Source organism: Lathyrus oleraceus, chromosome 5, assembly GCF_024323335.1.
Source record: "Lathyrus oleraceus cultivar Zhongwan6 chromosome 5, CAAS_Psat_ZW6_1.0, whole genome shotgun sequence".
Taxonomy (NCBI): Eukaryota; Viridiplantae; Streptophyta; class Magnoliopsida; order Fabales; family Fabaceae; genus Lathyrus; species Lathyrus oleraceus.
This window is the reverse complement of record NC_066583.1, coordinates 146420757-146492845: the sequence shown is the minus strand read 5'-3', so window position 1 is coordinate 146492845 and position 72089 is coordinate 146420757. Positions and strand designations below refer to the sequence as shown.

The following is a 72089-nucleotide window of genomic DNA, read 5'->3' as shown; positions in this document are numbered from 1 at the left end:
AAATCTTTACATGATATAGGAAGTTGATCTATTATAAAAGACACAATAATTGTTTCATACGTATGCATGTTATGTTGTTAGTAGTTATTGAGAATGCATTTATTCAATTATGGACATGTTGTCTACAATTCTATAATTATTGAAATGAGAAACAAGATCTATCTCGATTCTAGTTTCTCCCATAGTTCCTTTATTTTGATAAATTTCCAACAAGGACCAACATTCCATTAAGAATAGAGTCATTATTGTCCTATTTTTTATCTCTGTTTCAACAATTGTTTCACCGTCCTTCTTTATACATCACTCTTAAAGTTGTAAGAAGGGATTTCATCTTTTTCTTCTAAGGAACAAAGTTTTCCTATCAAACTTATCCAATTTCACAAAATTAGAGGTAATTTCTTTTGAGTGTTGCAGTCATTAATTAAGAAAAATTGAACCTAAAAATTGTTGGAGATATTATGGTTTTTTGGAATATACTGCAACACTAGGTCAAAGATGTTAATGAAGATTTCACTTAAAATCTTTAAAGTGTCCGTATTCACACTAAATTTTAGGTTCGATTTGCCCCATTAATTATTTTATATTGGATGCAATTGGGATGGACAACAAATTTCTTCAAGATACTTTGAATATTTTGATGCGCTTTTTATAAATATAGCATAAAAATATTTCTTACAAATGTTAGTTGAGAGACGTATTTAGAAAATCATGATTCCACTAGTTGATAGATCTTCATTCTTGGTGGAGGCGTAGTAGGGGTTCAAAGAAACAAACTTGCATTGTCGACTCCACCATAACTGCATAATTTATTACTTAGGTTGCGTGTAGTAAAGAGGCTGAATGACTAATAATTTATGGGAATTTCTCAATACATTATTTTATTTATACACCACACAAAAATACAAAAATATCCTTTAAATTCCGGAGATACATCTTCGGACGCACCATGCACCAATGATATGGCACACCAACTGAGTGTCATCCTAGATGAATACTAAAAAAATCCGGAGATACAAGTTTCAATAAATATGTTGATAGTTGATCAACCCAATGGACATTCTGGAGATGCATCTTCGGAAATTTGTGGCAGAATTTCGAAATTAACTGTCACCTTTGCATGTTTGATATTGTCGGAGATATTTCTCTAGAATAATTTAAAAAAACACAGGCTACATGATAACACAACCATAATTTCACTCAAAACTCTTTCATTCTCAACCCATAGTTTCACTCCAAATCTTCAATCTTGTATTTCATCACATCAAAGGGAGCAAAAGAAGTTGAAATTTCAGGTAAAGATCATTTATCTCAAACCTCATTGCTCAAATTAGTCTTGTTTCCTGTTTGAAAAACTAGTGGTGTTTCCGAAGATACATTTCTGAAACAGGTATGAACTTATCTGAATATGCATCTCTGATACCTGTATGTTCATTTTTTCCAACTTTGCTTACAGCATTAGCGTTTTTTATTATTATATGGTAATTATTTTCATTAGATATGGTGTCCCGATGTTTTCCCCAAACAAGTTGTGTCTCCCATTGTTAAAGGTGTTGTTATGAAGGTCGTAAATATTGACAACAAATTTAAAAATGAGCAACAATTTGAATATTGTGATCACATGCTTCAATGGATCCGTACTGAGAGCTCTAAACTGGGATTTGGTGTGGTTATCGGAAGGTCCGATAATGGTTCGGATAGAAGATGTGATTTTGTGACAATGGCGTTCGAAAGAAGCGGGAAATATAGACCTCCTCTCAAAAATTTTAAACGAGACGACACCGATTCAGAAAAATGTGAGTGTCCCTTCAAGGTGCGTGGTTATATGTTGGCAGAAGATTTAATGTCGTATATGATTTGTATAATCATGATTTGTGTGAAAAGTTGGTCGGTCATCCAATTGCATGTCACATCATGTCGAAAGAGAGAGAATGTGTTACTGACATGACATTGAATTTGGTTCAATCGAAAAATATACTTGCAACTTTGAAATGTAAAAGACCGAAAAATATCTCAAATATCAAGTAAGTGTACAACATTCTGTACCAAACTAACAAGGCGCTTAGGGGATAGAACTGAAATGCAACAACTCTTGAAACTGTTGGATAATAACAGTTATGTGTATAGGTATCGAACGTGCGAGGATGGAGTATCGTTCATCGTCGATTGACAACAGAGGGAAGATTGAATTCGACAACTTTGAGCTCAAGACAGATGCAAATGTAAGTGATATGTGGAATACATATTTCTGTTTTGAAATAAAAGTTCTGCTCGAGTTGGAAGCGATGATTTCAAGATCGGTCAAAAATATTATAAAGATGTTGAAGCGTCCACCTGGATATTGAAGTGCAATGTTGCATTTTATGTTGAAATCATCAATGTAATGCTTATGATATTTTATTAATGTTAATTTTATTTTGTCAAATTACAAGTTTTTTGTTTCTATCTCTGCTACTGTTGTGCATACTCATAATGGTCTATGTTGAGTGTGTATTGGATGCGTCCGAAGATGCATCTCCGGAATCTGAGGGGCATTTTACTATTTTCGTGTGGTGCGTAAGAAACATATAGGGTGCATTAAAAAATTTCTTAATTTATTTATGAAATACTTATCTGGCCTAAGCCAATGGAACTACATGTCGGAGGTTTTAATTTACAACCCAAACACTTGTACTTGACACCCCTCAATCCCTATGAATAGACAATATTAGCCTTGGAACATTTTTCTTTTTTTTTTTTAAATTTACCACCAATAATCCGTGCAAATTCCAAATTCTCTGGGCGATACTGAAAATTTCGTTTTGACTCCCGTAAATTTTGAAAACAATATGTATTTTATCTATAATTTTAATTTTAAAATTTATGTGAAAATCAGTTGAAATTGTACCGTGAATTTTAGAATTTAAATACATTTTTTCCGAAATTTTCAGAATTTCCAATACAATAGATTACGTTTCCTCAAAAAATTTAGAATTTTCGATAGTTAAAAAAATGTTCTTTTCGAAAATTTCAGAATTTCCTTTAAAATTAAGGAAATTTCAAAAAAAATGGAATTTATCTTAACCATACAAAACAATCGGTGCAACTACAGTAATCCAAATCTGTCGGCAAAATTCTGACCGTTTAAAATTTTACACAAATTAAACTACTAGAAATTTCACTTTGATTGAAATTTTCGATATAACATGGTACTTTTTAACATTTCCAATAATATTGCAAACTTATGGAAATTTTAGAAATTCCGGTATACGAAAACTTAGGTGGTACCGAAAATTTTGAATTGTCTAACGGAAATTTTATACGCAAATATGTTTCAAATTTTTGTCAGAGACAATTATGGAATTATGAAATTATGGAGGGGATGTCGAGTACAAGTGTGGGGTGGCAAGTTAAAACCTCGATACACGGGTTTAAGACATAGCTATGTGAAGGAATTAATTTCAAATGGAGTAATCTCCATAGTGTTCGTTAGACCTGAGAAGAATCTTGCAGATCCTCGAAACGTCTGACAAAAGATATGGTGTTGAAGACATCATTAGGATGAGTCTCAAGCTTATATTTAATTGATCATCAATATTAGAAACTCAACTCACACTGATTAAAATCAAGTTTTGAGAGACCTGGATTACTTCTTGGGCATTGAAGTGAAGCATGTCTCCACCCTTATGCAATCTATAAGCAAACTCAATAAGCCAAGTCATAATTCCCAAGAAGATCCTTACATGTGCATGTCAGTTTTCGACACTTCAATATGCAACACTCACAAAACCTGAGATCTATTTTTCAAAAAATAAGGTTTGCCAATTCATGTCTCATCCAATTGAGTTCCATTAAGTTGCATTTAAGAGGATGCTCATATACATCAAAGAGACTACTAATCATGACCTACATTTTTCCCATGCTCCTCATCTGAGGTCTTCATCTCTCAACGCCTTTTGTGATGTTGATTGGGATTCATGATGGTTCTAAGCGATACAAAGCTCGACTAGTTGTCAAAGGATTTCAGCAAAAAGAAGGAGTTGATTACACTGAAATCTTTGCTCTAGTTGTGAAACTCAATACTATCAGGTCAGTTTTAAGTATTGTGGCCAGCAAAGAGCTCTACCTTGAGCAATTGGACGTGAAGACTGCATTTCTTCACGGAGACTTAGATGAGGAGATCTACATGCACCAACCTGAAGGTTTCTTAGAGGAAAGGAAACAGAATATGGTGTGCAGATTAAAGAAGAGCTTGTATGGCCTAAAACAAGCTCCAAGACAGTGGTATATGAAGTTTGAAAGCTTTATGCACAAGGAAGGTTTCCAGAAGTGCAATGCCGATCACTGTTGTTTCTTCAAGAGATATAAGTCCAATTACATCATTTTGCTACTCTATGTCGATGATATGTTAGTAGCAGGTCCAGATATGGATGACATCAGAAACTTGAAGTTGCAGTTATCAAAGGAGTTTGACATGAAGGATTTGGGTCCAACAAAGAAGATTCTTGGAATGCAAATCATGAGAGATAAGCAAAGAGGAATTTTGCAGTTATCTCAGGCAGAGTACATCAATCGTGTTTTGCAAAGGTTCAACATGGGCAATGCCAAACCGGTTAGCACACCTTTGGCAAGTCATTTTCGCCTATCCAAGGACCAGTCTCCTCAGACGGAGGAAGAAATAGAATTCATGGATAAGATTCCATATGCTTCAGCCATAGGAAGTTTGATGTACGCAATGGTATGTACTAGGCCAGACATTGGCCATGCAGTGGGAGTTGTAAGCAGGTTTATGGCAAATCCAGGAAAAGCTCATTGGGAAGCAGTCAAGTGGATTTTGCGGTATCTACGAGGCACTAAAAAGAAATGTCTATACTTTGGCAAATGAGAAATAAAAGTACAAGGATATGTTGATGCAGACTTTGCTGGTGAAGTTGATCACTGAAGAAGTACGACTGGCTATATATTTATTGTTGGTACTGGAGCAGTTAGTTGGATATCGCGAATACAAAAGATTGTTGCTTTATCCACTACTGAGGTTGAGTATGTAGCAGTCACAAAAGCTAGTAAGGAATTAATATGGCTTCAAGGATTGTTAACAGAGTTAGATTTCATGTAGGAGAAGAGTGTTTTGTATAGTGACAGCCAAAGTGCAATACATCTAGCAAAGAATTCTGCATTTCATTCAAGAACAAAACACATTGGTCTTGGTTATCACTTCATTAGATCTCTTCTTGAGGATGAGGTACTAACATTGAGCAAGATACAAGGAAGTGAGAATCCAGCTGACATGTTAACAAAGGTGGTGACAATTGATAAACTGAAGTTGTGCTCTTCTTCAGTTGGCCTGCTAGAATAACAAATTAATAAACGTTGTTGTTTGACCAAGGTGTGAAGACTGATTAAAATCACTCTTCAAGTGGGAGATTATTGGTCAAAATAAAAGAGAGATAAAGAGAGTATGAAGGAGAAACAAGAAAAATAATAGTAAAAAGAAACAATAATGGTTATGAGAACTTTAAGGAGATGTTAAATAATAATCATTCATCTTTCTTATTTTATTGGCTATAAAAGCCTTGTATCTTTCATTTGTAATCATCAGAACATAATTTCAATAAATTCTTTTAGTGTAATTGAGTTGTGAAATTTTCATGTGAGGAGAGGTTAATGAATTTATATATTTTATTTTCATTAAGTTTGTGTGCTTCCGCTTTAATTTGTTCTTCCACAAATCTGATAATATGGGGAAATTTTGCGTAGTTTCCTAACAACTTTTCACTAGGGAGCATTGCATATAGTGAGACTTCCTTTTCTAGAGCAACACCTTTGAGAGACACACCACATATTCATCCAAAACCTTAAGGTGATAGGTGAGTGGGTTCTCTCACTTATAAATGCTCAAGTCTCCACATTATCAACCAATGTGAGACTATTATCCACACTACCCACGCTTGACACATTCTCAACACTCCCCCTCAAGTGTGAGTCCATAATGCTCCCCCTTAAGTGAAAGCTCTACTTACTTCTCTTGTATCGCACGTAACGTTTCTTATTCACCCTCTTGGCGCCGTCGACACTCTTCAACGGAACGTTTCTTATTCACCCTCCTGGCGTCGTTGACTTTCGATACAAGTAACCTGGTCCCTTTCTGAAACCAAAAGCTCGTGATACCATTTGTTGTGAAGTGCCTTCTTTCCACTAGGTAACTCAACTAGTTCCCATGTCTGGTTGGAGATTAAAGACTTCATCTCATCTTTCATTGCAAGCTCCCACTTACTAGCATCTGTGGTCTGACATGCTTCTGCATAGTCTTCAGGCTCACCTCCATCAGTTAGCAACATGTAGTCCATGTATCTCCTATTGAGAACATGAGGTCAAGAAGACCTTCTCAACATAGAAGTTGGAGTACAAGTCTCTGATGCGTCATACTGTTGCTCACTGCTTTGTTCAATTGATTCCTCTAATTGAGGATTTTCAATTATAGGACTTTTTGGGATATCATCAACCTCTGCATAAACTGGGTCATTTAATTTTGATTCATTGGTGCTTGTGTTATGCCTATCTTTGTACATAACTCTTTCATTAAAGACCACATCTCTACTGCGAATCATTTTCTTGTTTTCATCATCCCATAGTCGATAGCCAAACTCATCCTCACCATAACCGAGGAAAATGCATTTCTTTGATTTGGGATCAAGCTTATTCCTGCCATGATCACTAATGTGCACATATGCTACACATCCGAAAACTCTAAGATGTGAGAGTTTTACCTCTTCTTCGCTCCATACCTCTTCTGGTATTCTATGCTCCAATAGTACCGATGGACCTCGGTTGATTAAATAAGCTGATGTGTTGACTACCTTTGCTCAGAACTGCTTCGGTAAGCCTGACTGCACACGTAAGCTTCTGGCTCTTTCAGTCAAAGTTCGATTCATACGCTCAGCTACACCATTCTGTTGAGGCGTACCTGGCACAGTCCTCTCCATTTCGATTCCGTGCTCATAACATAGATTCTTGAACATGGTGTCTATATATTCACCACCATTGTCAGTTCAGAGCTTTTTGATCTTCAATTCGGTCTCATTTTCTACCATCGCTTTCCACACCTTGAAAGCCTCAAATACGTCAGACTTATATTTCAGAAAGTATACCCATACCTTTCTGGAATGGTCAGCAATAAAAGTCACGGAGTATTTCTTCCCGCCAATAGATGAGACGGTAGTTGGACCCCAAACATCAGAGTGAATAAGCTCAAGCATTTCCTTCTTTGGGGTTCTCCCATTTGTCTGAAAGCTGACTCACTTTTGTTTTCCAAGTATACAGTCTTCACACATGTTAATTTCTATTGACCTAAGACCTTGTAGTTTTCCGTTTGAGTGCATGATCTTCATCCCATTCTCACTCATATGGCCTAATCTTTGGTGCCATAGATTGGGACTTTCATTTTTCGCAACGGCAATCAAGTGACAAGTTCTCGCTGTCTTGTAAAGAGTACCACTCTTTTTACCGCGAGCAACTGTCATTGCATCCTTTGAAATCTTCCATTGATCACCATGAAAGACTGTTGTGTAGCCTTCACTAGCCAACTGGCCTACTGAGAGTAAGTTCTTTGTCAGGTCGGGAATATGTCTTACATTTTTCAATTCCCATTCAGACCCACCTAACTTAATCTTCACTAGACCTTTACCTACAATCTCACATGATTGCTCATTACCGAGGTAAACTTTACCGAGGTTTCTAGAGACATAATTATTAAAGAATTCTTTCTGGGAAGTGGCATGGAAGGATGCTCCAGAGTCTAACACCCAAGACTCTTCCTTATTCTCCAAAGAGCATATCAACGCGTCTTCTCCTCTTGAAGTGGAAGCAACATTTGCTTCATCCTTTACCTCTTGATTCTTTGGTGGGAGTCTACATTGATGTTTGTAATGCCCTTTCTTTCCACAATTCCAACATTCGATAGTCTTCGAATTATTGAAACTACGATGATTTCTGGATTTGGATCGTCGGTCCTTTGATTTACCACGTCCATATCCCCTGGTTGAATTTCTTCTTCTTTCCTCTGTATGTAAGACTGAAGAGGATGATGATTCACCCAACTCTCTTCGCCTGATCTCTTCACTGAGAACCAGATCACGAACATCATCAAATTTCATCTTTGTACTTCCTGACGAGCTACTCACTGCCGTGACAGTAGCACTCCAACCATCTGGTAAGGAAGACAAAAGTATCAATGCTCGTACTTTATCGTCAAACTCAATTCCAACTGAACTCAATTGGGTTGTTCCAATATTGAGTTCATTGATATGTTGTGCAATTGATGTGTCTTCTGTCATCCGAAGTGTAAATAACCATCTCATCAAATGAACTTTATTTGATGTTGAAGGCTTTTCATACATGCTTGAAAGAGCCTTCAAAAGATCAGCGGTTGTCTTCTCCTTCGTAATGTTAAAAGCAACATTTCGAGATAACGACAATCGGATAACGCCAAGTGATTGCCTATCGAGAAGGTTCTACTCATCTTCCTTCATCGAATCTGACTTCGTTTCCATGAGAGGTTGATGTAGCTTTTTCCGATATAGATAATCTTTAATCTGCATCTTCCAAAAGCTAAAGTCCACACCATCGAACTTTTCAATTTTCATTTTTCTTTCGTCTGCAACCATCACTCCCACTTAAATCTGATTTTCTCAGGATCGTCTTTAAAAATTTCTTTACTAGAAAAAATTAGAAAAATCAACCAACTGGCTCTGATACCAGTTGTTAGGAAACTACGCAAAATTTCCCCATATTATCAGATTTGTGGAAGAACAAATTAACGCGGAAGCACACAAACTTAATGAAAATAAAATATATAAATTCATTAACCTCTCCTCACATGAAAATTTCACAACTCAATTACACTAAAAGAATTTATTGAAATTATGTTCTGATGATTACAAATGATAGATACAAGGCTTTTATAGCCAATAAAACAAGAAAGATGAATGGTTATTATTTAACATCTCCTTAAAGTTCTCAAAACCATTATTGTTTCTTTTTACTATTATTTTTCTTGTTTCTCCTTCATACTCTCTTTATCTCTCTTTTATTTTGACCAACAATCTTCCACTTGAAGAGTGATTTTAATCAGTCTTCACACCTTGGTCAAACAACAACGTTTATCAATTTATTATTCTAGCAGGCCAACTGAAGAAGCGCACAACTTCAATTTATCAATTGTCACCACCTTTGTTAACATGTCAGCTGGATTCTCACTTCCTTGTATCTTGCTCAATGTTAGTACCTCATCCTCAAGAAGAGATCTAATGAAGTGATAACGAAGATCAATGTGTTTTGTTCTTGAATGAAATGCAGAGTTCTTTGCTAGATGTATTGCACTTTGACTGTCACTATACAAAACACTCTTCTCCTGCATGAAACCCAACTCTGTTAACAATCCTTGAAGCCATATTAATTCCTTACTAGCTTCTGTGACTGCTACATACTCAGCCTCAGTAATGGATAAAGCAACAATCTTTTGTATTCGCGATATCCAACTAACTGCTCCAGTACCAACAGTAAATATATAGTCAATCGTACTTCTTCGGTGATCAACTTCACCGGCAAAGTCTGCATCAACGTATCCTTGTACTTTTATTTCTCCTTTGCCAAAGTATAGACATTTCTTTTTAGTGCCTCGTAGATACCGCAAAATCCACTTGACTGCTTCCTAATGAGCTTTTCCTGGATTTGCCATAAACCTGCTTACAACTCCCACTACATGACCAATGTCTGGCCTAGTACATACCATTGCGTACATCAAACTTCCTATGGCTGAAGCATATGGAATCTTATCCATGAATTCTATTTCTTCCTTCGTCTGAGGAGACTGGTCCTTGGATAGGCGAAAATGACTTGCCAAAGGTGTGCTAACCGGTTTGGCATTGCCCATGTTGAACCTTTGCAAAATACGATTGATGTACTCTGCCTGAGATAACTGCAAAATTCCTCTTTGCTTATCTCTCATGATTTGCATTCCAAGAATCTTCTTTGTTGGACCCAAATCCTTCATGTCAAACTCCTTTGATAACTGCAACTTCAAGTTTCTGATTTCATCCATATCTGGACCTACTACTAACATATCATCGACATAGAGTAGCAAAATGATGTAATTGGACTTATATCTCTTGAAGAAACAACAGTGATCGACATTGCACTTCTGGAAACCTTCCTTGTGCATAAAGCTTTCAAACTTCATATACCACTGTCTTGGAGCTTGTTTTAGGCCATACAAGCTCTTCTTTAATCTGCACATCATATTCTGTTTCCCTTCCTCTAAGAAACCTTCAGGTTGGTGCATGTAGATCTCCTCATCTAAGTCTCCGTGAAGAAATGCAGTCTTCACGTCCAATTGCTCAAGGTAGAGCTCTTTGCTGACCACAATACTTAAAACTGACCTGATAGTATTGAGTTTCACAACTGGAGCAAAGATTTCAGTGTAATCAACTCCTTCTTTTTGCTGAAATCCTTTGACAACTAGTCGAGCTTTGTATCGCTTAGAACCATCATGATCCTCTTTTACTCGATACACCCATTTGTTGTGAAGTGCCTTCTTTCCACTAGGTAACTCAACTAGTTCCCATGTCTGGTTGGAGATTAAAGACTTCATCTCATCTTTCATTGCAAGCTCCCACTTACTAGCATCTGTGGTCTGACATGCTTCTGCATAGTCTTCAGGCTCACCTCCATCAGTTAGCAACATGTAGTCCATGTATCTCCTATTGGGAACATGAGGCCGAGAAGACCTTCTCAATATAGAAGTTGGAGTACAAGTCTCTGATGTGTCATACTGTTGCTCACTACTTTGTTCAATTGATTCCTCTAATTGAGGATTTTCAATTATAGGACTTTTTGGGATATCATCAACCTCTGCATAAACTGGGTCATTTAATTTTGATTCATTGGTGCTTGTGTTATGCCTATCTTTGTACATAACTCTTTCATTAAAGACCACATCTCTACTGCGGATCATTTTCTTGTTTTCATCATCCCATAGTCGATAGTCAAACTCATCCTCACCATAACCGAGGAAAATGCATTTCTTTGATTTGGGATCAAGCTTATTCCTGCCATGATCACTAATGTGCACATATGCTACACATCCGAAAACTCTAAGATGTGAGAGTTTTACCTCTTTTTCGCTCCATACCTCTTCTGGTATTCTATGCTCCAATGGTACCGATGGACCTCGGTTGATTAAATAAGCTGATGTGTTGATTGCCTCTGCCCAGAACTACTTCGGTAAGCCTGACTGCACACGTAAGCTTCTGGCTCTTTCAGTCAAAGTTCGATTCATACGCTCAGCTACACCATTCTGTTGAGGCGTACATGGCACAGTCCTCTCCATTCTGATTCCGTGCTCATAACATAGATTATTGAACTTGGTGTCTATATATTCACCACCATTGTCAGTTCGGAGCTTTTTGATCTTCAATTCGGTCTCGTTTTCTACCATCGCTTTCCACACCTTGAAAGCCTCAAATACGTCAGACTTATATTTCAGAAAGTATACCCATACCTTTCTGGAATGGTCATCAATAAAAGTCACGAAGTATTTCTTCCCGCCAATAGATGAGACGGTAGTTGGACCCCAAACATCAGAGTGAATAAGCTCAAGCCTTTCCTTCTTTGGGGTTCTCCCATTTGTCTGAAAGCAGACTCGCTTTTGTTTTCCAAGTATACAGTCTTCACACATGTCAATTTCTACTGACCTAAGACCTTGTAGTTTTCCGTTTGAGTGCATGATCTTTATCCCTTTCTCACTCATATGGCCTAGTCTTTGGTGCCATAGATTGGGACTTTCATTTTTCGCAACGGCAATCAAGTGACAAGTTCCCGCTGTCTTGTAAAGAGTACCACTCTTTTTACCGCGAGCAACTGTCATTGCACCCTTTGAAATCTTCCATTGATCACCATGAAAGACTGTTGTGTAGCCTTCACTAGCCAACTGGCCTACTGAGATTAAGTTCTTTGTCGGGTCGGGAATATGTCTTACATTTTTCAATTCCCATTCAGACCCACCTAACTTAATCTTCACTAGACCTTTACCTGCAATCTCACATGATTGCTCATTACCGAGGTTTCTAGAGACATAATTATTAAAGAATTCTTTCTGGGAAGTGGCATGGAAGGATGCTCCAGAGTCTAACACCCAAGACTCTTCCTTATTCTCCAAAGAGCATATCAACGCGTCTTCTCCTCTTGAAGTGGAAGCAACATTTGCTTCATCCTTTACCTCTTGATTCTTTGGTGGGAGTCTACATTGATTTTTGTAAAGCCCTTTCTTTCCACAATTCCAACATTCGATAGTCTTCGAATTATTGAAACTACGATGATTTCTGGATTTGGATCGTCGGTCCTTTGATTTACCACGTCCATATCCACTGGTTGAATTTCTTCCTCTTTCCTCTGTATGTAATACTGAAGAGGATGATGATTCACCCAACTCTCTTCACCTGATCTCTTCACTGAGAACCAGATCACGAACATCATCAAATTTCATCTTTGTACTTCCTGACGAGCTACTCACTGTCGTGACAGTAGCACTCCAACTATCTGGTAAGGAAGACAAAAGTATCAATGCTCGTACTTCATCGTCAAACTCAATTCCAACTGAACTCAATTGGGTTGTTACAATATTGAGTTCATTGATATGTTGTGCAATTGATGTGTCTTCTGTCATCCGAAGTGTAAATAACTATCTCATCAAATGAACTTTATTTGATGCTGAAGGCTTTTCATACATGCTTGAAAGAGCCTTCAAAAGACCAGCGGTTGTCTTCTCCTTCGCAATGTTAAAAGCAACATTTCGAGATAACGACAATCGAATAACGCCAAGTGATTGCCTATCGAGAAGGTTCCACTCATCTTCCTTCATCGAATCTGGCTTCGTTTCCATGAGAGGTTGATGTAGCTTTTTCTGATATAGATAATCTTCAAACTGCATCTTCCAAAAGCTAAAGTCCACACCATCGAACTTTTCAATTTTCATTTTTCTTTCGTCTGCAACCATCACTCCCACTTAAATCTGATTTTCTCAGGATCGTCTCTAAAAATTTCTTTACTAGAAAAAATTAGAAAAATCAACCAACTGGCTCTGATACCAGTTGTTAGGAAACTACGCAAAATTTCCCCATATTATCAGATTTGTGGAAGAACAAATTAACGCGGAAGCACACAAACTTAATGAAAATAAAATATATAAATTCATTAACCTCTCCTCACATGAAAATTTCACAACTCAATTACACTAAAAGAATTTATTGAAATTATGTTCTGATGATTACAAATGAAAGATACAAGGCTTTTATAGCTAATAAAACAAGAAAGATGAATGGTTATTATTTAACATCTCCTTAAAGTTCTCATAACCATTATTGTTTCTTTTTACTATTATTTTTCTTGTTTCTCCTTCATACTCTCTTTATCTCTCTTTTATTTTGACCAACAAAAGAGACTACTAATCATGACCTACATTTTTCCCATGCTCCTCATCCGAGGTCTTCATCTCTCAACGCCTTTTGTGATGTTGACTGGGATTCAGATCTTGATGACAGTAGAAACACCTCAGATGCAATGATCTACTGTAGCACTAATCTCATATTTTGGTCGTCTAAGAAGCAATAAGTAGTAGTCATGCCCAACATAGAGGCTGAGTAAAGGAGCTTAGCTCATGTCACTACAGAACTATTATTGGTTCAAACCCTGTTGACTAAACTCAATGTGTCCTACAACACTCATGCTATTTTATGTGACATTCAATATGTGGTACTTCTGTCTAACAATCCCATTCTCCATGCCAGATAGAAATTGATCTAGTTTTTGTTAGAGAAAATATTTTGGCTAAACAGCTCACTGTGGTACACATTCCAGGGACACGCCAATGGGTTGACATTCTCACTAAAGCTCAAGCTCAAAGTGACTGCTTCACTTATTGAGAAGTCACCTTAAGCTATAGGGAGGATATTTGAGTATATTTTCTATAGCTTGCATAAATAACTCTCAAGTTAGTTATGACAGCACTTAGGCATTTTATCAAACATTGTGTCTACATAACTAACTTCTCAAGCTAGTTACGCTAATTGTTCAGGCAACTGACACCTGTCAGTTTTTAGCTCTAGCCTAAATTGCTACAGTAGGTAAACACTTGACACCTATATGCAAGTGAAGTAACTATTTTACAATCAATTAATAAAAACAATTTTTCAATTTAAAATGATTTCAACTGTAGTTAGTTCAGTTTCAATAATGCGAAACACATCAAAGTATTCTGAAGAGAATTTATAGTTTATCTCAATTACATTTAATATACAATAACTGATGGGAACAAATTGAATTTAAAGGTAATGTGACACACATTTTTAAGTGCAATCTTAGTTAACATCCTATTTATTATAGTGTTGTACTATCTTCACAACAACAATAATTTCTCCAAAAAAACTACATTATCTAGCAAGAGAGCTAGCTTGACTTAGCCATGATATTTTCTGTGTTTGAATTATATTTTTTAATTTTATTAATTTGCCTTCCAATTTCTTGTTGTGGTACTTGAATTAATAAAGGTTAAGTTGTTTTTCAATTCACGGGAGATTCGTCCTACAATCTAAATATATATTTTAATAAATTTATGACCGTAAACACAAATCGACACACCTGGATTGTACAATCCATAAGGATTCTAGTATCTGGAAAGAGTAGAATTGCAAAAGAAAAGCATTTAGAAAACTTTGGATAACATAGGGGAGGAGTAACACTACATACAGATTCATAGACTTCGTCGTTTTAATTGTCATCCAAGTTGTGTATTTATTAGCAGCTTAACACTAACAAGGCCAAATCTTTCAACTACTCTGGGTCAGAGAATCACTATCACCAATCTTTTTTTTGGTCAAAATTATCACCAATCCTATATGCGCTAAGAATCATGGGTAACATTTGGATCATATAATAACCAAAAAATACATTAAATTTTCTCAATGTATTTACAATTTCAGACAATGCTGTAACTTACATGCAAAGCATGATCAGATTACCTCCTTTTCAAGTTTCAAAACCGCCATAAAAGCTTCTTGAGGCACATCAACTTTACCAATTGATTTCATTCTTTTCTTTCCTGCAGCCTGGTTGAAGAAGAAAGCCGTTAGTACTATTCTGGACAATCTAAGGTAAAATTCAGAATGAGAACATAAATTTAGTATTGGCAAGTTAATTTCATATTTCCACTACTTGCCAATGCAACAAAATTCATTTTCTATGTGGCCCAAAACACTATTGAAGAAAAACACACAAATACCAATAACCTATTTCACTGTAAAAGAGAAAAGAAAAAATAGGGTATTAATCAGTTTATACTAGATTGTACCTGTTTCTTAAGCAATTTCTTTTTTCTTGTAATGTCTCCACCTAGAAGAGTATCATCAAACCAAAAATTTGAAAAGAAGCAACCACAGCAATCAGAAGTCCGAACAGGATTAGGAAAGTGAAGTTAAAAGGAACAAGGATATTATACAAAATAAATTACCATTCATATTTACTAAATATCTACCAAGGAGGAAGAAATTTTCTTTTGTAAAAGGGAGAGCCATAGGGACAAGAAAATTTTAGAAACATTGGGAAAAACAAAAAACGTTATGGTTTAAATTATTTATGCAAGGTCCCTAAAGGTTTGCAACTTGGCTTACCGTAGCATTTGGCTAATACATCTTTTCTTATTGCAGATAAAGATTCACTAGCAATCACTTTAGCTCCAATGCATGCCTAAAACAAAGATACCAAGGATATGTATGTTATTGTGGTTAGTTTGATGACTTTAAACAAAATTAAAACAACTCTTCATAACTGAATCAGATGAGAAGAGAGCAAACAGAGGGATATGTATATAAAGCAGAAAAACCATAGACAATGCCCTTCCCACAGAATACTCAATTCTTACTTGAATAGGTATTTTAAACATTTGCCGTGGTATGAGCTCCTTCAACTTTAGAGTCAATGCCCTTCCCACAGAATATGCCTGAAAATACAAGCCTCTACTGATTTACTGACAACTTTGTGATATAAAATAAAAAGCATAATCATGAATATGCATATAAGTTTAACTATAAAGGTACAACTCGTATTCCACGAAGCATCACAAATTTTATTTTGATGAGTGCAGATCCAATGGTTCAACATAAATAGCGACGGATGCTTCCATTAGGATAGAGTACAATTGTAATAATTATAACTTTTAAATATATAAAAACACCAAAAAAAAACAATATTAGAGCTGCAATCTTAACAAGGGTGATTTGTTTATCTTAATTTTACCAACAATAACAAACACTGAAAGGAAAATATATAGAGAAGGAGAAAAGGTGTGTTGCTGAAATAGGTAGCATGTGATAGCAAACTCAGAAACAGAGAGGAGCAGTGAAGTTGGAGGGGAAACAATTTAGAGGAGATTAAACAGTGGGATTTTGTTTATTGAGTGGTTGTTTAATAAGGAAAATTCTAATCCAGGCATTATACTTTACCCGGCAAACAATAAGATCATTGTATCTTTAACTGCTTATAAATTTTGTCCATTCAAATTTACTTCAAAGTATTATTTGTATTCTTTTTCAATGCTGGAATATTTACTTAAAAAATAGATGTTCAGAGTTAAAGAATGCTTTTCCAGAATTTTCTCTCAGATAAAAAATAACAGATCAAATGAATACATTCTATTCCGGTTTTCCAACCTGGTATGAGACATGAGTATATCTCACAGATATGCTGTCAAGTTTTATTTATATTTTGTATAGGCAATTTCCTGAGAGCCAGACATTTTTTATTTACAATCCATATATAGACTAAAGAAAAGAGAACTAGTAAATTACCTTATCTCTGTGCACAATCGTAGCCAATGGCTCCACACATTCACCATTTATCTGTATGTCGAGTTTAGTTAAATCACTTTCTTTGTAACTGAAAATTAAATAACAGAAAGTATTAGAACAATAGGAAGATTCTTTGCGGCCTTCTCAAACTTGACATTATGATTTAATTTAACAAGGGACAAAGATAGCTTTAAGAATGCAAGTACAAGTTTAATGCACTTCAAATTGGAAAACTCCATCTTCAGGTAAAGAGTACAAGGTATAATAAAAAGGTAACATGGTGTGTTAGGAACCCAAGATTTGAATTCCAAAGAAAGAACACTTTATTTAGAAAATAAGATAGAATAGGAGAGAATCTCTTCTCCAAGGGTATAGAGAATACTCTCACTTTACAATATTCAAAAGATCCCCCTCACTATCATTGTATTCTCCTCTCCTATTTATACAAATACTTCTCTAACTAAACAAAAATTTAACTAGCTCCCTAACTGATTCTTCCTATTCTATATCCTAACAATGCACCCCTCCTTAAAATAACCTTATCCTCAAGGTTGCAATCAACTAAAATCTTTTCCGGTTGAATAGTTGGAAGAAAAAAATCATTCCGCAAGATCCCGCTGTTGTGAGCATGCTAAGGGAAGGGGGGAAAATCTAATATGCTCTTTCCAATTCAGGCCATAATTTGCTGATTCCTCTACTTTAATCTGTCTTGCTGTTAGAGATGCACCCATTATCATCTCCCCCAAGCTGAAGTTCTGTTATTGTGGGGCCATTTCCTTTCCACCTTCAACTTTCACCTTGATCACCTCTACCTTTTGTTCATCTATTTTTTCTGCCAGTTTGCAACATTACTTTCCTGTTTATTGATTTTCCAGCACTGTTCCCACTCTCAAATCTGATGTTAACTTTGTTTTACTATTTCACCAAGTGTTTGTCCATCGGCTTTGTCTCCTAATGCTGCTCCCGCTGCCTTAGATGCACTGTTTCACCATCCAAATCCATATCCTCGCAAAGGTTGGTAAATTCATCGTTTGCGCTGCCTCCATCTCCAAGAACACAGACACTCCTTGAAGATCCGGTATGTCGGACCAATTGCTAGGAATCCAGGATTTGTATTCCAAAGAAAGAACATTTTATTTAGGAAATATGATAGAATATGAGAAAACCTCTACTCCAATCATTTTCCCTTCACAATAGAGAATACTTTATTCTCTTTAAAATATTCAAAAGATTCCCCTCTGTTGAAATACAACAGACTAAAAGACATTTGAATAAACCGTGTGTTTTGAAAAGCACTACGGAGACTTTATTATATAGAGAGAGATTATAACTAATTACATGATTTAGTCGATGTGGGACTATTCGATATACAAATATTCATAATACTATATTTACAAATATCAACACTCCCCCTCAAGCTTGAGCATATAAGTCAAATGCACCAAACTTGTTGCATATATAATTAGTTCTGGGACTTCGCAGAGATTTTGTAAACACGTCTGTCAATTGATCATTAGAGTTGACAAAGTTTGTGACGATGTCACCTGATTCGATTTTCTCTCTGACAAATTGACAGTCTATCTCAATATGTTTGGTCCTCTCATGGAAGACTGGATTTGAAGCAATGTATAATGCGGCTTGATTATCACAAATAAGTGTCATTGGTCTTGCTTCTTCAATTTGAAGTTCCTTGAGCAACTGTTTTAACCAAATAAGTTCACATGTTGCCATTGCCATGGCCCTATACTCTGCCTCGGGGCTTGATCTTGCAACTACGTTTTGTTTCTTACTTTTCCAGGATATAAGGTTTCCTCCAACAAGTACACAATACCCATAGGTGGATCTGTTGGCGTTAGCTGTCAACAAGATTTTAGGAATTATAATAGGAATATAGTTATTAATTGTTAATTACCATGATTTGGCTATAATTATTCTGATTTAGTTATAATTAGAAATAGGTTTTCTGTGTATATAAATATAACCTATTCCCTCCTTGTAATATACGATTGAAATAATATGAAAGTTTTATATCAGTTTAACATGGTATCAGCCGCCAGGTCTTAATCCTGACCTACGGTAACACTTCCCATCCTTCTTCCATGGCCGACTCGGATTCAAACTCCGATGAGGTTACCTCGTTTTCCATTCTTGCTGAATTGACGACGAAAATGACGGAAGTTCTGAACCGTGCGTCAGCCCCGTTACAAATTGGCTCTGACCATACGATGGCACCAATTGGCATCAAGTTAGATGGCAACAACTATCCCCTTTGGTCCCAGGTGGTCGAGATGTATATCTCGGGCAAAGACAAACTAGGATATATCAATGGAGATCTCCCGCAACCCCCTCAAACAGATCCTACGTTTCGACGTTGGCGGACTGACAACACGATTGTTAAGGGATGGATAATCAACTCAATGGACTCTTCTCTAATCAGCAACTTTATTCGCTTCTCCACTGCCAAGCTGGTGTGGGATGCAATTGCGACCACGTACTTTGATGGCAGTGACACCTCCCAGGTGTATGACCTTCGGCGACGGGTGACACGTCTTAAACAAACCGGTGGTTCTCTTGAAAAATATTATAACGATCTCCAAGGACTTTGGCGTGAGATAGATTTTCGTCATCCAAATCCGATGACATGTCAAGTTGATATCCAACACTACAATACACTTCTCCAAGAAGAACGAGTGTATGTGGTTTTGGATGGACTTGATGACCGCTTAGATAATATTAGAAGCGATGTTTTACAAATGAAACCGTTTCCAACAGTGGAGCAAGCATATGCACATGTTAGGAGGGAAGCTCTTCGTCAGGCAGTGATGACAGACAACTCCAATGAATTATCTGGAGCAGTTCTTGCATCTAAGGGTCTAAAATTACATAGCAGTAAGATACTTTCTCAATCCAAACATAAAGAACCATCTAATGGCACTAAGTGCTCTCATTGTGGAGGTAACAAACATACTAGCGAGACCTATTTTAAGCTTCATGGATATCCAGACTGGTGGACAGATTTTCAGGCTCGAAAGCGTCGCGATACAACTGATAGCAACCCGGGAAAAGCTGCAGTAGCTACAGTCGAACCCATCTTTCCCTCATTCCAAAATCAAGTTCCCACACCACTGAAGGTAATGTTCTGATTTGCTCTAATCATGATGATGACTCTAATGCATGGATACTTGATTCCGGAGCTACCGATCATATGACGTTCGATGCTGCTGATTTTTCTGAACGTTCAACCCCTCGGCGCTCAAGTATTGCCAACGCAAATGGTGGTTTATCGGCGGTAACAGGGGCTGGAACTGTGATGTTATCACCATCCCTTTCGCTTTCAAATACACTACTTGTTCCCTCTCTATCTCATAAGTTGCTGTCTGTGAGTCAAGTTACAAAAGACTTGAACTGTGTGCTGATTTATCCATTTTTTTGTTTCCTTCAGGATATTCTCACGAAGGAGATCATTGGACGTGGTACTAAGAGGGGGGACTTTACTATATGGAGGATTTTAGTGTAGGCCGAGCGCATCACATGCATTATCCAAGAAACAATAAAATGGAGCAAGTCTTACTTTGGCATCGCCGATTAGGCCATCCTTCGTTTGGCTACCTGAAACATGTGTTCCCAAGCTTATTTTCAGATACATCTTTGTTGAACTTCAAATGTGAAGCTTGTATTTTAGCCAAGAGTCATCGAGTTACTTTTCCATCAAGTATGAATAAAAGTAATGCTCTGTTTGCTTTAATCCATTCTGATGTATGGGGTCCATCCCCAAAATCTTCTATCTCTGGTTATCGGTGGTTTGTGATATTTGTTGATGATTGCACTCGAATGACTTGGATTTATTTGTTGAAACAAAAAAATGAAATGATACACATATTTCAACAACTCCATAAAATGATTCAAACTCAATATTCAAAGAAAATTAAGATCCTTCGCTCTGATAATGGTGGGGAGTTTGTAAATCATCAATTCCATGAGTATTTCAAAAAACACGGACTTATTCACGAAACCACGTGTCCACAAACCCCACAACAAAATGGTGTTGCAGAACGAAAAAATCGCCATATTCTTGAAACTGCCCGTGCTCTTTTACATGGAGCACATGTGCCTCACCACCATTGGACTGACGCTGTTACTACAACAGTATATCTCATCAATCGGATGCCATCGAAGGTCCTTGAATTTAAAACTCCGCTGTAGACCTTGTCCACATTTGTACCGCTGCCTACAATACAAATGCTGCCACCTTGAGTCTTTGGGTGTGTTGCGTTTGTTCACCCACATAAAAACCAACGTACAAAGCTTGATCCGTGTGCCATTCACTGCCTGTTTTTGGGATATGGTGTACACCCGAAAGGGTATCGTTGCTATGACCCTATTACTCGACGCATTTATGTAACTATGGATGTTACATTCTTGGAATTCGACCATTTCTACTCATCTGTATCACCCAATTCTTCTCTTCAGGGGGAGACACCAGAAGAAGAGTCGAATTGGTCGACATTTGACTGGTTCAAAGATATTGATATACCTTCAACTGAAGTTTTTGGTGATTCTTGTCAAACTCAAACAGACCATATGAGTCCTGAAGTTGAAGTATCGGAATTCCCCCCCTCTCCAGTACTCAACGATCCATCTCCTGAGAATTCATTGAGGTAAACTCTCCTATATCTCATAATAATAATAATAATAATAATGGTGATATCTCTGTTAGCTATGAATTACCTCACAGGCATAATCGGGGAAAACCACCGAAGCGTTACTCTCCTGAAGAAGAGGATCATAGATCAAGGTATCCAATTGCTAATTATGTCTCTATGAAGGACCTGTCTGAACCCCTTAAGAAATTTGCAAAGGAGCTGTCTTCATACAGTGTACCTAGCAACGTTGAAGAGGCCATTGAAGACCCTAGATGGGTTCAAGCTATGAATGAAGAAATGGAGGCATTAAACAAGAATGCGACATGGACTCTTGTCCCTTTACCAAAAGGAAAGAAACCAGTAGGGTGTAAGTGGGTTTTCTCTATCAAGTACAAAGCTGATGGGTCTATTGAAAGGTACAAAGCAAGATTAGTGGCTAAAGGCTTTACACAAACATATGGCGTAGACTATCAAGAAACTTTTTCACCTGTTGCCAAGTTGAGCACTGTCAGAGTTCTTTTATCTCTTGCAGTAAATCTGGATTGGCCATTGCATCAATTAGACGTGAAAAATGCATTTCTCCATGGGCACTTGAAAGAAGAAATATATATGGATATCCCTCCGGGATACATGACAAATTATGAGACTAAGGTGGTGTGTAAATTGCAACGCAGTTTGTACGGCTTGAAGCAATCTCCTAGAGCGTGGTTTGGGAGATTGAACCTGGCAATGAAAAAATATGGCTTCCAACAAAGCAACGCAAATCATACGTTGTTTCTGAAACATCGTCAAGGTAAGGTCACAGCTTTGATTGTGTATGTAGATGATATGATTATTACAGGAGATGACTCTGAGGAAATAGCAAAACTTCAAAAACAACTTGCAACCGAATTTGAGATGAAAAATCTAGGTGGGCTCAAATATTTTCTAGGTATTGAAGTTGCTAGGTCGAAGAAAGGCATCTTTTTATCTCAACGAAAATATATCCTAGATCTTTTATCAGAAGTTGGGCTACTAGACTGTAAACCTGTAGATACTCCAATTGTCCAGAACCACCAACTTGGAGAATATCCAGACCAAGTGCCAACAAACAAAGGAAGGTACCAGAGATTGGTTGGCAAACTTATTTACTTATCTCATACACGACCTGATATAGCGTATGCGGTAAGTGTAGTAAGTCAATTTATGCACAACCCGAGTAAAGATCACATGGAAGCGGTAATTCGAATCATGCGGTACTTGAAGTCCTCGCCTGGAAAAGGCTTGATGTTCACAAAGAATAATCATGTACAAGTTGAAGGTTATACAGACGCTGACTGGGCAGGAGATATCACCAACAGAAAATCCACCTCAGGCTATTTTACCTTTGTTGGAGGAAATTTGGTTACATGGAAAAGTAAGAAACAAAATGTTGTAGCATTATCAAGTGCTGAAGCAGAGTTTCGAGGGCTGGCTAAAGGTCTTTATGAGCTTCTTTGGCTTCGAAGATTGTTAATTGAAATTGGCTTTGCTCCGAACAATGCGATGAACCTTTTTTGTGACAACAAGTCTGCAATTGAAATTGCTCATAATCCGGTTCAACATGATCGGACAAAACACGTGGAAATGGATCGACACTTCATTAAGCAAAATTTGGAGACCAAGATAATTCAATTCCCGTTTGTTAAATCTGAAGATCAATTAGCAGATATACTCACAAAAGTTGTATGTAGCAGAGACTTCTACAACGCACTTGACAAGTTGGCCATTCGAGATCTCTATGCACCAACTTGAGGGGGAGTGTTGGCGTTAGCTGTCAACAAGATTTTAGGAACTATAATAGGAATATAGTTATTAATTGTTAATTACCATGATTTGGCTATAATTATTCTGATTTAGTTATAATTAGAAATAGGTTTTTTGTGTATATAAATATAACATATTCCCTCCTTGTAATATACGATTGAAATAATATGAAAGTTTTATATCAGTTTAACAGGATCGTCTATCAATGGGTGACCCTGCCCAATCAGCATCGGAGTATCCAACTATCTGAGTATGTCCTTTATTTTCATACACTAGACCTTTCCCTGGAGCACATTTGATGTATCTCAGAATCCGGATAACAGCATCCATGTGTTCCTGACAAGGGAAGTTTAAGAACTGACTTACCACACTAACTGCAAAAGAAATGTCTGGACTTGTGACTGTGAGATAATTCAACTTTCCAACCAATCTTCTATACCTTCCTGAGTCAGATAGAGGCTCCCCCTGATTGGGTAGTAGTTTGACACCTGAATCCATAGGAGTATCAGCTGGTTTAGCATTCAACAAACCTGTTTCTTCCAAAATATCCATAGCATATTTCCGCTGAGAAATAACCAAACCATCTTTAGATTGGGCTACCTCAATACCCAAGAAATAGCGAAGTTTACCAAGATCTTTTGTCTAAAATTGATTCGAGAGATGTTGCTTTAACGGAAGTATACCCTTCTGGTCACTACCAGTTATGAAAATATCATCTACATACACAATAAGATAAATACACTCTTGGGCTGAGTGACAATAAAAAACAGAATTGTCAGCTTCACTACGGACCATACCAAACTGTTGTACTACAGTGCTAAATCTGTCGAACCAAGCTCTCGGAGATTGCTTAAGACCATAAAGAGACCTATGCAACCTACACACCATATTCGATAACTCCCCCTAAGCAACAAATCCAGGTGGTTGCTCCATATATACTTCCTCTTCAAGATCACCATGTAAAAAAACATTTTTGATGTCAAGTTGATGAAGAGGCCAATGTCGAATGGCTGCAATGGCTAGAAGAAGTCTAACAGATGCCATCTTGCCTACAGGCGAGAAGGTATCACTATAATCCAATCTAAAAATCTAAGTGTATCCTTTGGCTACTAAGCGAGTTTTAAATCGATCAATCTTACCATCTGGACCAACCTTCACTGTATAAAGCCAACGACAACCTACTAAAGATTTCCCATGGGGTAGAGGATCCAGTTCCCAGGTACCACTGCTTTGAAGAGCACACATTTCATCAATCATTGCTTGCCTCCACTCAGGGTGAGATAATGCTTCACCTGGAGTTTTAGGAATAGAAACAGAAGACAAACAAGTATACTACAAAAGGGAAAGACGATGATAACATAAATCAATATAATGTGGAGAAGGATTTCGTGTTTGACGTATACCTTTTCGAAGGGTAATCGGAAGATCGGACTCAGGTTGCAGGATCAGATCCGGTGATGGCGGAGGCGTCGGAGGAGAGTCTTCAATGACCTCAGGGACATGTATGACCTCAGGGACAGGTATGACTTCAGGGACAGGGACGACAGGCATTGGGTGACGACACTGATATGTTTGAAGTGGTCGAGAAGTGGGTGGGTCAGGAGCCCTAGGCTGATGGGGGATAATGGTAGGCGGGACATTAATAACTGCTGGAAAAGGTGTGGAAGTACTTTCTTGAATGGGTTCTGGAGTTACGTGACTGGACTCGAAATATGGAACCGACTCGAAGAAGGTAACATCGGCCGATACTAGGTATCGTTGTAGAGTATGTGAATAACAACGATAACCTTTTTGGAATCGATGATAACCAAGAGAGACACACTTTAGAGATCGAGCTGAGAGTTTATCAAGACCAGGAGAGAAATTGTGTACAAAACATGTGGGCCCGAAGACTCGGGGAGGAATTGGGTGAAGTGGGGAATTGGGAAAAAGGATTGAATGAGGGATTTTATTGTTAAGGACAAATGAAGGCATGCGATTTATAAGGTAACATGCCGTTAGCACAGCATCCCCCCAAAACCGAAGTGGAACATTACCATGGAGAAGTAGGGTCCGAGTGGTTTCTACAAGATGCCGATTTTTGCGTTCGGCTACCCCATTTTGTTGAGGTGTGTGAGGGCAAGATGTTTGATGCAGAATACCATTGTGTGGCATAAAATTATGAAATTGTTGGGATAAATATTCACGAGCATTGTCACTTCTTAAGGTACGGATAGACACACCGAATTGAGTTCTTATTTCTTGATAGAATTGTTCAAAAATAGAAAATAATTCAGATTTATTCTTCATTAAAAATAACCACGTGCAACGTGAAAAATCATCAATAAAGGTGACAAAATCCCTAAACTCAAGAGTAGAGACAGTACACGAGGGACCCCAAACATCGGTGTGAACTAAAGGAAAAGGGGACGAAGCCCGTTTATTGACTCGACTGGAAAACTGACCACGAGTGTGTTTCCCTAGCTAACACAACTCATAATGTAAATTAGATACCTTCGATAAATTTTGCACCAACTTATGTAGTTTGAAAAGACAGGGATGACCTAACTGAGCATGGATAGTGAGTGGAGAATCTTTGGCTGAGCATGTTTGAGATGACACTGAGAGGTAATAAAGGCCTTGAGACTCACATCCGACACCAATCGTCCGTCCCGAACTCCGATCCTACAGGGTAACATTATTGTTAGTGAAGGTGACACTACAATCAAGAAGAACGAGTTAAACGACTGACTGAAATTAAATTAAATGGACAATTAGGTACATAGAGGACAGAAGTAACCGAGAGAGAAAGTAGAATTTGAACAATACCAATCATTTCAGATCGGGTTTGAGAACCATTGGCAGAAGTTATAGTAGGTAAGAAACCGGATGTAGAGAGAGAAGAGAAAAGATTTTTATTACCGGTAACATGATCAGACGCACCAGAATCAAGGATCCAAGATCCAAGAGAAGATGATTGAGAGAACAAGCAGATGAATTACCAGTGTGTGCTACCGAAGCAGTAGAATCTAAGTTCTGATAATTCTAATACCACCTAAGAAAACCATCGTAGTTTGGCGTAAAATTATGAGGAGTACAAATATCAACACCCTCTATCATTGTATTCCCCTATTCATACAAATGCATCTCTAACTAAACAAATAACTAACTTACTTCCTAACTAAATCTCTATATTCTATATCCTAACATGGTCCTACATAGTAAAGGCCATCTGAAATAAAATACTCCACAAACAAGTGACATACAAGATGGTATAGTATTTATTGAATATGAATTAAGAGCAGAAAATTTCAAACTTAAGTTATAAAGAGAAGTTTTGGAATCAAGGGTTCAGTTACAGTAAGGAGTATATAGTATGCCACTATGCAAGTCAAGTAAGACACAGTTAGTAACGTTTTGGAGGTGAAAACTGGGATCACGTCATACCAAAGGTTGCATGGTTTAGAGACTCATGGGGATGTCTAACATTGTACTGAAGTTGGATGGATAAAATGGACAAATGTTGTACAATTTGTGGTCACAGTCACAGCTTCAATTGATAGTGAATGTTGTGAAATTAAGTGTTAATGACATGAGCAGAAAAGTTAGTATGGTAGTATAGATGAGAATAAATGGCGATCTGGTCATGTTGAAAAAAAACAAAAGAGGCTCCAGTGAGAAAAATGAATAAAATAGAAAATACTATACAGCTAGAGGAAGACAACAGGAACACTAGGAGAAACCATTAAAATGAAGCCTTGTCTTTAATATATTTACAAAAAGTTTGGATTTTTGATATAACTCAATGATGTCAAATGATCCATCAAGGCAAACATCAACAATTGGATAAAAGCTTGTTGTTGCATAATGGCACAACTCACGATCGAATGTCAATAGTGGCATCCATCAAGTAATTTATAAACAGAATCTTTGATTTCCTATTTAAAGTGTCATTATAAGTATAGTTGCAGCTGTTGCCCACATATTCCTGGATTGATATCTTCCCCTGCTACCACTTGAATCTTCGAATATTTTGGAATTGCTAGAGAAATTTTCTTAACCCCAGTCCATTCCTACCTCTCATTATCAAGATCATTATTTTAGCACTAATTTACAATCCCTAAACTATAGGTATTTCCTATTTAATTATTTATGAAAACTACTTTAATTAGACCAATCAGGGACTCTACAATTGCCAACACTCAATAAACTATGCTTCCAGATATAATTACCCGATAACGGTATACTCCATACTAGCGTATCCCTTACTTCTTGACTTTAACTGGTCAAAGAAATCACCAACCATCTGCAAGTTTGATACTCAAGGAGATTCAGATACATGGAAGCCCAACTTAGTCAAACAGAGGCATATGATTTAACGGGTAAACCCACAAGAACTAATGCAAACAATTACCTCAGCCAATGGTAATTCATAGGTGAGCGATGCCCTAATTTCAGTGATAAATTTCATTTCTTTGAACTGCCCTCTTCTTTCTTGAGCCAGTTCCATAAGAGGACCAATATAGTCCTTCGGCGTAAGCATCTCAATCTGCATACATGAATTGCAGGTATAAGTGTGTGCACACACAATACTTATAAATTAATATGTTTAACCTTAACTGTTTCAATTTTTGAAAAAATGAACAATAAACTCCACAATTGCAAGAAATAACCTTAACAACTGGCTCCTCGATTGATTTTCTTTTACCAGGCTCGGGAAGTAAAGATGGATTTGAGCATTCAACCTTCAAGCATTATGTGATTTGGACAAAATGACAGTCAATATTTCACAATTGAAAAATATAAAGGAGATTCAATTTTAATGAATCGTTTGTAAAAACAAAGTATTACATAGAAAGGGAGATTAGGAATGAGAAGAAATTACAGTATCACCATTAATACAGGTTACTCTGTATACAACACTTGGGGCGGTAGTTATCAGGCTCAAATTGTATTCTCTCTCAAGTCTCTCCTGTAACATGAAGTGCTTGAAAATATAAGACCAGGGTTTTGAAGTTAATCAGAACTTTCAACCTTATATCTAAGTACTAAGCAATATAAGAACATTCAAGCATTTCCTATGAAAGCCAAAGAGTAGATACTTCATACTTCAATACAATCAAACCTGAACAATTTCCATGTGGAGAAGTCCCAGAAACCCACATCTAAAACCAAATCCCATAGCACTTGAGGTCTCAGGTTCAAACTGAAAAGCAGAAAAGAAAATATACTCTTCAAATAATTAAAATAACAATCCTACCAAATCCAGCTTCACGGCAACAAAATTGGATATTTAGGGCGGAAAGTTGTGAGATTACAAAATTGAGATAGATAAAATTACATTATGAGTTACAATATATCAAGGGAAACCATACATTCAGATCGTACATGGTAAAATTTAAGTTAACTTTATGCCTAGCAGATTTGAGATGAACGATTCTTCCACAAAAGAATCCTAATTCAAAAGTGCAGCAGAATAATTTACTTAATATCAAGTCAAACAACATAAAGAAAAGGTGAATTGATAGTTAAATCTATTCTAGCTAAAACAAGAACTATAATGATAAAGAGAATGTTACAACGGAAAGATGATAGTATATATAGAAAAATGCCAATTATGTCCACTTTCCAATAGCCTAAAACAAAAGATGCACTATTTTCCAGCATATCGGTATATAAGGCCACCTTTAGTGCAGCATCATTGAGTTGAAGCTTCTCAAGTGCATCTCGTAGATCAGGAAATCTGGTAACAGAACAAAAAGAGTTATTATTAACTCCAGTCACATTAATGAGAAACAATACAACTCTCTGGTTCAACAAAGAAAAACAAATGCAAATAAGAAATCAATACTCGTCAGCATCAACGGGAAACAGGCCACAGAACACCATAGGAGTAGCTTCCTCATATCCAGGAAGTGAACTGTCCGCCTTTTTTAAATGGTGCGTGATTGTGTCACCCACTCTGGCATCAGCTACTGTTCTTATTGATGCGGATAGATAGCCCACCTATTAGATCACAACACGAGATATCAATATTCTGAATGAATTAAAATTTCTTCTTTTATATTTCGATACAAAATTAACAGCAACAAAAGAGTCATTTCAACATTGAACAAAATTGTGAAGCCATAAAACATGCATAGACAAAGACAAACATATTCGAGAGAAACAATACATCAGTGTCACATATTATCGCTCATAATATTTGTTATGTCAACTTAAATGTCGTTTATCTGTTATCTGTTTTCATGCCTCACATGGCACAAGCAATGGAAAAGGAGGAGGAGATAGTTGAAACAAAAGTACTATACAATAACAACAACAGCCACTAGTTCTGTTTTCCCACAAGGTGAGTGACTTCATGGATCAATCAATGCTACAAAGTCGTGTCATGTATTAGATCCAAAGGGCCGCGATAGACATTTACTACTAAATCTCAGTGATTTAGCATATGGCTTTCTTCATCTCAGCAGTTGTACTATACTCGATCGACTAACCCTCATCATTGTTGCAACTATAGGTCTTTACACACATACATGCATCTCTTCAATACTAAGTTTACTTACTTGTTGGCTTTTTACTACCTATTATTATTTTTCATACAACATTGTAGTTCTTATTATCGTTCGAAACATTCTTCATTTCATTCACCATGCTTGTTTCCTATGGTTTATTTCCCCACTTTGTATGGATGGCCCAGGGCACGTCAAATAAGAGAATAGTTGTACAATATGTTCTCCAGTTTTCACTTCTATGTCACAATTTGTGTATCTATTGCTAAACTTGCATCCTCTATATTTTATCTTGCTTCTATTTGTGCAGGAATCATGTTTCCAATATTTGACTCCATACCTTTGGCTTTTCATTTATTTCTTTTCCGGACTTTTATATTTTTCATTTTTCATTTTTTCCCCTCTTGACTTTTTATTTATTGACCTCATAATCTCATTCAACAATTTTGTGAGCCATCTTATGTCTTTTGATCTAGACTGTTTCATACTTCAATAGATATATTATTTGATTCAACTTCCTCGCCATTACTCATTCTCTTTAATGTATTTTTACCTTAGATTCTTTAGTTCTTTGGTAGTAGAAGTAATTTGGATCTCCGTCTCTAGCATTAAGGTTGTTTGAGTTCAAATGATACCCATGATTTTCATTAAAAAGTTTATGAAAATAACTCTTTCATCTTTCCTTGATATCTTGTTCCATGACTATTACTTTTACCCCATCATCTTTACAGAACCAAAAACAGTAGTAAATACTATAGGCAATATGAAATTGTCCATCAAAACAATCATTTTGAAGTATTACTTTACCTCACCAGCAAACAACTCTTCAGCTTGAAGTTGATTGGGGGACAAAACCCCAATTTCATCGGCAAAATAATCCTGTAGTTAAAAAATAAAAAGTATGACCGGTGAGAGAGAGAAATATTGTTTCGTATTTATCATCTCTAGAGGACATATTTCAACCCTACAAAACCGATTTGTAGGGTCAGGATTACCCCCACTTATAAATACATATTCATGCCATATATTGTCCAATGTGAAACTCTTAACACACTCCCTGACGTCCATGACAGGACATCTGGAGCGTGAAAATAAATGGTGGGTGACCCGATAGAGGAAACCTAATAGCAGATGGCCCACCGGATCTTGAACCAGGCTCTGATACCATGTTAAGAAATGTGGTTGGGTCTAACTCAACCCTACAAAACCAGTTTGTAGTGTGAGGATTACCCCCACTTATAAACACATGTTCATGTCATATATTATTATTATCTGATGCGAGACTCTTAACAAAAATAAAAAATGAAAAGAAATAAAAAATAATAATAATTCAAAAAATTGAGACTGAAAATCAATTAAACTGAGTGAAGTTTTAAATATAAAAAAAATATATGAGTACAAAAATAAATTTTAATTAATCTTTGGTAGAAGAGGAAAGGGGGCATAAAATAAGAAAGGTACTTTACCTTACCACTGGCCATAAAAGTAACTCTGTCACCTTTCTTTATAGTGCCATCTACAACTCGAAAGTATACAATAACACCTCTATATGGATCATAGTAACTGCACTAAGATTAAAAGAAACAATTTATATGAGAAACTGAAGGATAAATAGCACTTGTAAATGAATATTAGCTGACACAAAATGCAAAGGAGGTTAAAGCAACCACACAAACCAGAGGAATAATATTTCATGCATGTAAAATACTCAGGATCTATGTGTGTGTCTGTGTGTGTAGTAATTGTATGGAAGCTATCTGCATACAATGAAACAAAAGATCCTTGAACTTACAATAACCTACGAGGAACAAAACTTTAACGCAACATAATAAATTAAACAAAAGTATGGAACTATGGGTAGAACCTCAGAAACGGAAGTGAAACCCTTGGACTTAAATAAGTCAACCAATTATAGTTGAAGTGTCCATATGACAATTTATTGATCAAGGAGCTTACCAAAATTAGTTCACAGTATCAGTGTCATCCAAATCTCAAATAAGGGTCAATGTGAATTCATAGTATACTGGCAACATGCTGTCTTCGTTTCATCAACAAATCGGTTGGTTTAATAAAATTTACAAAATTTAAAGAGTACCTATCAAATATTAAAGCCCTCAATGGCCTTTTTGATGTATCAGCGGGTGGGGGAACTTTTGCAACAATTTCATTGAGAATCTCCATTATACCTATTCCTTCCTACAAAAGAAGTAATTTCATTGTTTACAAGCAATATATGTATATGCAGTATCCTAATCAGAATTCTATATAACTTAAAGTAGTAAACAAGACAAAAAAAAGTACATAAAAGAACAAAAACCAACCTTTGCAGAGCAGAGAATGGCGTTGCTACAATCTAGACCTATAACCTTCAAGAAATCAATTCAACTTAGAAATTTTCTTGTGAATATATCAGCATGATTCAAGAATTCATGGATTAAGGATAAAGTAATAGGCAATGCTTATGCAAGACAGCCCTAGTTAACATACTCTCAAATTTAAAATCACCTGATATGTAAACTATAACCACTCCAATTACTATGAACGAAACTAGGAACTGTAAGACTTTAGAATGTTAAACAAATAATTGGTTTAAATTTGCTTCAGTCAAATAACAAATAAATCATGGCATCATAAGATAGCAGACTTAAACTTAGAATCGTAGAGTATCTCCCCTTGAAACAGAAAGGTTAAGAGTATAATAACATCAAGGGTCTAGTTGGAAAAAGAAACCTCTTCAATCTCCTTGATAACTCGATCTGGTTCGGCACCCGGAAGATCTATTTTGTTCAAAACCTGTTACAGAATTTCTGGCATTACTATTAAATATGGGTGCATTCGTACACACTTACAACATTTCATAAATTTATAACTTCAGAAAAGTGAGTGAAACAAAGAGACAAAACCATCTGCAATTTGGAAAGGAAAAATTCCTCGGCGCCACAACTTTGTGGCAATAGAAGAACACAACTGTTTTGTGTCACTGATTGACAGATGGTCTCATATCAATTGCACATAACAGGAATTTTTGTGGGTATGCATGACGGTGAGAAACTGGTCTTTTTAACAAAAAAAAAATACATTTGAGTTTATGAGTTGAAAACAATCATTGGTAAGGAATAATGAGTCTCTGAGTATATGAAAATAAAAACTAAAGAAAAGAAAAGCTAAGAGCAGAATACTTAAACAGAAAACTTACAGGGATAATTTCTAAGTTGTTAGCCAAGGCTAAATAAACATTAGCGAGTGTTTGCGCTTCAACCCCCTGTTATTTGGAAGCAAATTTTCATGACAAAGCACAAATCAGCTCACAGTGAGAATACCACCATCACATCATAGAGCTTTTTATTTATAAATCTAGAAAGGAAACAAGAAAATTAAAACCATGGAGCTTCACCTGAGAAGCATCTACTACAAGGAGAGCACCCTCACATGCAGCAAGTGATCGAGAAACCTAGCCATAGAATAGTCAAATCATACTATTAACTTGATAATGTTCTGATGGGTTATTACCAACCAAAATAAGAAGAAAAAGTGTCCCTGGTGGGGGATGAATTTGTATAATTAATCACATGTAATACAAGAACTCGATCAAATAATCTGACACGGTGAAATGGCCATATCTGGAACAGAATCGTACATTGAGGCTTTAGAGTGTGGTTTTGAATGGTCGCTTGCTATGTGACAAATCTGGAACAGAATATGAAGGAACGCAAGGAGCGCTTGGAGACACGAAAACAATTACAAGCCTTGGCTGAAACAGTATACAAAAATTTTCTGTCCACAAATCTAAACGAGACCGTAGAGGAAGTGTATCACAAAGGGCATAACAGGACAATGCTTCCATTTGATTTTAGAAACCGAAAAGAAAGGTGTAGGAAATAGAAAATTTTCAGATTTTGAAGCCACTTGTGAACTGGTTGCAACCATCAATGGAGCAATTTCCTTCATTAACCTTGAGGGCAAGGTGATTCTTTTGGGGGGGAGCACTGATAGACTTCTTATTATGGGTAGTTATTTTTATTGATGAGCAGTTTTGGGTAGTATTTTTATTGATGTCAGTTATGTGTGGAAGTTATGGGTTATGTGTGTTTCTGTTTTAAAATAAATAGAGAAAGGAAAAGAGAAACAAATGATGGTATAGTTATTGAATGATTTTGGGTGGGAGAGACCAAGCTCTCTAATTCTTGGAGGGAGAGACCAAGACTCTCAAATTTCTTAGATTAGTTTATGTGTATATTATGTATTCTCAATAGTGTTTGTAATCATGTGTCTGTTGTAAACATATTCTGCCATAAATAAAAGTTAGTTTCTACCATTAATTTGTATTTTGGTACGGATTTCTATCATACTTTTCCATAATGTTTTCTCGAGGTTCAAATAGAATGCCATCCAAATTGTCACCTTTTCTCTGCTTTTAGTTTCCATCACATAGAACAATTTATTTAAACAAAAATGATGTTCACCTATAAATTCCTGAAATTACAACTAGACATTATAGAAAAGAGGCTCTAGTTTTTCTTTCCAAGTCCATATGTGTTATATGATTATATCTGATCATGGCACCAGAGTTGGAAAAAAGGAAGAATGAAACAGAGACAAGCTGATGCAATACTATAAAACAGTAAAGAAAATAAGAGTATAATTACTACATTCACATACCTCGTACGAGAAGTCAACATGTCCTGGAGTATCTATTAAATTTAAGCAATATGGTTTATTTTCAAACACATAGCGCATTCGAGCTGCCTGCCATGATCAAAATTATGTTAAATACCATCCCCATAAAAAAATTCTTTGGTTAAGCAGATAAATGTTGCCCGCTTGCCATCCATTAATATGTAAATAAGAAAAATGTAAATACTAAAAAACATTCCCAGAGTATTTGAAAAACATATTTTCCAAAATACAATAAAAAAATCCATCTCTCTTATAATATTTATTACATCAAAGCAGTGGATAAGCTTTGAATGAATATGAGTATCTAAATATTCTACCAACGCGATTAAGATAAGAAAACAAAAACATGAACCTGAAGCTTAATAGTGATGCCTCTTTCCCTCTCCAAATCCATGTTATCAAGAAACTGTTCCTTCATCTCTCGCTGAGGAACGGTACCAGTAACCTGAAGCAATTTATCGGCTAACGTGGATTTCCCATGGTCAATATGAGCAATGATGGAGAAGTTTCTTATATTAGACACCGGCACCTTAACAGAAAAAACCGTTAGTTAGTTAGTTGGTTATTAATTACAGTTATTCAGTTTCAGTTATTTGGTTTCGAATTTCAAACAAGTGATAGGGGAAGGGTAAATTGGGAAATAAACCTTAGAGAGACGATCCTGGCCGTCTCTAGCGGTGGAGTCAGAGTCGGAGTCGGAGAGTGTATCGGTGGTGGCAACGCGGCAGAAGACGGAGGAGTTGCGGTGGTGAAAGGAGGAGGCATTGGAAGAGCGGAAAGAAAAGCGAGGTTTGGATGAGTGGAATCTAGTGGCGGTTGTTGTTGTTCGTTGAGAATGGAGTAAAAGCTTTTGGCGTTGCAATTCAGTTTTAACGGATAAGAATAGAGACCCGCCACAAATTTCTGTGGCCATTGAAATTGTGACTCTGCTACTCTACCAGACCATGGTGAAGATGTAATGCAACACAATCCTTCACTTCATTTCAGTGATTGTGGCGCCATGGCATCCACTTACTTCAGATTGGATTGGGCCGAGTAGGCACTTTGAAATTTGAATTTGGTCTTACTCTAATTATCTGCTATTGACACCCGCGCGTTTGCTAATAATGGATCTATGAATATGGATGTGTTTGTTTTTGGATTCAAATTTTATTTCCAAGGAAAGGAATATGAGAGGTTCATATTCTCATAATTGTTTCAAATTTTATTAAATTATATTTGGATATTTTTTATTTTTGAAAATATAATTTATTTGTTATTTTTATTTTCATGCAAAAGGGTGAGATTCTCTAAATTATTTTATTTTTATTTATGAGATTATAAATGGTTACTCATAGAAATAAAAGATAACCATTTATAATCTCTCACTCTAAATTATTTTAACTCTTTTATATTTTTTTAAAATTAAATTAAATATATTTTATAAATATTCCAAGAAACTTAAATTACTTCCCAAACACATGAATGGAAATTAAATTCATGATATTAATGTTCCAAGGAATAATTTGTGTGGTTAGAATTCCACTTTAATTTGATTGTCGCGGATTTAAACATGCATCTCTCTATCTATTTGCAATCGATTGTTCTTGGGTCTACTAACTAACTTATACTCGCATACAAAAATATAAATTTCTCATTTTTGTTATTATAATACTCTCTTTGTTTTTATTATGACAACCTTTTAGAATTCTATATTTCAATCTCTTCGTTAAAACATTTCACTCATACATACCTTATGTTCAAGGGGATGTGTGCATTTAGTCTTCTTCCTAAAGCATCTTATCTATATTGGTTTAATGCTTGAAAAACTGTGTACATTTCAATATTTCACATAAAAGCATTTGGGTCGGACCCGAATTATAACGTAACATAACTTGCCTCGACCAAATCTATTCACATAAAAGGACTAGATCAGATCACTACTAATGGCCAAGTCGAGAAGACCAGCATATGACCAAACACAACTCACTTTTGATGAGTATCTGTCATACCACAAATTCATCATACCTCCTATACAACTTCCATGGCCCTAATGCATGAGCATACATTCCCCGTTTCATCACCTCATTTGAATTTGCATTCATAACAAGAGAGCATACTATATGGGCTTAAGGTATGATATTCATATCCGAGGACCACTAAGATATCTTGATCATGTTGGGATGTGCCTAATCCACCATAAAGCCTAATTTTCATCTTCAAGCACTCCTTGACCTTGTGAGATTGCATAACTCACCCCATTAACTTCTAAAACCCTAATTGGAGGGTGAATCTTGATTGTAAGCATTGTTTATTCATCTGGTCATCCATGGGACTCAACCCTAATTCTATGATCCTCTGTGACTTGTCCAAGTTATCATTTAACTTTGTGTTTTGTACTTTGACATTGGCCTTGAAGGAAATCATAATCCTTAACCTTGGATATGATTTAACCTTATAAACCTACATCATGATACCTCATGCACACCTAAACCCTAGTTATGGGTGCTCACTATTGGTGGTTCATCTGATATTTTCTTGAGGCTTGAAACACTAACTTAGGAGGTCTTGCCTTGGGGATTTCTTGTTGCTTATTGCTTGTACACTGGGACCTAGTTGTTCCCTAATACTTCTATACTTTGATTTGATAACTGAAATCTTACTTCATTGAGTTTGTACTTGGTCATTTCATCATGCATTTGCCATTAATCATTTGCCTAAGGCCCCTTGCTTAGTTGTTTGATCTTGGTCTATACAAGTTTGCTTGTGACCCATAGTTGGTGATGCATTTCATTGGTCATTTCTTGTTGCATTAGTCCATGATCCATTGGTTCATTTACATTCATTCAAGTTCTTTCCATTCATCATTCATACAAGGAGTGCAAAAGATCAACTTTGGTTAACAATTAACTTTTTGGTCAACTTTGACCAAAGTCAACACGTCCTTTTAAAGATCCCATTTTAATTCAATATTCATACATACATTCATTTTAAGATCATTCCTTGCATAAGCATATCATTCATAAAATAATATTTTAAAAAAATCAACTTTGGTCAACAACTTACTTTTTGTCAACTTTGACCAAAATCAACACACATTTTTCTAAAGAAATAAACTTCATTCATTTCATGTATATTTCATACAAACACTTCATACATGGCAAATATAGAAATTTGATTTAAATCTTGAATCATAGATTGCATTTGATTAAAAGTTCTTTATATAAGCACGGTTTCCATTTTTTTGAATGATACATGCATACTACATGGACCATCATTATAATATGTTGCATTCCATCCTATATTTTAATTACATGGAATTACAATACTTAGCAAAATAAAGAGAGTCTTGGCAACCCTATTAATTACATGCTCCACCCACTTCCATCTTTTCACTTTGCCCCAAGTTTCCACAACAGCTACATCAATGCATAACAAGATATCCACATCCAATCACTCATAACATACATGCACCTTACAACCAATGCAACATATATCATACAACAACAGCATGCCTAAAACAAGAGATGCAATGCATATAAACATAAGCCATGTACCATTCAATCTCAACCAATCTGCAAATGTTATCATACATAAACTCTGCACCAAGTGAATCACCAATCAAACAATTATCCTGCAGGAAGTCAGCAGGGCAAGGCAGCCTGCATCACCATTTGAACATTGCAACCAAGTATGCAGCAAATAATAGTAGGCCTGCAACAAAATCACCACAAGTCATAGCTGCAGCAGATAACTCACCTCATACAAGGTATTCCACACCAAAACTCACAATAATTCCCTATAGCACATCAATCCACGACATGCCAAAACACACATAACAACAATCCAAACCTTTCCATAGTATCATCAAACACATCAAAATAAACCTACAGCAACACAATGCACAATCCACGCAAACCATGGCATCACATGAATACACCTACATCCTACATAATAGCAACAAAATAATAAGCTAGGCAAGAAAAGTAAACCAGCAAAATGCCAAAAAAACAAGTTTCACCATTTACTTTTTCATTGAAGTAAAAAGATAACATTTCTAAAACAAGACAAAACATACATTCAAGTACAAGGTTGCAGAAACTTTTCAGAATAACAACACACATTGGAGCAAACATATTCTGCAATTCCAATTCCATGACTCCATCCCCCTTTGGCATTAATCAACAATCACTATAAACCCTAATATTTCCCACTATAAAAAGGCATGGTTCAGAACAAGCAGTGAGTTGAACACTAACATATGAAAAAACCCAAAATAGTTTCGAGCTCCCTCAACCTCTCACTTTCATTCACTCATTTTGAATCCAGAAGAAACGAAAAGCAAGTAAGAAAGAAGAAAGCTTACTCGTTTTTGTTGCTTTTCTGATTGTCTTCTCCAGCGAGGTAGAGACCCAAACTCTCTGTTTGACCATATTATCGTTATCACCACGTATATCTTGCATCAGGGAGTCAAAGCCCTCTAGTTTGAGGCTTTAGCTCCCTCTCATGGCCATTTAATTTTTCTTTCCATTTTTAGGGTTCATAAGTTTTCTCTTTGATTTATCTTTATGCTTAGAAATTAGGTTTGATGATATTGTTTTTAGGACTCAAGGGAACAAAATGACGAGGTTGGTGAGCTTGGTGACACGATTTGAGCTCTGGAGTGTGTAAGACCTCAATTTTGACCCTAAGATCCCTCGTGATATCTCATCATATGCATTGGCATTGAGATCACACCTTGGCATCCTCCTTACCCCTTATTCATTGGGTTTGCAGTGGGAGAGATCATCAAGCACATTTGGTTGTATCATACTTCATTTTTCTTTGTTTACTAACCAAAATACCAAAAAATATGCCAATGTATAGTTTTTTGCTTTTGTAGGTAGTTTGTATGCTCACCTATGCTCTATCAAGCTCATATCTAGGGTTTAATACCCTCAATGCAAGGAGTGCAATCAATAAATGGTTCACATTGGCTCTAAGCATCATATATGGATCCCCATGGTCTTCACATATCATTTTGATCAAGAATTCAGCAAGAGTGTGGAGTTTGTTTGCCTTGGAAGCCCTAGTTCTCTAGGTGTCTTGTGTAACTTCTTCAATAAGTTTCTTCAACAATTGATCAAATATTTTAATGTATACTTCACATTACATCATCTTATGCATATATGATCCTCCATAAGTCCCAAAGATCAAGAGAATATCAAGCTAGCAAGATGGTTCATGGTGGTTGACCAGAGAAAGTCAACTATTCAAAACTCGGATTCCCTAGACCCTATATCCTACAATTTTTGTCATATGAAAATGATTCCAAGAGAAACATTACTCAAAATAACATTCCAAATAACTTTCATGTTGAAGTCTAGAACTATTTTTGCTTGGAAAGTCATTTTTTATGGTGAAAGATTATAGGTCATTTTGTCTGAACCCTGGTTTTGAGGACAACTTCCCAAGACCATAACTTGTTCAATTTTTATGATATGAAATCCATTAAATTTCCATGATCAAACTCAAGATTTTTAATTAAACTTTTATGTTTGGAGGAAGTGAAAATTCAACTTTCAAATGTATGTGCCAAGAGGAAACATTATAGGTCATTTTGGGCCAATACCATTGAACAAGTGATAATCCTCAACTTCTAAAATGCATAAATCCTTCATGCCAAATTCAAATGTGGTCAAATTTGTGACCAAATTGAAGAGGTTTGAAAGATATACAACTTTTATGAATAAACCTTTCTTATTTGAAGTCCATAGAAAAAGTTGTTCAAGGTGGAAAAAGTGAACATTTGACTTGGGACTTAGAAAATTTTCAAATATGTTTGATTTCCCAAACTTCCACCTCAAAATTCATCATGATACAAGCTTCAAATGAAAAAGTGTTCAACATGAAAGTTGTTCCCTTTACCTCACCTTTCTAAAAAGTCAAATATCATCTCATTTGGCCAAAGAATGAAGGACTTGCGAATGGGTGTAAGTTGAAGGACCATTTGGATGCTATCCACTTCCACTTTTCATACACGATTGCATAGCTTTGTAACATGGTTTCAGCATGATTCACATTCAATTATGGGCCTAATTGCATCACTTGATGGGCCTATCACACGCCCATGTAAGCATGCAAAGAGAATTTTTAAATTTTGCCAAAATTGGAAGTGTGTGGAAATCAATCTCATGGCTATAAATAAGACCCTCATTGCTCAGAGTTAAGGACCTCATGCCCAAGATTTGAACCTGCAACCCCAAACCCTCACCATTTAAGGATAAGCTTGAAGATTTTCTTTGAAAATCGAGTTTCAATTCTCCATCTCTTTTAAGATTGAAACTCCAAGAGTCCATATCTTTCATTGATCCTAATCACTTCCAACAATCATCTGAAGCAAGGCCAAGTATAATTAAAAGCAAGATCGTGTCAATCTGAAGCTCCATTGAAGGTGAATTTTCAGAATTTTCATCTCTTCGATTCTCCCTCAATTCTTCACCATTCTTGTTGATTTTTGGTTGTCTTAAGTCTTATCAATGTAGGCAAGAAGATTGAGTTGCTTTGAGGTTAAATCGAAGCAACTCAGTTCATGATCCTCAAAATTCAAATCCCTATATCTTTTTATATACTTAGAATTGGAGAAAATTGAGGCCAGATTCGTGCTCCTAAGCATTTTTCCTTCAAATTAGTGTATTCACTTTTCATTTTCTATTGAGTTGAGCTTGGACCAGACCGGTGGTGCTCACCGGAGAAGATGACCGGAGCTACGGCTCCGGTGGTGCGCTGGAACAATCCAGGCTATCTGATTTGGCTCTCACGTTTTAATCTCATCCATCCAATTTGATTACCACGCGTGTGGCATAGTTGACTGAGGCATTGGTGGAATGTGCATGCTTGGCCATCAGATCTGCCACCTCAATTAATGAGGGAGATCGGATGGCCCTTGTGTTTTTTATTTATATTTTATTTTTTGATTTTTCATTTAATCCTTTTATTTTTATTAATTCATATTAATTTCATTTTTAATCCAAAAAATATGGGGCTTTCACCAAAAATCTTTAAATATTTTCCTCTTTCATTTTCTGAATCAAAATTAATTTTTGGATTAATTTTGATATTTTTCATGATTTAATTATTTTTGTGCATATTTTTAATTGTTTAAAAATACTTCAGACTTTTCAAAAATTAGGAATTTATTTTTCTAAGGTCCTTTGACCTTGTTTGACCTAGGATAAATTTCTTGGCCATTTCTTTGGTGTTTTGAAGAGGTTTTAGGTTTTTGGTCAAACATAATTAAATTTAAATGCATTTTAATTTGATTTTTAATTAATTAATTGTGTATATATTATGTTGAGCCATTCTTATTGACTTATGAAGTTTGACTATGTGTTTTGGCCTTGGTCAAGGTTGATTTGACTTTTATTGGATTAAAATCATTGGATTTAGGGGATTGATGAAATATACATTTCATCTCCCAAAATGAATGAATGATTTTAATTTGATAAAATTCCTCCCATGACCAATTTGTGTTTCTCTCATCTCCCTTCCCTCTTCATTTTCAATCCCATTTTATCCCATCCCTTTCATTGACCAATGAAGTCTCAATATCCTAAGGCTAATTGGTTCATCAATAACTATGTGTTAGATGAACCAATACAAGTATGGATGAGATTAAGTCCATCGTTTGATCTTTTTTTCTTTTTGAGTGTGGTATGTTTTAGGAGTATGGTTCATTATACCATATCTCTAACATGCATTAACACCAAAAAAATTATTGCCCGACCTTAGATAGTTGTGACTTTTACATAAGTCCAATTACGATTGCTTAACATAACGCTAAATTTTGACCCAAAGACAGAGCATTCTAGTAAGTGAGATTGTAAGTCTCCCCCCTTTCATGGTATCATGTGTAAACTTGACCTTTTTTCCTTCCTTTGAAAGATGCCTTGGTTCAAGAATCCATGCTTGTGAATAGAGGGTTGAGTGTTCTCCAAAGAATGACTTAATCAATTGAAAAGAAAAACAGTACTAACATCTAATCAACTAACATTTGACTAACCTTTATTAGTCTTGCTTTTAATTTCAAGGCATTTACCTTATGCCATTTAAATTTAAGTCATTTGCCATTTACATATCATTTAACTTGTTTATGTTTATGTCATTTTCACTTTGCTCACTTGAGCCATATATTGTGGTTGCATATAATTGTTTGTATATTTTGTTTGTGTTTATGGTCTTAGGATCTTAAAATACTTAATAAACAACAAAAGACCCTAAAAAATGTTTGTGTAGACTGTTGGGTTGATCTGAGCTTTTGGACTTAGAATTCGGCAACATTCCTGATAACGCAAAAATACATCGTATATATGCCTTGATTTACACTAAAAAATTGTACCACTTTCATTTATATTCTGATTATTCCGCAAGTGTTCGAGTTATTTTTGCAGGTATTTCAATCCCCATGCTTAAATGAGCAAAGTATAAAAAAGGAAGGAAAAGAAGAAGAAACAGAAGAGAAAGCATCAAAAAAATAGAAGAAACAGAGAATACAAACTTTGTGAATGTGACGACCGTCACAAAACATGTCACGACCATCACGCCCAGCCTGTCACGACCGTCACAGGCCCATCTCAAACGTCACGTGACCAAAATCAGCGCTTTGAAACTATCAACATGCCCTTAATTCTCGTTCCTTGGCCACTTTCCCGTGGATTCCTCACTCAACCAAGTCATCCTTGTTTCTCTCAACTGCCATGACTTAATAGGGGATATAAAAGGATGGAAGTCGGAAACCTACGGGGACACTTAATTTTTCTCTCTGAAGCCAACTTTGAAGACCTTTTTCTCTCTGCATTTTTTCACATCAATTTTATTTTGTCTTTTATTTTTCTTCAGTAACATTGTTTTATTTTACCGTTCAGAGCTTTGATTTTCCCTTCTTCCTTTCCGCTTTTCATTTAGCCAAAGTAGTAGTTTCCTACACTGGGGAACTACTACAATTTATTTAATTTAGTTTAAGCTATTATTTCGAAGAGGCAGAATCCTACCGACCTGTGGAGGACTGCTCGAGTACTTCAAGATTCGGCGTATTCTATTAATCCAATTTTCAGGTTTTTATTAAATTGTTATTGCTTTATTAATATTGTAATCATGTTTGCTTTATTGTTGATTTGTTTATGCTCGTCTGTGTTTGCGTTGTTTAACATGTCCGACTATACTACCGGTTTCGGTATGAAACAATTTAATTAGACGAGATTTAATAATAATCGGTGTAAAACTTCTTTCCTCAAACAATCTTTTTGGCTGTGGTTTTTAATTTAAATTTAATTAACTTTGTCACAAGAGTGAGAATCTATTTAATACGATTTTGCCACGAGAGTAGGAAATTAACTAAGGTGAGAACCGACAACCGCGAGAGAGTGAGGGTCGAACTGGATAGTAAAAATCATTCCCTTAGCTAAACATAGTAACATCGGTAGAATTAGTTTGACCATCGATCCTTGTGGGTTCAATATCTTTTAAAACTAAAACGACTGGATTGTGCACTTGTCGGGGACCTGATTTAGTCAAATAGTGTGATTCTTTCGTTGCACAATATAGACTAAGGTAAAAACTAATCTCCTTTCCCTTATTTCCCCCGATTGTATGCCAAGTACTCGCTCACAAGGCGATAACTTAGCCCCACCAATTGCAGAATTAGAGCGTTTCTTATATTTAAGACGCCGTATACTAGAGTACCAACAAAGGTATAATATTCCCGATATCTTCTTTCCTACTGTTGAACCAGTTGAAAAACCAACCATGGTTGTAGTAGATCCACATAATCGTCCTCTTAAGTTCTACGCTACCCCGTCCCAACAAGAACCTCACAGCAGCATTGTTGCCCCTGCTATCAATCGAAACGATTTCAAGCTGAAACCCTTATTATTATCAGCCGTTCAACAACATCAATTTGCTGTAAATCCTATGGACAACCCTAATGAACATTTGACCAAGTTTGTGCAGTACGCAAACACTATGAAAGAGAATGGTGTATCTCAAGATGCGATAAGACTACGCCTCTTTCCTTTCTCTATAAGAGACAGAGCTTGGGCTTGGTTGCAATCCTTGCCATCCAACTCAGTTACAACATGGGAAGAACTGAAGAACGTTTTCTTATCCCAATATTTTCCACCAAGCAAAACTGTTATGCTGAGAGCTCAAATCAATGGATTTCGACAAAAGGATATAGAATCTCTCTACGATGCGTGGGAGAGATATAAATACATTATGAGAATATGTCCACATCACGGTCTCAAAGACTGGGTGATCATTCACACATTTTACAATGGGCTTATGTATAACACAAGACTGACAGTAGACGTTGCCGCGGGCGGTGCACTTATGGACAAGCCATACAATGAAGCCTATCAACTCACTGAAAACATGGCCCAAAACCATTACCAATGGGGAGGTGAAAGAACTCCAGTAGAAAAAAATAGTGGAATGTACGAAATCAGTAGCCTTGACCATGTTCATGCAAAGGTAGATGCCCTTGTTCAAAAGTTAGACAACTTGACCATACCACCCGCAGCCACCGTGGCTGCCGTGACTCCAAATTGTGAGTTATGTGGGACTCCTGGACACACTGCACCAGAATGTCAGATATTAGCAAGAGTCCCAACCGATCAAGTGAATTACGCACAAGGAAATCCTTATTCGAATACCTACAACCCAGGTTGGAAAAATCATCCTAACTTTTCGTATAAGAATAACAACGTCCTGTATGCACCTGGCCAAGCACCCGCTGTTCCACTTGGATATCAAAAGCCAGCTAATAATGCTCCTAACATGCCTAAGAAGTCCAACCTTGAACTAATGATGGAATGCTTCATAGCTACCCAAGCTCAAACAAACAAAGACTTCTTGAACCAAAACATACATACTAGTGAGCAACTTAAACAATTAGCGAGCGAAGTAGACGCCTTAGCCACCCACAACAAAATGCTTAAAACACAGATTTCACAAGTGGCTCAATAACAAGCATCTACTGCTACTCCCGCTGGCACATTTCCTGGACAGCCGCAACCTAATCCAAAAGGACATGCAAATGCCGTTATACTGAGAAGTGGAAAAGAACTAGACGGACCCGTAGATCCAAGACTCCAAAATCCTGCCATGTACCAAAAACCAGACAAAACCAGAACTGAGGAGGTAAGTAAACCGAAGGAGAAGGAAGATAATACCCGACAGGCCGAAGAGAAAGAAAAACCTTATGTGCCTCCACCGCCTTATAAACCACCCATTCTGTATCCTCAAAGACTCGCAAATTCTAAAACTGTAGGGCAATTTAGGAAATTTGTTGAACTTCTGAAGCAACTAAACATTACAATTCCCTTTACAGAAGCCATTACACAAATGCCCTCATATGCCAAATTTCTTAAGGAGATCCTATCCAATAAGAAAAAGATCGAGGATAATTAAACAGTTACACTTACTGCTGAGTGTAGCGTAATAATCCAAAATAACATGCCTCCCAAACTGAAAGACCCAGGTAGTTTCTTCATACCCTGTGTCATTGGAAAATTCGTCATAGACAAAGCTCTATGCGACCTATGAGCCAACATTAGTGTAATGCCCTTAACCATCTGTAAAAGGCTCAACATGGGAGAACTAAGATCAACCAAGATGTTTGTTCAATTAGCTGACCGCTCAATCAAATATCCTGTTGGTATACTAGAGAATGTCCCAGTACGTGTAGGACAATTCTACATTCCTACAGACTTCATAATCATGGACATCAAAGAAGATGCCAGTACACCTATTATATTAGGAAGGCCATTCTTAGCCACCGCCAGAGCCATAATAGACGTGAAAAGAGGTAAGATAACATTCGAAGTTGGAGAAGAAAAGGTTGAATTCATCTTGACACAATTCTTACAAGCGCCAGCTATAGACGATACATGTTATCTACTTGATGTCATAGACGAGTGCGTAAGAGAGATGGAGATGCAAGAAACCACATATTTCGATATAATGAAATCCCTCAAATATTTGAAGATGATAATTGGCGTGAACCATACCAAAATGACAGTCTAAGCGAATGCTTAGCACTTACACCCAACCACATGCCATGCCCGAAGAAACCAGACTTGGAATTATAAACACTACCAAAGAACCTAAGATACGAATTCCTAGACACTGAACTCAAAAGACCAGTAATAGTCAATGTTGACTTGGAACAGATGGAAACTGAAAAGTTACTAGATGTCTTAAGAAAATATCCAACTGCGTTAGGCTACAACATCGCTGACCTAAAAGGAATAAGTCATTCTATCTGTATGCATCGCATTATGCTAGAGGAAGATTGTAAAACCTCTAGAGAACACCAGAGAAGGATCAACCCAATCTTAAGTACTATAGTCAAGGATGAAGTAAAGAAGTTACTAGATGCTGGAATCATATACCCGATCTCCGATAGTCAATGTGTTAGCCCCATTCATGTAGTACCCAAGAAAGGGGGTGTTACAGTTATTAAGAATGAGAAGGGCGAATCTATAGCACAAATAGTTGTGACCGGAAGTAGAATGTGCATCGATTATAGAAAACTAAACAAAGCCACTCAGAAGGATCATTTTCCTATGCCTTTCATTGACCAAATGCTTGAACGATTGGCTAAGCATTCCCACTTATGCTATCTAGACGGTTATTCAGGATTCTTTCAAATTCTAATCCATCCTGACGACCAAGAGAAGACAACCTTCACATGCCTTTATGGTACATTCGCTTACCGACGAGTGCCATTTGGACTATGCAACGCTCCCGCAACATTCCAAAGATGCATGATGTCAATCTTCGTTGACTTTATAGACGACATTATGGAAGTCTTTATGGATGACTTTTCTATTTGTGGGCAGAGCTTCGAAGGATGTCTATCAAACCTTGAAATAGTACTTGAAAGATGCGTAAAGGTGAATCTCGTCTTGAACTGGGAGAAATTCCATTTCATGGTCCAACAAGGAATCATGTTAGGACACGTAGTATCTGATAAAGGAATTGAAGTAGACAAAGCTAAGATCAAAATCATAGAGAATCTTCAACCTCCGAAAACCGTACGAGAAATACGAAACTTTTTAGGACACGCCGGTTTCTACCGACGCTTTATCAAAGATTTCTCGAAAATTACCAAACCATTTACGGGTTTATTAATGAAAGACACTGACTTTATCTTTGATGAGAAATGTTTAACAATGTTTGAGCCATTAAAAACATCTTTAATCACTGCACCTATCATGCAACCACCTGACTGGAGATTACCTTTCGAAATCATGTGTGATGCGAGTGATTATGCCGTAGGCACAATACTAGGATAAAGAAAGGATAAAAAACTTCATGATATCTACTATGCAAGTAGAACATTAGATCCAGCCCAAATGAACTATGCCACCACTGAAAAGGAACTTCTAGCCATTGTGTTCGCTTTAGACAAATTCCTTTCCTACTTAGTAGGAGCGAAAATCATTATCTATACTGACCACGTCGCTATTAGATATCTGCTAAGTAAGAAGGATGCCAAACCAAGACTCTTAAGATGGATCCTACTCTTACAAGAATTTGACTTAGAGATAAAAGATAAGAAGGGTACTGAAAACGTAGTAGCTGACCACTTATCACGAATCGAAGGGAATAAGCCTGAACAAATTCTAATCAATGATGATTTCCCTTACGAACGACTTATAACCCAAATGGAAAGCGACATGTCTGAACTAACAATAAATGATACCGAAATAGAAGAATCCGTGGAATAAATTCATGCGAATACAACTCTGCCATGGTATGCTGATTTTGTCAACTACCTAGCTGTTGGAGTACTTCCACCGGACCTATCTTACCCACAATAGAAGAAATTCTTTCATGATCTAAAACAATACTACTGGGATGAACCTCTGCTTTTCAAAAGAGGTACCGACGGTATTTTCTGTCGATGTGTTCCTGAGGATGAAATAGACGACATAATCTCTCATTGCCATTCCGCCTCCTATGGTGGGCACGCAAGCACATCAAAAACTTGTGCTAAGATCTTACAATCGGGCCTCTTTTGGCCTCCTCTATGGAAAGATGTCCATAATACGGTAAAAAATTGCGACCGGTGCCAACACACTGGTAACATTTCAAGACGCGATGAAATGCCACAAACAGGCATCTTAGAAGTGGAAGTCTTTGATGTGCGGGGGATTGACTTCATGAGACCATTCCTATCTTCTTTTGATAATAAGTACATACTCGTAGCTGTCGATTACGTTTCAAAATGGATCGGGGTCGTAGCTTCTCCGACAAATGACACATGAGTAGTGATTAAGTTGTTCAAGAACATAATCTTTCCTAGATTCGGTGTGCAAAAACTAGTCGTTAGTGGCGGTGGCTGTAACACCCTTCTAAAATACCCCAATAATTAATTAATTAATTCAACAAAATATAAATCAGAGTAGATATGCAATTTCAGGGTGTCACACTTGACACTTCACACCATTCACCAAAATAACTTGTCATGCTCGTTTAATAATCAAAATAAAATATTGCACAATTCGCAGCGGATATGCAAACCATGTAACACATTACATGTAAAATTATTCAACAACCAAATGAAAACAAGGTAAAACATCCCGTCCCGATGTTACATATACCAGAGCATGACCCACTAAGGAACTACACTAGACTTCAAGCACTAGCTTCTACTCAATCACTGCTCGTTACCTGAAACATAGTTGTAAGGGTGAGTTCCTCAATCGATATAATAAGCATTATAAAATATCATGTAATGCTAAGTAATTTAACACATTTCATCACCCAAATCAGATCACACATTCAGCAACGACAACATCAACTCAAAATCATATTCATACTCAACCCAACAATAAAACACACGTATAATATTAGAATACATCCATTCATATTATACGCCATACATACATTATGCAATGAGACTCCATGCATGTGGTACCGACTATTCGTGAACACATAGTTCAACCTCACCGATCAAACCCAGATACGGCTACCAAGCTCACTAGTCCCACTCATTTGAGACCTAGTGACTCACTCACTAATTCCTCACCATGGGAATTAGCTACCACCCCAAGGGCTATGCTATGCACGCTAAATCACCTAGCATGCAAACATCAACAACAATCCATAATAACTCACTCACTAATTCCTCACTATGGGAATTAGCTACCACCATAAAGGCCATACTATGCACGCTATATCACCTAGCATGCAACCATCAATAACAATCCACAATGGACATATGCTCACACTCTAAGCAATAAATAGTCCATCCACAATTGCATACATAACATATACATTCACAACATTATGCATACCATCATACATCATCAGCATGTTTATCACATAATCATATCATGTCATGCCAAATAATAATTCATAGTATTAGCACACTCTACTAATACCTATACTGCTCAAAACAACGGGAAATGATCCCTAATATATCATACATCAGCTAAATTACATCACTCAGCTGAAACAACCAAAACTGCACAACAACAGCTCAGACAAAATTCAAACTTCTGCCCATACGCGTATAGCCTGTCTCATACGCGTATGATACGCGTACCCCTTCTCCCATACGCGTACCAACAGAGACAAAACTACGTTAGAACATCATCTTCTTCATTCATACGCGTATAGCCTCACTCCATACGCGTACCAGGCCATCTCATACGCGTATGGCCTAGTGTCATACGCGTATGACCAGAAACCAAATTCCAGATCTGCTATGGGTTTTCTCTGCTACGAGATTTCTCAGATCCAACCTTCCACAGTCCAATTTTTACACAGCATTCGTTCATATTATCTAACACAGATCATACCCATTCAATTTCACAATTTCTAACCTTATTACATCTAATTGCTACGAATTTTCTTCAATTATAGACCCATATCTCATTCATCCACAAATTCACAATTTGCAACATTCATCATCCTAATTAGAGTCGATTCAATGGTTTATTACTACCCATTACATGTTAACCCATAATACCCATTAAACGACGATAAACCCCCCTTACCTGAGTTAATCCGGCAAATCCTTTAACTTCAAGCTGTTCCCTTCTTCAACCCTTGCTCTCTTGCTCTTCCTCTTTGCCCTTTTTCCACTTTTGAGTCGCTTCTCTCTTTTCACGTGAAAAACCCTTTTTACCAAATGAGACTTTTTACTGATTCCAACTTTATATTCCAATAATAATAATCCAATAATATTCCAATTATTTAATTAAATTAATAAATATACTAATAATAATATATATGAATGGTTTATCTTTTATTTTGAAAAATAATACCCTCTCATTCATATTATCATCATAATATACTATTAACTTAAATTAAATAATTATCATATTTTATTGGGGTGTTACAACTCTCCCCCACTAAAAGAGTTTTCGTCCTAAAAAACATACCTCAAGCGAATAACTCCGGATAAGACTCCTTCATCTGACTCTCAAGTTCCCAAGTCACATTGCCACCTGCTGGTCCTCCCCAAGCTACCTTTACCAAAGCAATCTCTTTACCCCGCAACTGCTTCAACTCTCGATCCTCGATCCTCATAGGTGATGTTTCAACAGTCAGGTTATCTCTCACCTGTACATCATCTACTTGGACCACATGCGACGGATCAGGAATGTACCTCCTCAATTGAGACACATGAAAAACCTCATGCAAATTCGCAAGTGACGGCGGTAAAGCGATACGATAGGCTACCTCCCCTATCCTCTCCAAAATCTGATAAGGACCAATAAATCGAGGTGTCAACTTCTTCGACTTCAAAGCTCGACCAACCCCAGTTATCGGAGTAACACGAAGAAACACATGATCTCCCTCTTGAAACTCAAGTGACTTCCTCCTCTTGTCGTGATAACTCTTCTGACGACTCTGAGCAATCCTCATCTTCTCCTGAATCATCTTAATCTTTTCCGTAGTTTGTTGAACAATCTCCGGTCCAACCACAACACTCTCACCGGACTCATACCAACATAAAGGTGTCCGACATCTCCTACCATACAAAGCTTCAAACGGTGCCATACCAATGCTCGAATGAAAACTATTGTTGTAGGTAAACTCAATCAAAGGTAAATAACAATCCCAAGCACCTCCCTTTTCCAAAACACAAGCCCTCAAAAGATCCTCCAGTGACTGAATCGTCCTCTCAGTCTGCCCATCAGTCTGAGGATGATATGCAGAACTCAATCTCAGCTTAGTTCCCAAAGCCCTCTGCAAACCTTCCCAGAACTTCGATGTAAATCTAGGATCTCTGTCCGAAACAATACTCGACGGAATACCATGCAAACTTACAATTTTCTCAATATACAACTCAGCTAATCTCTCTAACGGATAATCCATTCTGATCGGAATGAAATGAGCCGATTTTGTCAATCTGTCAACAATTACCCAAATAGCTTCAAAATTCTTAATTGTCCTCGGTAAACCAGAAACAAAATCCATACTGATACTATCCCACTTCCACTCTGGAATAGCCAACGGTTGCATTAGCCCAGACGGCTTCTGATGCTCAATCTTTGACTTCTGACAAGTCAAACAAGAATAAACAAAACTCGCAATTTCTCTTTTCATTCCCGGCCACCAAAATAACTTTTTCAAATCATGATACATCTTCGTAGCCCCAGGATGAATACTCAGGCCACTACGATGTCCTTCCTAAAGAATACTCTTCTTAAGTTCGGTAACATCCGGAATACACACCCGATTACCAAATTTCAAAACACCATTCTCATCAACTCTGAATTCACCACCTTGACCTTGATTCACTAGAGTCAACTTATCAACCAAAAGCACATCGGATTTCTGACCCTCTCTAATCTCATCCAGAATACCACTCGTTAACTTTAACATTCCCAATTTAACACTATTGTGAGTACTCTCACACACCAAACTCAAGTCTCTAAACTGCTCAATTAAATCCAGTTCCTTAACCATTAACATAGACATATGCAATGATTTCCGACTCAATGCATCAGCCACTACGTTTGCTTTACCCGGATGGTAATTCAAACCAAAGTCACAATCCTTCAGAAACTCTAACCATCTCCTCTGTCTCATATTCAGCTCTTTCTGATCAAACAAATACTTTAAACTTTTATGGTCACTGAAAACCTCAAATCTTGACCCGTACAAGTAATGCCTCCATAACTTTAGAACAAATACCACAGCTGCCAACTCTAAATCGTGTGTCGGATAGTTCCTCTCATGAACCTTCAGTTGTCTCGAAGCATAAGCTACAACCTGCTTATTCTGCATCAAAACACCACCTAAACCCAACAATGAAGCATCACAGTAAACCTCAAATGGTTCCGACGGACTTGGTAATATCAGAATAGGAGCAGTAGTTAACCTTCTCTTTAACTCTTGGAAACCTCCTTCACATTTTGAGTCCCAAACAAACGCTTGCCCCTTTCTAGTCAACATCGTCAATGGTAACGCCAACTTAGAAAATCTCTCAATGAATTTCCTATAATAACCTGCAAGTCCAAGAAAACTCCTTATCTCAGAAACTGACTTCGGAGCTTCCCACTTAGATACCGCTTCTATCTTAGAAGGATCAACAGAAACACCACCTCTTGAAACCACATGACCAAGAAAACTAACCTCTTCTAACCAAAATTCACAGTTGGACAGTTTAGCAAATAACTTCTTTTCTCGTAGAACTTCTAAAACCACTCTCAAATGTTCAGCATGCTCTTCTTCAGATTTCGAATACACCAAAATATCGTCAATAAACACCACAACAAACTTGTCTAGGTACGGATGGAAAATCCTATTCATATACTCCATAAATACCCCAGGCGCATTAGTCACACCAAAAGGCATTACAGAATACTCATAATGTCCATACCTTGTTCTGAAAGCAGTCTTCTGAATATCCTCAGTTTTCACACGTATCTGATGATACCCCGATCTCAAATCTATTTTGCTGAACACACTCGCACCAACCAACTGATCCATCAAATCATCAATCCTCGGCAAAGGATACCGATTCTTGATCGTCACTTTATTCAGTTGCCTGTAGTCCACACACAACCTCATAGTACCTTCTTTCTTCTTAACCAATAACACTGGTGCGCCCCACGGTGACACACTCGGACGAATAAATTTCTTATCCAACAGATCTTCCAACTGACTCTTCAATTCAGTTAACTCAACAGCAGACATACGGTACGGAGCCATCGACATCGGCCTAGTACCAGGTACCAAATCAATCGAGAACTCAACTTCACGCTCTGGCGGTAATTCATTCACTTCTTCAGGAAACACATCAGGAAAATCACACACCACGGCTAGATCGCAATTCACCAGTTTATCTTTAGCCTCCAAAGTCGCTAACAGCATAAACAACTCTGCCCCATCTACTACTGCCTCATTCACCTGCCTTGCTGATAGAAACAAACTCTTTCCTTCCTCAATCTCAGGAAAGATCACAGTCTTATCAAAACAGTTGATATAAACTCGGTTAAACACCAACCAGTTCATACCCAGGATAACATCAATCTGCACTAGTGGAAGACACACGAGGTCCATCCCAAAGTCTCTACCAAAAATACTCAAAGGGCAATTTAAACAAACTGAAGTAGTAGTCACTGAACCCTTCGCAGGAGTATCAATCACCATACTCCCATGCATCTCAGATATCTCTAATTTAAGTTTCACAGCACAATCCAAAGATATAAAGGAATGAGTCGCACCTGTGTCAATAATAGCTACAAGAGGAACGCCATTAATGTAACACGTACCTCGGATCAAACGATCATCTGCAGAAGTCTCAGAACCCGATAAAGCAAAGACCTTGCCTCCCGACTGGTTCTCTTTCTTCGGCTTAGGACACTGTGGGCTAATATGACCCACCTCTCCGCAGTTGAAACAAGTCATAGTCTTCAACCGGCACTCTGCAGCCAAGTGACCACCTTTGCCACACTTGAAACACTTCTTCTCAGTACTAGTACACTCATGGATACGATGTCCAGCCTGACCACATCTGTAACACTTAGCAGGGGCACTGGAGTCTCCCCCACTAGGTCTCCTCATCCCACTCTGTCTCTGGAAACCTTTGCCAGCTGCATACGGCTTCCCACGATCATTCTGATTCTTTCCTTTCCTATCAACCCTCTGCTGATAGCTCTCCGATCTGGCCTTGGTATCCTGTTCAAAAATCCTGCAACAGTCAACCAAGTCGGAAAACACTCTAATCCGCTGATACCCAATGGCCTGCTTGATCTCGGGACGTAACCCGTTCTCAAACTTCACACATTTTGAAAATTCCCCAGTAGCCTCATCATAGGGAGTGTAATACTTCGACAGCTCTATGAACTTAGCAGCATACTCAGTAACAGACCGGTTGCCCTGCTTCAATTCTAAGAACTCTATTTCTTTCTTTCCTCTGACATCCTCTGGAAAGTACTTCCTCAGGAATCTCTCTCTGAACACCGCCCAAGTGATCTCAGCACTCCCAGCAGCTTCCAACTCAGTGCGGGCAGCAACCCACCAATCATCTGCTTCCTCTGACATCATGTGCGTACCGAACCTGACCTTCTGGTTATCGGCACACTCAGTCACTCGGAAGATCCTCTCGATCTCCTTCAACCACTTCTGAGCACCATCTGGATCGTATGCTCCCTTGAACATTGGAGGATAGTTCCTCTGGAACTCACTCAGTTGACGAGCAGCTCCCAGTCCCACAACATTCGGATTCCCTCCAAGTACTCCAGCTAGCATACCCAGAGCCTCAGCAATCGCAGCATCGTCTCTACCTCTTCCAGCCATCTCTATTCTGAGAACCCAACAAGCTAAAACAATAAGTACTGATAGGGTTACACAACACCTATCACATACAGGGAAACATAATAATTACGACTCGACTCGACCGAGTATGCTCTGATACCACTAATGTAACACCCTTCTAAAATACCCCAATAATTAATTAATTAATTCAACAAAATATAAATCAGAGTAGATATGCAATTTCAGGGTGTCACACTTGACACTTCACACCATTCACCAAAATAACTTGTCATGCTCGTTTAATAATCAAAATAAAATATTGCACAATTCGCAGCGGATATGCAAACCATGTAACACATTACATGTAAAATTATTCAACAACCAAATGAAAACAAGGTAAAACATCCCGTCCCGATGTTACATATACCAGAGCATGACCCACTAAGGAACTACACTAGACTTCAAGCACTAGCTTCTACTCAATCACTGCTCGTTACCTGAAACATAGTTGTAAGGGTGAGTTCCTCAATCGATATAATAAGCATTATAAAATATCATGTAATGCTAAGTAATTTAACACATTTCATCACCCAAATCAGATCACACATTCAGCAACGACAACATCAACTCAAAATCATATTCATACTCAACCCAACAATAAAACACACGTATAATATTAGAATACATCCATTCATATTATACGCCATACATACATTATGCAATGAGACTCCATGCATACGGTACCGACTATTCGTGAACACATAGTTCAACCTCACCGATCAAACCCAGATACGGCTACCAAGCTCACTAGTCCCACTCATTTGAGACCTAGTGACTCACTCACTAATTCCTCACCATGGGAATTAGCTACCACCCCAAGGGCTATGCTATGCACGCTAAATCACCTAGCATGCAAACATCAACAACAATCCATAATAACTCACTCACTAATTCCTCACTATGGGAATTAGCTACCACCATAAAGGCCATACTATACACGCTATATCACCTAGCATGCAACCATCAACAACAATCCACAATGGACATATGCTCACACTCTAAGAAATAAACAGTCCATCCACAATTGCATACATAACAGATACATTCACAACATTATGCATACCATCATACATCATCAGCATGTTTATCACAGAATCATATCATGTCATGCCAAATAATAATTCACAGTATTAGCACACTCTACTAATACCTATACTGCTCAAAACAACGGAAAATGATCCATAATGTATCATACATCAGCTAAATTACATCACTCAGCTGAAACAACCAAAACTGCACAACAACAGCTCAGACAAAATTCAAACTTCTGCCCATACGCGTATAGCCTGTCTCATACGCGTATGATACGCGTACCCCTTCTCCCATACGCGTACCAACAGAGACAAAACTACGTTAGAACATCATCTTCTTCATTCATACGCGTATAGCCTCACTCCATACGCGTACCAGGCCATCTCATACGCGTATGGCCTAGTGTCATACGCGTATGACCAGAAACCAAATTCCAGATCTGCTATGGGTTTTCTCTGCTACGAGATTTCTCAGATCCAACCTTCCACAGTCCAATTTTTACACAGCATTCGTTCATATTATCTAACACAGATCATACCCATTCAATTTCACAATTTCTAACCTTATTACATCTAATTGCTACGAATTTTCTTCAATTATAGACCCATATCTCATTCATCCACAAATTCACAATTTGCAACATTCATCATCCTAATTAGAGTCGATTCAATGGTTTATTACTACCCATTACATGTTAACCCATAATACCCATTAAACGACGATAAACCCCCTTACCTGAGTTAATCCGGCAAATCCTTTAACTTCAAGCTTTTCCCTTCTTCAACCCTTGCTCTCTTGCTCTTCCTCTTTGCCCTTTTTCCACTTTTGAGTCGCTTCTCTCTTTTCACGTGAAAAACCCTTTTTACCAAATGGGACTTTTTACTGATTCCAACTTTATATTCCAATAATAATAATCCAATAATATTCCAATTATTTAATTAAATTAATAAATATACTAATAATAATATATATGAATGGTTTATCTTTTATTTTGAAAAATAATACCCTCTCATTCATATTATCATCATAATATACTATTAACTTAAATTAAATAATTATCATATTTTATCGGGGTGTTACAGTGGCTCCTATTTCATATCGAATATCTTTGGAAAACTTCTTCTGAAGTATGGAGTCCGACACCGTGTAGCAACACCTTATCACCCACAAACCAGTGGGCAAGTTGAGGTTTTGAATAGAGAAATCAAACAAATTCTAGAAAAGACTGTCGGAATATCTAGAAAAGACTGGTCATCTAAACTAAACGAATCCATGTGGGCCTATAGGACAACTTACAAAACCCCAATAAGGACCACACCCTTTAAATTAGTCTACGGTAAATCATGTTATCTCCCTGTGGAATTAGAACACAAAGCTTACTGGGCAATTAAGACCCCAAATATAAATTATACTTCCGCAGGCGAGAAGCGAATTTTGGACATTCACGAATTGGAAGAACTTCGACTAGACGCCTATGAGAATGCCAGGATATACAAAGAACGAACCAAAAATGGCACGATAAACGTATATTTAGGAAAGAGTTTAATGTCGGTGACATAGTACTACTATTTAATTCGAGACTTAAGCTTTTTCCGGGAAAACTTAAATCTAGGTGGTCAGGCCTTTTCAAAATCACAAAAGTCTTTAAAAGCGGTGCGATAGAAATCAAAGGTCGAAATAGTGAACCATTTATGGTAAATGGGCAGCGATTAAAACATTATCATAATATTGACAACAAAGACTATTTGAATAGTCTAAGACTTATAGAGCTGCCTGCTCAACCCCAAAACTAGTACATTACAACGTTGGATACTGATTAACAGACGAATTTATAACTAGTTAGTCACTAACTTTCATCATGCAACCAGTAGATACAGTTCTCAGAGGCAGAGTTCAGAGCGCGCAGAGGCCAACGTCGTGACGACGAGTAGTGATCTTCGTGTTTCTTCCCTTTTTCTTTATATTGTTGCATTGAGGATAATGCTTTGTTTAAACGTGGGAGGAAATCCTTATCTTTCCTTTACTTGTTTCTATTTTTAGCCATAACAATTTTTTTTGTCTTTATCTGATCGTTCATTCATTCATATCTAATTTGCCATAACAAAATTTTTGTTTTTAAGTTAAATGCATACCCTACGAGTATATAGGTTGCCTTACAGAGGTTCTGTTAGGAAACTGAGAAAAATCTAACAAGATTGATACCGTCCTAACACCTTAGATCTCTCACTTTTATGAGATCAGTTTGAATACCCATTATACCAATACCTAAAGTCTCCATTCTAGATTAACCCCTAGTAGTTTATACTAGCAGTCAGCATTGTCTTAAGCACAAACCATGTGAAGAGCCGATGAATATAAGTGATTGATGCCTACGAATTAAGAAATCCTTCATACTTTTGCCAGAGAAATTGAAAATGCACCATACAAACAGTTACAAGATATACAAAAGGAAGGAACAGAAAAACCTGGCTGGTTGGTTCAGAGGTACCTAGGACTGGACTCGGTAGGGCGAACTATGGTTCGATCCCCCACAACCTTCAAATGGGATATATAAAGGGGTACCACACTAGTGTACCAGACCCCAAGCTAAAAAAAGGGCTTAATGTGATTGCGCTAGAATGAAACCGGGTGAAATAGGAACGAGAAGCACTAGGTTGAGCTATAATAGCATGATTCGAACTGGCTTGTGCAAAGGAGAGATCTACGTTAATGCTTATTGCTTGTGTCGTCACCGTATCTTTAGTGTTTTACTTGAGTATTTGTCATCTTAACGAAGTACCTAGTAACCACGTACGAATTGGAAATGTGTTATGTATTCACGTTTAACTAGCGTTTTCAAATTTTATTTGCTTGAGGACAAGCAAAGATTCAAGTTTAGGGGAGTTTGATAACGCGAAAATACATCGTATATTTGCCTTGATTTACACTCAAAAATCGTACCACTTTCATTTATATTCCAATTATTTCGCAAGTGTTCGAGTTATTTTTGCAGGTATTTTAATCCCCATGCTTAAATGAGCAAAGTATAGAAAAGGAAGGAAAAGAAGAGGAAACAGGAGAGAAAGCAACAGAAAAACAGAAGAAACAGAGAATACAAATTTTGTGAATGTGACGACCGTCACAAAGCATGTTACGACCATCACGCCCAGCCTGTCACGACCGTCACAGGCCCATCACGGACGTCACGCAGCCAAAATCAGTGCTTTGAAACTGTCAACAGAAGTGATCCAACAAGCCCTTAATTCTCGTTCCTCGGCCACTTTCCCGTGGATTCCTCACTCAACCAAGTCATCCTTGTTTCTCTCAACTGCCATGACCTAATGGGGGATATAAAAGGATGGAAGTTGAAAACCTACGGGGACGCTTAATTTTTCTCTCTGAAGCTAGCTTTGAAGACCTTTTTCTCTCTGCATTTTTTCACAACAATTCTATTTTGTCTTTTACTTTTTTTCATCAACATTATTTTCTTTTACCGTTCAGAACTTTGATTTTCCCTTTTTCCTTTCCGCTTTTTATTTAGCCAAAGTAGTAGTTTCCTACACTGGGGAACTACTACAATTTATTTAATTTAGTTTAAGCTATTATTTTGAAAGGGCAGAATCCTACCGACCTGTGGAGGACTGCTCGAGTACTTCAAGATTCAGCGTATTCTATTAATCCAATTTCCAGGTTTTTATTAAATTGTTATTGCTTTATTAATATTGTAATCATGTTTTCTTTATTATTGATCTGTTTATGTTCGTCTGTGTTTGTGTTGTTTAACATGTCCGGCTAAACTACCGGTATCGGTATGTAATAATTTAATTAGACGGGATTTAATAATAATTGATCTAAAACGTCTTTCCTCAAATAATCTTTTTGGCTGTGGTTTTTAATTTAAATTTAATTAACTTTGTCACAAGAGTAAGAAGCTATTTAATACGATTTTTCCACGAGAGTGGAAATTAACTAAGGTGAGAACCGACAATCGCGAGAGCGTGAGGGTCGAACTGGATAGTAAAAACTAGGCATTGATTTTAAAAACAGCGAGAGCACTTTAAAAGCAATTAGGACTTATTTATTTTCAAAAAGTATTTTTAACTTCAAATGGGACAACGAGAGCGTACATTCTGACTTAAAGGTATAGTCCAAATCAATAATCACGAGAGTGTGAGATAAAGCCTTTTAAATAAGTATTTTCTACTAAAAGATATTTAGTACTTAAATTATACACCGGTGACTTATCGAATCCCTGACGATTAATGCGTTGCATACTGATATCCTTCTATTAATATTTTCTTAAGACTTAACTTCCCTTAGATTTAATTTTCTTCAACCAAACTTCTAAAAATCATTCCCTTAGCTAAACATAGTAACGTCGGTAGCATTAGTTTGACCATCGGTCCTTGTGGGTTTGATATCTTTTAAAACTAAAGCGACTGGACTGTGCACTTGCAGTCAAGTACCCGATAGACTATATTCTATATACAGTCACGAGACGTATCAATTCAATATGCAAAAGGACTTCCCCAATGCCAACATTTTTGAAACCAAATTATTGTTATTTGAGGTTCCATCTGATGCAAGTATTAGGATCCATATGAATTCATCTGCTACATGGTCTTGACGCAAATGTTACTTTGAACCTGTGTCTAATGTCTTATTCTGAGCCAATCAAGGAGCATGTCATCTGATACATGGGAAGATTAAGAAGAAGATTGTGAAGTTGCTTGCTTGGATGTAGTTATCTGTATTTGATGCCTTGCTCTTCATATTACTACTTGCTTATTGATATTGATTGATTTAAAGTCCAAAGGAAAAGTGGGTTTCTATATGACATTCTTTTCTATTGGATTACATCCCATTGGTAAGATTTTTTCAACTCTTAACTTTTAAATTTTTGCTTAGGATTAGTCTCTTCATCTCCTCCCATCCTCTTAAATTTCAAAATCTCTCCCCCTTTTCAAAATCTTCCTTGCTTATGATTTTCAAACTTAGACTTTATTGCAAATTAGAAACTTTGGCCTTACGCTATTGCGTTTTAAAAATATTTTCTTAAATCAAACTTGTAAATGAATTTAATCATATTGACTTAAAAATTTCAAAAGTTAAAAAGAACTAACACTCATTCAAACTCTTTTAGTCCCCTTTTGTGCCTCTCTTAAATTTAAATATTTTATTAAAAGCAATTCACTCACTTTGAAATTGATACCATGAACTACGAGATTTTGATCCCTCATTTTTATGTTTGTATGTAAGAACAAGTCTGAAGGTCTTGTCAAAAACAAAAATATAATTAATGAATTCTTTTCTCTTCCCCACACTCTTTTTATTGCAAAGTTCTTTTATACCAAAAACACATACACACATAAAAAGGGCTCCCTAAGAGTACCTAAGACACTTTGAGTGATAACACCTTCCCTCTGTGTAACCAACCCCCTTACCTGTAATCTCTGACATTTTATTAGTTTTGATTTGAAAACTTCTTATCTTTGGGTTTTGTTCGTACTTTTCCCTTTTCCTTTGGAAACAATAAAAGCGCGGTGGCGACTCTGGTTTTATTGAGGTTAAGCTTATCCATAGCTTAATGGTCATGAATTTACCGCTACAGAAATTAAGTGGCGACTCTGCTGGGGAGTAGTCCTCAGTGGGTTAATCCTAGTTTTTTTATGTGTATATAATTGTATATTTGATGTTTGTATATTTGTATGTGTGATATAATCTGCTTGTTGTGCTTGGTGATCTCTGAGTGGTGAGATAAGTTCTAACCCGAACTTGATTGCAATTAAGATAGGAGGATGGTATAGTCATGTTCGAATTGTGTGGAGTAGTCCTTAACAAGTTGGCTTGAGACCCATCTACTCAGTGGAGACCCTTTTGGAGCTATTGATGCCACACAAGTTATTTGTGGTTAGGCATTACTTTCTCTGATTTGGGGTCCGAGAAGCTGAGGACCGTAGAACATTTAACCCAACTTGGCCTATTTAGGACGTAGTGTGGAGACTGTTCAGGTGTAGATTTGACAATAGTTATTACACGATATTACACTCAGACGAGTTTCTCTTGAGAATATTATGGGTTGATGAGTCAGTCATCTTAACCTATAATATCCGATAGATGGAATTAAGACTTTGGGAACTTTTTAGAACATGATCTACATGTTTTTATTCTTAGTACACTCCTTTGGGATGGTTCTTAACCTGACTCCATGCTCGTGACTCGCAACAAACCCTTGATTCTTGGTTGATCCAATCAAGTCTTGTCAATATCAATGGAACTTGGGTGTTGATAAGGTGAAAACCATAATCCACAAAAATGGATGATTGGTCTTGACAATGACTCAAATCATCCCTTGACCTTTATTTGTTTGCCTTGTGTGTGATCCCGTATTTGTGATTGTTGCATTCATGCATTCATACACATCATGACATTCATCACACGAAAAATAATTTCAAGGAACTGAGGTTTTATTTATAAATATTTTCAGACCATGGATTATGGACGAAGGAACACTAAGAAGTACAGTTTCAGATGTCCTGATTTGAAAGCGCTAAGGAAGCTATCATCCTTTGTATTAGATCCCTTGGACTTTAAGCAACATCATGGGAAGCTTTTGTCCGTGTTATCTACTGATGTAGTTGAAGGACTCTTGAGTGTGTTGGTTTAGTTTTATGGTCCTCTATACCGTTGCTTCACTTTTCCCGATTATTAGCTTATGCCTATATTAGAGGAGTATGCCCATCTCTTGGGAATACCTGTTTCTGACAATTTGCCCTTTAGTGGATTGGAGGAGATCCCTAGATATCATATTATAGCTGAAGTTGTTCATCTGAAGAAGTTTGAGATTGAGGCTCATTGGGTGAAGAAAGGATGAATATTTGGATTGACTTTTGAGTTTCTCATAGGGAAACCTACTGCTTTTGCTCAAGTCGGTAGTGTAGATGCTTTTGAAGCCATCTTTGTGTTGCTCATCTATGGTTTAGCTTTATTCTCTAACATTGACGGGTTTGTTGATGTTAACGCCATTAGAATCTTCTTGATTAGGAATCATGTGCCTACTCTTTTGGGCGATGTGTACTTATATTTACATTTGAGAAATTCTAAAGGTGGTGGGTGTCGCAACCTGAAAAAAGGAATACGAAAAAAACAACCGGCGAGGAAGAAATGACAGAAGAGTCGCCACCGTGCGTTATTTATCCCAAAGGAGGGAAAGGAAACACTCGAAGTAAACCTGGAAAAAGGAAAGGAAAAGACAAGGTCTCGCAACCAAATCTTGGGTTCGGGAGCCGATTATGTGAAGAGAAGGTATTAGCACCCCTACGCATCCGTAGTACTCTACGGGATCCACTTTTGTTGTTCTTGTCTAAAGGGTGTAGGTTTATCTAATGTACTATTTACTAAAAGGGGGGTCAAAAGAAAATGACTCGCACGGATGTCGCATCCACTACATACGTATCCCATCTGAACATGAGAATCAGAGTCTTCGTAGCTCGGCTACCTAGGGGTTAAGGATGAGTGTGCTTGCTAAGACATCGCGTCTTATGCCTACCTATCTCATCTGGAATGAGAATCAGAGCAAGCCGTAGTTCGGCTAACTACAGGTTAAGGGTTGTGTTTTAGGATGAACGACGTCACTACGCAATCTACCGGATGATCGACCTTTGGAGACTTACTCGCCTGTAGTAGAAGGAGTCAACGTGTTCTTAGGAGAAGAAAAATCAATGAGTTGGTTTGTGTTTTAGGAATGCTCATGCAAGAAAGGAAGTCCTAGACGAAGGAACAATGCTACCTTAATTGACATGCAAACGAGAGACTATACGAAGCCTAGCAATCCTATGGGGAGACGATCACACCATACAAAACAAACATGCATAAAGTAAAATACCAACAAGGGGGCTTAAACATACATGGGTAGGGCTTTAGTCAAGAGGGGTCATATCAACCTCGACAAACAAGCCATGGAATAGGTAATCAAATGGGCTCTTAACCGCTGGCATTGACCGTCAGGGTGAGCAGATCAAAAGGGTAATGAGGATAAGACCTCATAGCTCTTAACCCTGGACAGGGTGAGCTCATGACAAAAAGTGGGGATTCAGAAAGGTGGAACCCTCTCCACTGACTGACCGGATATAAGACCTTGGGCTTTTGTTCTGAAGCATCGACACGTAGTGCGAGCATAAAGAATGACACACTGAATAATGGGGGATTGATTACTAATCCCTTTTATCCGTCAATTGCCTCTGCATGGAGGTCTTTGGGCACAAAAGTAAACAAACAAAAGAAAACATTGCCTCCTATTGAGGTCTTCCAGCTAAGAAAGCGATAAAATGCGGGAAAGATGTAAAAGTACCACACGGATAAAGATCCGAAGTAATAGCAACTAACGACACAAGAAACCCAGAGATCTCTCAAGCTGGCACCACCAAAGAAAGCAAGTCAGCATAGGTAATCAGAATAAACCTCCAGGTGGTATCCCACAAATAAAGTGGAATGCCAAGCAAGCTATCCTTTTAGGAGTCATGTGAGCCCTCACAAAAAAACTCAACAAACAGGTTAGAGTGACAAGATGGGGCGCAATCAAGAGTTGCCCCAAATCAAAATGTAACCACATGAATCATGCCATTAAAATTCACAAAAAGAGCTCACAAAAAGCAACCAAGTGTAGGAGGCCTAAACCTCTTGTTAAACACATGCATCAAAAGGGTATCAAAATTCAAAGTCAGGGGCAAGGATCCACACATCAAGACATGACATACATACTTAAACATGTGCCCACATGCAAAACCTAACGATAATACCTCATACATTCAGAGCATTCAAATTGAAAGCATAGAGTAATGAAAATAGGGCAAACCTGATTGGAGAGATCGAATGAAATTGAATTGCCCGGTTGGGTTTGCAAAGCAATCTGAGGGTTTATATGAGATGGAATTGGCTCTTTGCAGATGAGTTCCTTTCAGCCTCTGGAGGTTGCTCTGAACTCTGTTAGCTCTTCTCTCACTATCTTTTTCCCAGGGTTTTTTGGAAGATGGAAGTCTAGAATTTATAACCTGATTTTTGTGACTTTATGGGCTCAAAAGAGAGAGGTCAAAGTCCAAGATTTTTCTGTTATATTTTATTTATTTATTTAGTTATTTATTTATTTATTTATTTATTTCGTTTTTTTTTTCGTTTTTTTTTCGTTTTTTCAAAACGCGTGGGCTTCGCCTAGCGAGCATGACACTTCAAGAAATTCCTCTAAGCGTAGGTGATTCTGGTGGCTTTGGACTCGTTAGGCGACCCATTCTGCTCGCCTAGCGAGCATGACAACTCATGAACAAACTTTTGCTCCTTCAAGATTAACGTTTTGAATGATGAATAAACCCCATTTGAACATGTTGGAAGTATCTCAAGCCATTCCCTTGTGTTGATTGATCACCCAGATAGGACCCACAAAGTGTCTTGGATGATATTCAAGTTTCTTGGATCTAATTCTGATTGACATGATGAAATGCAATATGAAATGTTAAATGACCTAAAAATGAATGCATGCATGAGGGGGGCAAGTTTTGAGGTATTACAGCTGCCCCTATTCAATCAACTGGAGACCCGAAAAGAAGATAGCAGCGGCTTTCGCAGTTTCGAGGTATCAAGGGATTGAATACAATAAAAGCCCGAAAATTTGCACTGAAGTGAAGTGAAGTAACAATGCCTGTCAGAATTGGCAAAGAGGTGGTCTTGAAAGAAGAATCCGTCTGGTACGGTGAGAGTCAGTCTGAATACCGAAAAAGAATGTTAACCTGGATACAAAAATAAATGGTAACATAGAAATAACCATGGCCTGAATGTCGCTCATCAGTCTGAATACTGGAAATGACTTCGATCTGAACATCGGAAGATATGAGATTATTAATATCGGTCTGAACACCGAGAGGCTGGCCTGAATGCCACAAGTTGCGTCGACCTGAATGTCGGAAACTTCTTCGATCTGAACATCGGAAAACTGGCCTAAATGCCACTTCGATCTGAATATCGGAAAATTGGCCTGAATGCCACTTCGATCTGAATATCGGAAAATTGGTCTGAATGCCACAAGTTACATCGACCTTAATGTCGGAAACTTCTTCGATCTGAACATCGGAAAACTGGCCTGAACGCCACTTCGGTCTGAATATCGAAAAATTGGCCTGAATGCCACAAGTTGCATCGACCTGAACGTCGGAAACTTCTTCGATCTGAACATCGGAAAACTGGCCTGAACGCCACTTCGGTCTGAATACCAGAAACTGGCCTGAATGCCACAAGTTGCATCGACCTGAACGTCGGAAACTTCTTTGATCTGAACATCAGAAAACTGGCCTGAATGCCACTTCGATCTGAATATCGGAAAATTGGCCTGAATGCCACTTCGATCTGAATATCGAAAAATTGGTCTGAATGCCACAAGTTGCATCGACCTTAATGTCGGAAACTTCTTCGATCTGAACATCGGAAAACTGGCCTGAATGCCACTTCGGTCTGAATATCGAAAAATTGGCCTGAATGCCACAAGTTGCATCGACCTGAACGTCGGAAACTTCTTCGATCTGAACATCGGAAAACTAGCCTGAACGCCACTTCGGTATGAATACCAGAAACTGGCCTGAATGCCACAAGTTTCATCGACCCGAACGTCGGAAACTTCTTCGATCTGAACATCGGAAAATTGGCCTGAATGCCACTTCGGCCTGAATACCGGAAAAACTTCATGCCTGTCAGCATCGGCAGAAATAGGGAAAGATAATAGAGGCGGCGCATGGGCCAATGACACTTGCTGGGGATAATAAAGGTAAGTCATGAACAATCTTCAGTTTGAGTACTGGAAACAACTTCTGGCTTATCACTTGGGATACCGAGAATGTTTTATGCTTACATGCGTATGTTTGAATTTTTCAATGGCGTAATGCTCCATGATAATGGAAATGCTACGCGATTTGGGAGGATGCAATGCAATATGATTCTACATGCAGGGATGCGAAATGCTGGGTAGAATGCCAAGCCGAGGCAAGGGAATCTGCTGAGGAAATGATCACCATCTTCTGGACCCTGGCAAGGTTGTTGGAGATGCACAGCGCAAAGAACTCTATGGGGAAATGACCCGCCACACGGTGTTCTAGCAATGACGAAATACCGAGACTCTGACTGGGGAGAGAACGACATTGAAAACCTGCTGTTGGGGAAAGCGATAGTGGTTCTAGCAACCATAATCTGCGAGAGAGACGACTTAGCAGAGGAAGCAAACACCGATATGGTACCGAGATTCTGCTTCAAGGAAAGAGACCATGGATCTGGCGTCGAGATCATCGATCTGACATTGAACCCTGAGGAGCAGCCGCTTCTGCTGGGAAGATACAGTCTGGCACTGTCAACTCCGCTGGGGATATATATTTTGGCACTGTCAACTCTACTGGGGAGTGTATATTCTGAAACTGTCAACTCTACTGGGGAGTGTATATTCTGAAACAACCGCTTGGGGGAGGTACAACAGTGAGAGCCTGCTGGGGATCGAAGAATCCAATGCTCTGATCAGCTCTGCAGGGATAAGATACCAACTTCGACTGTTGGGGGAAAACATTCGCGATCATCGGCTGGGAACCTTAAGGAAATGCCCCGAGGGTACCTGTTCTGAATAGACGATCTAAAGCACTTGACATTTACAGCAATTTTAAATGTTTATTAAGCATGTACCTGTAAAGCTCTTATGTTTCATGATGCAATGTTTATCAAAAATTCGGACGTCATTTTTGCAAACAAAACAGTAAAATGAAAAATGGACACAGTGATGTACTGAATAACATGATTTTATTGATTGACTGGCCTCTGAATGGGCATTTATATCAGGAAGCGATCCCTGGAAAGAGGTAATCGCACAAAATATAAAAACAGAAATTAATCTAATGGCAATGTGAAATGGATTTCTATTGGGTTCCAATTCTGCTATGACTAGCTCGTCTTCAAGATCCTCCAGATGATCAACTTTCCAAAAAGAGTGATTCGAATGTTTCCTACCTTTCGAAAGTTTCCGGTTATTGACACGAGATGAGATTCAGAACTACTCAGAATGCAGTCAGTCGTTTAATCCCTAACTTTTGCCTGGATCGCCCTTTTCGGGTTTTCAATCCACCGGGATACCCATTTTTGCCTAAGTTGCCTTTTCAGGTTTTCAACTTACCGGGTGTACGATCTTTTCATTTTTAATCCCTAATTTTTGCCCAAACCTTTCATTTTCTTGGTTTGTCAGGATGCCCATTTTTGCCTGGACTATTCTTTTTACTGTCCAGCGGGTCTATTTTATGCGAAGTATTTTTTAACTGCGTCTGAGTTCACAGGGGAAGTGAAGTTTTCACCATCCATAGTTGCAAGCATTAAGGCCCCACCATCAAAAACCTTGGTGACAATATACGGTCCATCATAGTTAGGAGTCCACTTGCCCCTGTGATCTGTCTGAGGAGGAAGGATCCTTTTCAACACCAAATCTCTGACCTGGAAGCATCGAGGACGCACTTTCTGATCAAAGGCTCTCTTCATCCAACTCTGATACAACTGCCTATGACAAATGGCTGTCATTCGCTTCTCTTCGATAAGACTCAACTCATTGAACCTTGTTCGAATCCATTCAGCTTCGTCTAACTTGACATCCAACCGGACTCTTAGAGAAGGAATCTCCACTTCAACAGGTAGGACTGCTTCCATTCCATACACAAGGGAGTAAGGGGTTGCCCTGGTCGATATACGTACTAAGGTACGGTACCCATGCAAGGCGAAGGGTAGCATCTCATGCCAATCTCTGTACGTAACGACCATCTTCTGCACAATCTTCTTTATGTTCTTATTTGCCGCCTCAACAGCACCGTTCATCTTAGGGCGGTAAGGGGAAGAATTGTGATGCTGAATGTTAAAGTTCTGGCATAAATCCTTCATCATTTTGTTGTTGAGATTAGAACCATTATCAGTAATGATTCTTTCGGGAATCCCATAGCGACAAATGATTTCTTTCTTGATGAAACGGGCAACCACATGTCTGGTGACATTCGCGAACGATGCTGCTTTGACCCACTTGGTGAAATAGTCGATGGCCACAAGGATGAAGCGATGCCCATTGGAGGCGGTCGGCTCAATCTTTCCAATCATATCGATGCCCCACAGAGCAAAAGGCCATGTCGAAGACATCACATTCAAAGGATTTGGCGGCACATGTACCTTATCAGCATAAATCTGACATTTATCACACTTCCGAGCATATTTGAAACAATCAGATTCCATGGTCATCCAGTAATATCCCGCTCTCAATAATTTCTTAGCCATTGCATGTCCGCCGGCATGAGTACCGAAGGAGCCTTCATGAACTTCCTGCATTAACATGTCTGCTTCGTGTCTATCCACGCATCTAAGCAGAACCATGTCAAAGTTCCTCTTATATAGCACATCGTCTTTGTTCAAGAAGAAACTGCCTGCCAATCTTCTCAAAGTCTTTCTATCATTGTTGGATGCCCCTGCAGGGTACTCTTGATTCTTCAGAAAGCGCTTGATGTCGTGATACCAGGGCTTGTCGTCAACTACCAGTTCAGCAGCAAACACATACGCGACCCTATCGAGGCGCATCACATCGATCCTGGGAGCGTGGTTCCACCGAATCACGTTGATTATGGAGGATAGAGTAGCAAGAGTATCTGCCATCTGGTTTTCGTCACGAGGTATATGATACAACTTTACTGTCATGAAGAAAGTCAACAGTCTTCTCGTGTAATCTCTGTAAGGGACCAGATTGGGCTGGAGGGTGTTCCAATCACCATTCACTTGATTGATCACTAGAGCTGAATCTCCGAAGATGTCCAAAGTCTTGATTCTCAAGTCAATGGCTTGCTCAAGACCCAAGATACATGCTTCATACTCAGCTTCATTATTTGTGCACTCAAAAGTCAGACGAGCGGTGAAAGGCATGTGGGCACCTTTCGGAGTAGTAATGACAGCGCCAATTCCACTTCCTCTGGCATTGACAGCCCCATCAAACAACAAAGTCCACTTTTCGTTTGGATCAGGTCCCTCCTCAACAAATGGCTCTTCACAGTCTTTCATCTTGAGGAACATGATATCTTCATCTGGAAAATCAAACTTTATCGGCTCGTAATCTTCAACCGGCTGTTGAGCAAGATAGTCTGACAGAATACTCCCCTTGATGGCTTTCTGGGATGTATACTGGATATCATACTCTGTCAGTACCATTTGCCAACGAGCAACCCTTCCGGTGAGAGCTGCCTTCTCAAATATATACTTGACTGGATCCATCTTGGAGATCAGTAAGGTTTTGTGAGACAACATGTATTGTCTCAAACGCTTAGCAGCCCATGCAAGTGCACAACATGTCTTTTCAAGCATCGAGTATCTCGAATCGCAGTTTGTGAATTTCTTACTCAGGTAGTAGATGGCATGCTCTTTCCTACCTGTCTCGTCGTGTTGACCGAGAACACAACCCATGGAATTGTCTAGTACTGTCAAATACATAATCAACGGTCTCCCTGAGATCGGAGGCATAAGGATAGAAGGATTCTGCAAATACTCTTTTATCTTCTCGAAAGCCCTTTGGCAATCATCATTCCACCTGATGGCCTGATCTTTTCTCAACAATTTGAAAATTGGCTCACACATGGCTGTTAGGTGAGAGATGAACCTTGCAATGTAGTTCAACCTTCCTAAGAAACCACAGACTTGTTTCTCTGTTCTTGGCTCAGGCATTTCCTGTATCGCTTTCACTTTGGCCGGATCCACCTCAATCCCTTTTTCACTAAAAATAAAACCCAGTAGTTTTCCAGATCTCACCCCAAAAGTACACTTGTTCGGATTAAGCCTTAGCTTGAATTTTCTCAAACGCTCAAACAATTTCTGCAAATTCACCAAATATTCTTCTTCCGTCTGAGATTTGGCAATCATATCATCAACATAAACCTCGATTTCATGATGAATCATATCATGGAAAAGAGTCACCATCGCTCGTTGATATGTTGCTCCGACATTTTTCAGACCAAACGGCATCACCCTGTAGCAGAAGGTGCCCCGTGGGGTTATGAATGTTGTCTTCTCCATGTCTTCTGGTGCCATCTTAATTTGATTATAGCCAGAAAAGCCATCCATGAAGGAGAATACCGAGAACTGAGTTGTGTCATCCACCAAAACTTCGATGTGAGGCAATGAGAAATCATCTTTAGGACTAGCTCTGTTCAGATCCCGGTAGTCAACACACATCCGTACCTTTCCATCCTTCTTAGGTACTGGAACTATATTTGCAACCCATGGCGGATAATTTGTGACTGCTAGAAACCCTGCATCCAACTGTTTTTACACTTCTTCCTTTATCTTGACAGCCATCTCTGGTCTTGTTCTTCTGAGCTTCTGCTTGACCGGAGGACAATCCTCTTTGAGAGGCAAACGGTGTACCACGATATCTGTGTCAAGCCCGGGCATGTCCTGATAAGACCAGGCGAAGATGTCAACATACTCTTGCAGCAATTCAATCAGCCCTTTCTTCACATTATCTTCCAAAGCAGCCCCTATCTTGATTTCTCTCTTGGCGTCCTCGGTGCCGAGATTAATCACTTCAACAGACTCTTGATGCGGTTGAATGACCCTTTCCTCCTGTTTTAATAACCTGGTAAGTTCTTCAGGGAGTTCACAGTCTTCATCACCCTCTTCTTTAGCTTGAAAGATTGGATTTTCAAAGTCGAAGCGAGCCATAGCAGAATCGTTATCAATAGGATCCGGTGATGTGCATCTGCATGAGTGATGGTATGTGCTTA

At 37.8% G+C, this 72089-nt stretch overlaps 1 protein-coding gene and 1 non-coding gene across 2 annotated transcripts; both read right to left on the bottom strand.

Annotated features, from left to right (window-relative positions):
- Positions 1-14791: 14791 nt before the first annotated feature.
- Positions 14792-35569, bottom strand: LOC127078939 (translation factor GUF1 homolog, chloroplastic). The gene is made up of 22 exons (XM_051019350.1): positions 35114-35569; positions 34820-34996; positions 34450-34536; positions 33185-33241; positions 32987-33052; positions 32521-32583; positions 32112-32156; positions 31886-31986; positions 31257-31353; positions 30598-30669; positions 29130-29284; positions 28964-29021; positions 28404-28484; positions 28164-28250; positions 27952-28023; positions 27693-27827; positions 27511-27584; positions 16872-16959; positions 15947-16024; positions 15696-15771; positions 15377-15417; positions 14792-15134 (listed from the first exon to the last, which is right to left on the bottom strand). The coding sequence occupies exons 1-22, from the start codon at positions 35378-35380 to the stop codon at positions 15039-15041; spliced, it is 2073 nt and encodes a 690-aa protein (XP_050875307.1). The 5' UTR covers positions 35381-35569; the 3' UTR covers positions 14792-15038.
- Positions 35570-44616: 9047 nt separating this feature from the next.
- LOC127088907 (small nucleolar RNA R71) lies at positions 44617-44723 on the bottom strand. The gene has a single exon (XR_007790711.1). It is a non-coding gene; the product is annotated as a small nucleolar RNA R71 (small nucleolar RNA).
- Between the last annotated feature and the right edge of the window lie 27366 nt (positions 44724-72089).

Excerpts from the sequence above, each read along its gene's own strand:
- LOC127078939 (XM_051019350.1), bottom strand. The coding sequence starts at position 35,380 with ATGGCCACAGAAATTTGTGGCGGGTCTCTATTCTTATCCGTTAAAACT. Across the intron at positions 33,242-34,449 it reads ATGTTGACTTCTCGTACGAG|GTTTCTCGATCACTTGCTGC; the intron begins GTATGTGAATGT and ends TTCTATGGCTAG. Across the intron at positions 30,670-31,256 it reads CTTTTATGGCCAGTGGTAAG|GATTATTTTGCCGATGAAAT; the intron begins GTAAAGTACCTT and ends TTTTAACTACAG.